Source organism: Puma concolor, chromosome D4 (genome assembly GCF_028749965.1).
Source record: "Puma concolor isolate L17-30 chromosome D4, mPumCon1.1.hap2, whole genome shotgun sequence".
Lineage (NCBI taxonomy): Eukaryota > Metazoa > Chordata > Mammalia > Carnivora > Felidae > Puma > Puma concolor.
The window spans coordinates 79,115,477-79,187,565 of record NC_141679.1 but is presented as its reverse complement, the minus strand read 5'-3'; positions in this window follow the sequence as shown (position 1 = coordinate 79,187,565).

Genomic DNA, 72,089 nt, shown 5'->3' with positions numbered 1-72,089 from the left:
AGCCTAGGTCATTTCTTGACTGTGTTTAATTTTATGCTAACTCTTTAGTCAACTGGAAAACATAGAGAATTTGCCTTGATTCATTCTCCTTCTTATATCTGGATAGGCAAATATTACCACCATCAACATGATAATATTATGAATGATAACTTAAGCCATTCATTGAGAACTCACTCTGTGCCATATGTTGTTCTAAGTCTTTTCTGTGGATGGATCAATTTAACTTTAACAAAACCCCTGTGAAGTAGGTGAATGTCATTATCCCCATTTTTCCAATTAAGGAACTAGGGTTTATAAAAGTTATGAAATGTGCTTATGGTCAAGCAGAGCCTGGGTCCTGGGCCACTATGTGTGTTGCCCTACTGAGTACATGTGTTGAGGTGGGTATAGAGATGAAGTATATCAAGCCTCTGCCCACGAAGGTAAGTGGAAGGCAGCAGACATAAATAGTGAGGTGCAATTCAAAGCAGGATGGTATGAGGATCACAAGAGACACCGAAACAAAGGAAAACAGAATGGAGATGTTCAGGCTCTTGCTGACCCTGTAGTCAGAAGTCACACATGCTTCAACAAAGCTGGCATCATTCAAAACAGATGGCCTGCTGGTGAGTGATTTTAGAGTCAGTTTATAAATTGCACTGTGGGCATGCCCATGTTTGTACAAGCAAGCGCATTGTTTTGGAAACTCCATACCATTCCATTTCTACACTAGGATCATGGTGTTTTCACAGTTCTTGGCTCATACTGCATGGCTATTCAATAAATATTAATAAATAGTTTATTGTAGATAGTATGGCTTTTCAATTCCAGAAGACCTGGGTTCAAATACTATTCCATGGATAAGTTACTTGTCTCTGATATGTAGAGTCCTTATCTATTAAACGGGAAACTGTAGTAAGATACAAACCTTCTGAGGTTGTTTCAGGGATGAAATGAGAAATTCAGGCAAAATGAATAGCATCATGTCTGGCACACAATAATTGCCTGGTAAATAGATGCTATGATTGGGTTATTAAAATGATGACCCAAAAGCATTCTGAAGGATTAAGCTAAGAGAGTGCCCAAATAGACTACTTTGGAAAACATATACTCCATTGTATGGATGACTCCCGGTATATATGTTAAATGATGAGCCATGTTTCTTTAAAATGTTATGCTATAAAGTGGAAAATATACAGGCTATCTAAATTGGGCATAAAAGCAAGGAAAGAAAGTTTGCTTTTCGTAATTCCCTTGTACCTTCAGTGAGAGATTGGTCTAGCATATGAAATGGTATGTTGATAAACTCTGAACTATGTAATCAACCCAAACTAATCCAAGCTTTCTCTATACCTAGGGAGTGGCACAGCCTGGATTTCATCTTGTCACATTCTGGAATTTCAGCACTGACAAGTGTATTCCTATCCTGTTCCTGTGGTATGTATTCCTATCGTTTTCTCATACCACACTTCCTGACTGTGGGCATTGTATTCCTCTGACCTGCTTGCTCGGCCATTGATAGAGAAAGGGACACAGAAAGGGGCTGTAAGGTTGTCAGCGGGTAGTTGGGGATGAAGATCATACATCCACATGCAAATCCACTTTGTTTTCCTAGCAATTTCCTCTCTGCCTTCCCCTCCCAAATGCAAGCTGGAGTCTGGAAGCTGCTTGAACATTATGACTGTTATAGAACCAAGCTATAATTTTCAGGCTAATGGAAGACATATTGGCAAAAGTTGACATTAAGTGGAACTAATTGCACTGTAACCGCTAAATAACTAAGAAATAACTACCCTGTAATTTATGGTTCTGTGTGGACTATTCAGTAACTTTGGAGCTCTTTGTAGAACAAGGAGCTCAGTGACCCATGAGCTGCCAAACTTTCCATCATTCAGGGGGCTCTAGAAGCCGAAGTTCGTGTGTTCCACAAATATGCGAGGCTGCAGTTTACAAAGGCAACCTCTCCTACTCTGTGGATAATGGCTTCACTCTGATGCTTAGTGGATGGGAATTGTGCATGGTAGAGTCTTTGTGGCAGGTCCATTGTAGGTTGAAATCCCAAGCCTAGTGCATACTTAAGGAGTATGTCTTTTATAATATAATTCTGCTAATGGATGGACATTATGCCATAGACAAAATAAATTTAAAAAGAAAATAAGGGCAAGTGATGAGGCATAAAGAATATTAATCTCAAAAACTTAAGTCCAGGACTGGATGGCTTCACAGGTGAATTCTACCAACCATTTTTTAAAGTTTATTTATTTATTTTTGAAAGAGAGAGACAGAGAGAGAGAGAGAGAGAGCATGTGGGGAAGGGGCAGAGAGAGAGGGAGAGAGAGAAGCCCAAGCAGACTCCAGGCTGCCAACAAAGAGCCCAACACAGGGCTCAAACCCACGAACCATGACATCATCACCTGTGCCCTGGGGCTCGAAACCACAAACCGTGAGATCATCACCTAAGTCAAAATCAAGAGTCAGCACTTACCTGACTGAGCCACACAGGAATCTCTCTATCAAACATTTAAAGAAGAGGTAATACTTATTCTCAAACTATTCAAAAAAAATAGAAAAGGAAGGAAAACTTTCAAATTCATTTCATGAGGCCAGTATCACCCTGATACCAAAATCAATAAAGACACCACACACAAATGCAAAAGAACTACAGGCCAGTATTTCTCATGAATATAGATGCAAAAATCCTCAACAAAACATTAGCCAACCAAATCCAACAATACTTTAAAAAATCATACACCACAAGCAAGTGGGATTTATCCCCAGGATGCAAGGGTGTTTCAATTTTTGCAAAAATAATCAACATGATACATGATATCAATAAGAGACAGGGTAAGAACCATATTGTCATTTCAGTAGATGCAGAAAAAGCATCTGACAGTACAGCATCCATTCATGATTAAAAAAAATTCTGCAAAGTAGGTCTAGAGGGAACATCTCTCAACATAATAAAGACCTTATATGAAAAACCCATCATACTTCATGGTGAAAAACTGAGAGCTTTCCCCCTAAGGTCAAGAACAAGACCTTTACATTTTTATTCAGCATAGCATTGGAAGTCCTAGACACAGCAATCAGACAAGAGAATGGAATAAAATCCATATTGTTAAGAAGTAAAACTTTCACTATTTGCAGATGACATGATACTATATACAGAAAACCCCACAGACTCCACCAAAACAACTCCTAGAGCTGATAAATGAATTCAGTAAAGTCATAGTATACAAAATCTATGTGCAGAATTTTGTTTCATTCCTATATGCTAATAATGAAGCAGCATAAAGTGAAATTCAGAAAACAATCCCATTTACAATTGCACCCAAAACAATATCTCAAATAAACTTAACCAAAGAGGTGAAAGACTTGTACTCTGAAAACTATAAAACATTGATGACAAAAATCAAGACACAAATAAATGGAAAGACATCCTCCGTTCATGGGTTGAAGAACAAATATTGTTAAAAGGTCTGTACCACTCAAAGCAATCTACAGATTTAATGTAATCCCTATCAAAATACCAATAGCATTTTTCACAGAACTAGAACACGTCATCCTAAAATTTGTATGGAAGCACAAAAGACCTTGAATAGTCAAAGCAGTCTTGAAAAAGAAAAACAAAGCTGGTGGTATCACAATTTCAGATTTCAAGTTACATTACAAAGTGGTAGTAATTAAAACAGTATGGTACTGGCATAAAAATAGACACAGATCAACAGAATAGAATAGAAAACCCAGAAGTAAACTCATAATGATATGGTCAATTAATCATTGACAAAGGAATGAATATACAATGGGAAAAAAACAGTCTCTTGAACAAATGGTGTTGGGACAATTGGACAGCCGCAAGCAAAAGAATGAAACCATAACACTACTTTCACCACACACAAAAATAAACTCAAAATGGGTTAAAGACCTAAATGGGAGACCTGAAACCATAACAATCCTAGGAGAGAACACAGGCAGTAATTTCTCTGATATCAGCTATAGCAACATTGTTCTAGATATGTCTCCTGAGGCAAGGGAAATAAAAACTAAAGTAAACTATTGGGATTACATCAAAATAAAAAGTTTCTGCACAGTGAAGGAAACAATCAACAAAAATTTTAGCAGCCTACCGAATGGGATACGATATTTGCAAATGACAAATCTGATAAAGGGCTAGTATCCAAAATATATAAAGAACTGATACAACTCAACACTTAAAAAAACAAATGATCCAATTAAAACTGGGCAGAAGGCATGAACAGACATTTTTCCAGAGAAGACATACACATAGCCAACAGATACATGAAAATATGCTCATCATCACTTACCATAGGGGAATGCAAATCAAAACTACAAAGAGATATCACCTCACACCTGTCAAAATGGCTAAAATCAAAACCACAAGAAATAACTATTGGCAAGGATGTGGAGAAAAGGAATTCTCTTGCACTGTTGGCTGGGAATGCAAACTAGTATAGCCACTATGGAAAAACAGGATGGAGGCTCCTCAAAAAATTACAAATAGAACTACCCCAAGATCCAGGAATTTCAATACTGAGTATGCACCCCAAAAATACAAAAAGATACATACACCTCTATGCTTATTACAGCATTATTTACTATCGCCAAACTATGGAGGCAGCCCAAGTGTCCATAGATACATCAGTAGATAAATGGATAAAGAAGATGTGATATATCTCTATCTATCTATCTATCTATCTATCTATCTATCTACCTATCTATCTGCCTGCCTACCTACCTACCTACCTATATCTACCTATCAATATAGATCTATAATGGAATATTATTTAGTCATAAAAAGAATGAAATCTTGCCATTTGTAACAACATGGATAGAACTAGAGAGTATAATGCTGAGTGAAATAAGTCAGAGGAAGATAAGTACCATGGGCTCACTAATATGTAGAATAAGAAACAAAATAAATGAGCAAAGTTAAAAAAAAAAAAAAAGGAGAGAGAGAGAGAGAGAAAGGTGGGGAGCTGGGTGGCTCAGTCAGTTAAGCAGCCAACATTGGCTCAAGTCATAATCTCGTGGTTTGTGAGTTCGAGCCCAGTGTCGGTCTCCATGCTGACAGCTCAGAGCCTGGAGCCTGATTTGGATTCTGTCTATCTGTCTGTCTGTCTCTCTGCCCCTATCACACTTGTGCTCTGTCTGTCTCTCAGAAATAATAAATGAATAAACTTTAAAGAGAGAGAGAGAGAGAGAGAAAGATAAATCTAGAAACAGACTCTTAACTATAGAGAATGAAGTGATGGTCACCAGAGAGGAGGTGTGTGGGGATGGGTGAAATAGGTGGAGGGGATGAAAGAGTACACGTATCGTGATGGAAAAAATAAAAAAAACAATAATAATAAATTGATTAAATCCTGAAAAAAAAAAAGAATATTACTTTCATCTGGATGACAGCTGTCACTTCTACCTAGGCTACAAATTCTATCCTTCCAAACCATCTTCTGAGCCACAGCCCTAACACGGCACTCCATTAATTTTCCATTTACTAGTGTGATAATCTGATATCATCATCACCCATTTTTCTTTCCCACCCAGGCTGTGTCCCTAGTTCTGCTTCCCAGTTACCATTTATCCTCCAAAAACAAAAACATGCTCAGACCACTTCCTTTACATAAACTCCTTAAATGCCCTCTGTGATTCTGCAACACTAATTACAAGAGATGCATCTCTAAATACATACATACATACATAAACAAATAAATGAATAACAAAGGGATAAAATATCTAAATCTGTCTATATGTATCTCTAATCAACCTAATGTAATATCTAATCTAATCTAATCTATCAGGTTAAATACATTTTAACAATGCTGAATAGTGTGTCCCCATCTTACAAAGGCCCTAAGAATGCTTGTAGAAAAGAATCTTGTTTAACATTGGTTCAGTTAGTTTTGTTCCATCTTTGGCCATAAAATTCACGAGTGTATGCAAGTATATGTGTATGTTTGTGTGATTGTGCAGGTGAGTAATGCCTCTCTTTACACGCTTATCACTCCATTTCAACATAGCGTGCTTGCGTTTGAGAGATGTATTAAAGGAAAAAGTAAAAGGAAAAATAAAACTAGATCATTAATATGAATGGCAGTAGTTTGGGTAAAGTACTAGGTGATAATAGCATCCACGTGTTTACTGTTTTTACACTTGACAACTTACTTTCTTAACTTCAATTCCGTCATCTGTAAAATGGGTACACTGTTATTTATTCTCCAATCACAAATGGTTCCTCTGATGATACATTAAAATACATATTTCAGAAATACTTTGAAAATGCGAGAGTTCTCAAGAAAGGAGGTGATAATCGTATTCAACATGTCTGAAGACTAGAAGATACTGCTCCTATCACATTTATTCTTCCCCCCAAAATATATCTCGTATTCTCCAGCTGGCTAAAATATAACTATCTAAAGACCAAAAAATGATTTTTAAATTTTAATTTGACATTTTAGAGAGTGGCTTCTATAAGTTATTTTACTAATTTCCTTTTTGAAAAACTAATTGTATCATATTTGCACATAATTGAACTACTTTCATGAGACAGAATCATCATTATACATTCATGTGCATACCGAATCATTTTCAATCTCCCTCTAGAAGTTTCAGCACATTGTACGTTCTGTTATTTTCCCCTGGTTCTATTTGTTTTGTGTCATTTCTTACTCTTTCCCATCAGTTACACAGCCTGAACTGTCCTTACTGATTTCACTGTGTCTTTGCCTAAGACTGCCTTTAAACATGTGCTGAAATGACTTGCCTCTTATAAAAATAAAAATAAAAAAACAGAGACATGAATATGTTTGTTTTACTTAAAAGGAAAGTGAAAACAAATGGGACCTAGGATCTTCTTTCTCATGAAAAAAAATGTATGGACATCACTGCATAGATTTTGAGATACTGGTTTTTATCTGCTCAGAAATCTTTTATTATTTCTCCTCTTTTTCATTTCAGACTGCATTATTGTAAAGAAATGGCATTGTTGTTTGGGTGGGTGCCAGACAAGGGAGGGATAAGATAACATTATGCGTACAGACAGAGTGGGGAACAGTGAAGAAGGGTGAGACAGGATAGAGGAGAAGAAAGCAAGACAGGATGAAAAAACAGAACATCAGAGTAGAGAGAAGGCAAGAGAAGAAGATTCTTGGTATTAATCTTCTCTTCTCACCTATTTATTCCACCTGTATTATGATCTCCAAAGGAAGATTCTACCCGAATGTATAAGAATGTTCCTCTTGTGAAAGAATTCCAACTATTCTTTAATCAAACTAATATTTGGTATGTGACATAATAGTTACTTTGAAAAATGGACACTGGCATTCACATGTAACAGAATTTTCCTATGACCAGAGCTCCCCTTTAGAATAGACTGATTTTTTTCCCCGTTGGGCGGGGGCAGTAGATATAAGTTCTTAGTGTTTCCCTTGTTGTAGGTGAGGCTTCTGTTAAGGAACTTCAGATATTCTCTCTCTCCATATCCTCTGCTGCTACAGTGAGATTTTTGAAGCAGGGAGCTGGTGAGAATTAGCATGTCCTCTACATTTTCTTTGCATACTGTTTTAATTCCTTGAAAAAAATCTAAGTAGACCTTTACAATCTGAATCCAGAAATTCTGTTTTTCAAGATTTTGATCTATATTATCTAACTCAGTCAGTGCTTCTTGGATTTTAATATGAACACAGATTACTTTGGGATTTTGTTAAAATGTAGATTCTAGGTTAGTGTGTTTGGGATGTGTCCAGAACTCTACATTTCTTTCATGGTATTTAATTTATAAGGTTTGCATAATGATTAAATGAGATAAAACTTAAAAGCTCTAAAAGGACCATTCATATAAAAGCTGAGGGCCATTGTTATTTTCTGATTATATATACATATATAATCAGAAAATATATCAGATTAATCAGATTATATATATTTATTATATATCCATATATAATTATATTTATTAAAAAAAATATATATATATATATACACACTAGAACATCCAGAGTACAGTTGAAAAGATATGATGGATTTCCTTCTTTTTTTTTTTTTTTTTTTTTAAGTAAAAACATTTGGTATTTGAAAATCTCGGTTCCAGTCTTGTAGCTTTTGGGTAAGCTACCACTTGAGTCGACACTTTGTGCCATGTAGAATGGGAATGATTGCTCAGAAGGATTACATCAGAAGACGTATATACATTCCCTGTCATTGATTCTGACACATAAAAGGCAATCAATGCATTGCCATTGTTTTATTATATTGTTGCAAAAGGCACAAGATATAGATACTGGTATCTCTGTCATTTTGCCCAACTTGAATATATCAAGATGCCCTGCAGGGTGCCTGGCTGGCTCAGTCATTTAAGCCTCTGACTTAAGCTCAGGTCACGATCTCAGAGTCTGTGAGTTCGAGCGCCGTGTCAGGCTGTGTGCTGACGGCTTGGAGCCTGGGGCCTGCTTTGGATTTTGTGTTTCCCTCTCTCTCTGCACCCCCCCCCCCACTTGCACTTTGTCTCTCTCTCTCTCAAAAATAAACAAAAAAAATTTTAAAAGATGTCTTGCAATTGGATCCAGAGACTCGAAAAAGAAAAAAAAAAGAAATAAGGAAAGAGATTAACATGACAAATGTAAACTTTTTCCTTATAATTGAAACAAAAGATATTCATGACTAAGATGATAATTGGGAGTATTTTGAGACCTTATACTCCAACACCAGTTTATTTCCAATAAAAATAATAAGCAGTGTTCATAGCAATTACAATGATAGAATGGAAATGTTTAAACCTGTGTATACTTATTCAGAGTTGCTCAACCTGAATTAAGTTGAAGTCTCTGTTGGTGCTACCTATGAAGAAAAAGGTTTTCTATGGAAATTAAGAATGTAAAGTACATTAATGTGGAGGAAGTGGAGGATGGAGAGTGGACAGGTAGAACAATGCTTACCTTTAGTAGTTGGGTCATTTGTTGCTCACTTTTTGTTACACATATTAAATTTATTTTTCTGGCAATGCCTTCTACTCAGAAGTTTTAAAAGTAGCCCTTGCTACAGAAAGTAATATATAAATGTATTCTTTGGAGCCAAAGCATAAGAGACTCTTAAAAACTGAGAACAAACTGAGGGTTGATGGGGGGTGGGAGGGAGGGGAGGGTGGGTGATGGGTATTGAGGAGGGCACCTTTTGGGATGAGCACTGGGTGTTGTATGGAAACCAATTTGACAATAAATTTCATATATTGAAAAAAAAATAAATGTATTCTCTGCGGCAGGGGTGGGTAACTAAGCTAAAGGACGAAATCTGGCCCTCCACCTATTTTGGCAGATAAAGTTTTATTGGAAACAGCCATGCTCACTCATTTGCATATTATCTATGGCGGCCTTCACACTGCAACAGCAAAGCTGAGGAATTTTGATAGAGACTGTATGGACTACAAAGTCCAAACTATTTACTATCTGACCTTTTATAGAAAAAGTTTGTTGCAATCTTCTCTAGAGGAAAAGAAATAGAACATTTGTCAACAGCCTACTATATGCCATGTACTTCATCCATGTTATTTTTTATTAATTTTTCTTAATGTTTATTTATTGAGAGAGAGAGAGACAGACAGACAGAGCATGAGTGGAGGAGAGGCGGAACAAGAGACAGACACAGAATCCGAAGCAGACTCCAGGCTCTGAGCTGTCAGCACAGAGCCCTACATGGGGCTCGAACTCTCGAACTGCGAGATCATGACCTGAGCCGAACTCTGACACTCAACCAGCTGAGACACCCAGGCATCCCATTCATCCATGTGATTTTAATGAAATCCATTTCATAAAAATCTCTTTAATCACTTTTATTTGCCAGTAAGTGTTATAGATGCAACAATAATCAGTAAGACACAGTCACTACCAACTTACACTATGGAGGTGAGTAGATGTGATGACAGTTAATAAGAATTCTAGAATGCTATGGCCTCACCTAGTTAGAATATCTAGTTGATGTGGTCATGGAACACAATACAACTTTGAGATAAATATCATTATCCCCCTTTTAACAGGAAAGAAACTGGGACTCAGACAGTCCCATCTTCCTCATCTTCCCTGTCTTGCTACATTTTCTGGATTCAGGAAAATTTCTATAGTTCTGACCATCTTTCTGGCATGTTACCATTCCTTAAGTCCATTTTCTGTTTGGACTTGTGCTTTTCTAGTGCCTGACCCACCTGCCTTAATGTTCTCACCGATATCTCATTTATGTGTCTTGAGGTGAGGTTTCTCATGATCCCTGGATCCGGTTTGACCACATCATTTCTACTCTCAGTTTCTCTCAGTATTCCTGAGCAAAAGAACCCATAATCCCCCATTAATAAACCACTTTGGATCTAATGATAGACAAATATTGAATAACTCCAGTTAATTTAACATTGGGATGCATATGGATACTGCTGATTATCAGTCTTGCTTATTTCTTTGGCAATTCTATGAGGAAAAATATACTAAAAGCACTATAAGGAAGACCCTTGTACATGGAATCAGTAAACCTGGTTTTAGGTCTTACCTCTATGACTGTTATGTTCTCATTTGCAAAATTCAGATAATTATAGGTATCTTACAGACTTACTGTGAAGTTAAAATGAGCCAAGTTCTGTGATGGCACTTTGTATAAATATAGGTAATTGCACATATAGAGGGGGATGGTATGAATGTTAATTTTACTATTAGGTATTGTGTAAATGCATTTATGCTGTCATGCTAATAATTTAATATTGCAATGTGATAAAAGAGGGGAAAAAAAGAACATGGGATATTAGAAGCAAAATATGAGTACAAAGTACTGTTTTGGGAGAAAATAGAAGCAGAGCATAACTAAGAGGATCCAAAAGACACAATGTCAAAAGACCTGTAATCTATGGAAAAACCAGGGACAAAAGGAACACACACCCCATGCCTTACTCTCATCTTAGGACCTAGAAATTGCTTTTTTAACTCAAAGGAACTGGATGCTTCCTCCTTCTTAATACATACTCTATTGTTTATGAAATCTAATGTGTTTTACCAATGACATATAATGTTTTACTTTTTTCTTTTTTATGATTAGTTTTTATTTAAAACTTGTGTATAGGTTGATTGTAAATGTGTGTGAGTTCCTTTTGGGGGTGATGAAAATGTTCTAAAATTTGATTGCGGTGAGGTTGCATAACTGAACATACTAAGAAACACTGAGTTGTACACTTTATACTGATCCACTATGGCACTCATTGTGCTATTCACATGGGAGGACTGATTTTTTTTCCCCCACTTGGGATTAGCATGCCAAGATGACTTACTTTGGCCAATGAACTATGAATAGGAGTGTCATGAATCACTTAAAGATGGAGGCTTTATGAGCTGCTATGTGATTTGACACATTTCATTTTCCACATTGATAATCATAGCAGAAAATGCTGAGAGGAAGCCTCCATCAGACTGTGCTTCAGCTCATCCCTGTTGTACAGTATAAGCAGGAATTAACCTTCAAAATTTTTTTTATTTAAAGTTTTTAATGTTTTTAATGTTTATTTATGTTTGAGAGAGAGAGAGCGAGAGAGAGAGAGAGTGAGAGAGAGAGAGCGAGCAAGCTGGGGAGGGGCAGAAAGAGAGGGAGATACAGAAACCAAGGCAGGCTCCAGGCTCTGAGCTGTCAGCACAGAGCCTGATGGGTGGCTCGAACCCACAAACCACAAGATCATGACCTGAGATGCTTAACCGACTGAGCCACCCAGGCACCCCTTAAACCTTTTCTTTAATCCATTGAAACATTGGTGATGTTTGTTACCCAACATAACCTAGCCAATCCTGACTGATACATCTAACCAGCCACAGACTAAACTGAAAAGCTCTAAGCCTTCCTTACAGAAGAATTGGCAATGACAAGCTCACCACATACAACAGAGCAGGCCAACATGTAGGCAGCTCCAGTCGTACTTCTAGGAAGGACAGAAAGTTAAGTGTTTTCAATGTCTTCTCCACCTTTCACCAACTAAATAAGCCCCACCCTGAAGAGTAAGGAGGAAAAAGAAAGGTCATAATTTATGCAAGTAAAATTTCCAGCACTGATGCATGATTCCACGGGAATGGAGTTTCCTCCTGAATAAGGAGGTAATTCACTTAAACTCCCCAAGAGGATTTGAGCTCTCCAATAAGAAGTGTTATAGCTCTCTGCCATGACCTCCCTCCCTCCTATCCTTTGTTTTCCTTTCTTCTTCTCCTTCTCCTCAGGTTGTGCAGATTAAGTGAGGTGATGTATGTGAACATGCTCTGTAAATTGCAAAGTGCTACATTAATATTAGTTATGATTTTTCTGTTCTGTGAAATGAGTGCAACATTCCCTGCCCTGTTCACCTCCCACAGTTATACAGAGTCTCACTCAGATGGGAAAATGCAAGTAAAATCACTTCATAAATTTTAAATACCCACATGTATCTAAGCCATTAGTATTATTTTAATATGTGTTCTTATCAATAATGCATGTATTTATTTACTACTGTACTCTAAAACTTACTAAATCTCTAGTGTTGAACTAATGACTCTTCCGCTGAGAAAAGTTCCCCTTTTCTGAAGAATAGAGAGAAGGATGGTATCTACCTGTTAAGGACAGAATAAGATTACATGTACATTGCTTCACAGAGTTTGGAATTTTGTCCCCCATGATGTATGACTATTAGCATTATGCTCATCTTTATAAGGGCTGTACGATGTTTTATTTTGGGGCAGAGCCTCATGGATACTATTTTATTCATCCTTGGCTGGGAGATGATTTGATTACCTGAGATAAGTCAGCGTTAAATGTGAAAAAGAGCACGGTCTTTAAAAATGTGCATTTTGGGGCACCTGGGTGGCTCAGTTGGTTAAGCTTCCAATTCTTGATTTTGGCTCAGGTCACGATCTCATGGTTCGTGAGTTTGAGCCCCATGTCAGGCTCTGTGCTGACAGCACAGAGTCTGGTTGGGATTTTCTGTCTCTCTCTGCCCCTCCCTAGCTCATTCCCTCTCTCCAAAATATATGTGTTTATCAATAAACATAAAAAAATAAAACAAATAAAGTGTGAATTTAATCTACATACCTCAACCCAGCTTTTGTCAGTAATAATAGTGATGCATTGATCTCTATCTATTTAAGATGTATTATTTTCACCTATCAATTTGTCTTCAAATTTCAACATGAGGTTGGACCTCCTGAGAGCCTACAGTGTACAGAGCCCCTCTGCCAACCCTCAGTGGACACTCGATATAACAGGTAAAACTAAACCTTTTCTTTAGGACATCGGAATGTTGGTGTTATTTGTTACATAGAATGACCTAGCTCATTCTAACCAACAGATCTGGCAAGTTATAGGTCAAGCTGCATAATTTAAGGCCTCCCCTGCAGGAGACTTCGCTTTGACAAGAGTAGAGGAAAAGAGTGGTGCTTATAGACTCCCTAAGTTCCCAAAACTTTGATTAATAGAGATGACTGACATGACTCAGAGTTAATGCTTCGAGTTAATGCTCAGAGTTAATTAGTCCATTGCCATTTGCAGTACAAAAGCCTACTTACACTTCTTAGTAAAGACAATGACAAGCAAAAGAGAAGGAAGAAAGATAGGGTGGAGGAAATAAATCGATGTGAGGAATTTTAAGGCTGATTGCTACACGAGGTCATTTTTAGTTCCATGTGTCATATTTGGCAGCCATGGGTAGCATAGTTACTGAAGTTGGATTTCTTTGCAACAAAGGGAAATTAAACCAATGCTATAAGAATGCACCTGCCCCACTTACTACCACCCAATGAAAAGAAATGAGATTGAGTGATCCAAAGCTCTTTTTGGATTTAATACCACTAGTTTGGGTCTTCGTTTAAAATTGAGACAAGGGTCAAGAAGAATGTTGCATTTTCATCTTCTTTGGAAGTTCCGAGAAAAATCCGCAATTTGAAAGGTGGGTAAAAAGAAGCACATGTAAGACCTGGTGAGAGCCTCACTGTTTATACAAATAAGCACAGATGCGGTTGAGAAAACAGACAGGGCTTGAACATTAAACCAGAAAGGCAGTGAAACAACCCTCTCCTGGATTCATGATCTAGATACAAAAAGTAAACATGGCAGTTGGGAGCTTTCAGAAATTAGAGCCACTCGACCATTAAGGATATGGAAAGATAGAGGGGTCTAACATTGATTGAACACATACTGTGTGACAGGAATTGTACTACCTGCCTGTGAGCCCCATTTTCCCCAATAATTTTATAAAGCACTTGTCGTTTGATGGATATCTGCTAGGAATTTCACAGGTAACATCTCATTTAATTGTTACGACAAGTCTGAGTCAATTATCTCCTATTTTCAGATGAGGAAAAAGAAGCTCAGAAGAGTTAAGTGAATGCTATCAGTCAGTCAGCCAGCCAGCAAGTGGGGAATATTGAGATTTGAATCCCAATCTGGTTGACGTCTGAGCTCAGGCAATTTCTACAAGGCCAAACTATCCCCCGGAGGTTTTCTTGTGTCTCCTCCTGCAGAAGGTATAAAGCTCTTCTACAGAAGAGGGTCCCTCTGCTGACCTACCATTTAGACCAGGACTAACAAAGTCTTACAAAAAGCTGAATTCCACAGGATGTTTCCTTGAATTGGAACAGAATCTGCTTCTTTGCAACTTCTGCTCATTGACACTAATGGAGTCTTCTGAAACAACACAGAACAATAGCCATTTCTAGATTGGAAATAGCGATTTCCTTGCTCCTCAATCTTCACTATGATACTTCCTGACCCCTTTAATCATTAGTTCAATGTTCCTTTAAATGTGACTGCTATAAAGGGACCACTCTGTGTTTTGTATAGAGAAATGTGCCCATTTGCTTTTCAATCATTCACTGAGTACAGCATTCAGATTTAAAAGTTTCAGTAGAAGATTCATCAAACAAATTCTCTACCACATAGACTTCTCTGTTTATAATTCATTTGCATTTCCCAATTGTCAGAGAAGTGATATAAGCTGCAGTGAAAAAATGACATTTCATTGACACACAGTGGACAATAAAATGACATAATTATGTCCAACTCACATGAATATTTTAGAACTATGCCCGGAGAATGTTAAATAAATCTCTTAAAATTCTGCAACTGCAGCAAGCTTTCGGTTTTCTATTTTGCTCCACTTTGGCTTTTTAAAGGAATTTTGTCAGTAGAATCATGAGGTCTATTCCTTTTATTTTGCCATCTATCCAATTTCTATCATTCTCTAAGGAGCTCAATGTATTTATCCCTTTGACTCCCATGGATTATTTATTAAACACATGTTTTTAACTTGTTAATCTTAGAATTTGAATTTTGCTTTCTCCCACTTAGAGAAAGCAGCATTATTGTTTAAGGAGTGTACAGAATACAGGGATTATTCTTTTTCCTTTCCTTTTTAAACGTTTTTGCTCTCATTGTACACTACCTGACCGTTGTAATCTAAGGGGCATACCTCTACCTGTAGCTCTTTTGCAGAGTGTCTGACGTGCAGAAGACCCTCAGTAGAGTTGGAAAACAGACAGATTTCTGGGAATTCCAACCTGCTATAGAAAAGATTCTTGCATAACAGGCAGGATGGAGCAAAAGAACAGCCTTTTAATTTCTAAGATTCGGTGATTTTTAAAAGAATGGAACTTGGGCAATATAAGATCGTCAATAACTCCTGAATGTCTCTCCATTGTCCTCTAACGCAATTTAAAAGTTTTTTTGCAACATTTACAGTGTGGGGGATAAACAGACCCCTGCCTGTGACTTCACCCCAACTGCTCTCACACTTGTTACTGCCACATCATCCCCATTGGCTTTATTTCAAATTCCCAAACGAGTTGAACTTTCACACATCAGAGGCTTTGCACAGGCTATTCTCTTTTCTTGGGAATGCTCTTCTCCCACTTGGTTAAGTTCCTCACTCATAAACTCTCACTTAAATGTCACTCTCCTAAAGAGGCCTTCCCTGTGTATCCCCAGCACAACACCAACTACATAGTGGTCCTTCATACCAATAAGCTGAATTATTAAACAACAACCACCCACAATGTGCATTATCTTTACTTGACTAAGTGGGATACAAAAAATAAGACATGCCACTGAAGAAGCTTTACATTAAGGCTAAAACCAAAACATGGTCTTAGCTTGTTTGATGAAGTTATTCTTCTTATTGGGTGTAGTCACATAACATCTTCTTTTGTGAGAAGGAGCTAACTTCCTTCAAGCAATCTTAGAGTGGTAGATGAAATTTGGGGTACACGTCAATGAGTATGAGGATATATGTACCTTCATCCAACAGATCTAGGCTTTATGAATAAGTTTGTATCTGTGTCTGGTACTTGGATTAGCACCACGAAGGGATGGTTGGGTCTGTTCTCATTCACTTCATGGATGAGGAAACAAAGAAGTACTGATGTGAATTTGTGTGCACTTCATCAACTAGATGGGACATGGAGGAGCCAGATAGGATGAAATTCTGCTAAATTTTTGGTCTCTGGCTTTTTCTTTATTAAATGTAAATCCCTCAAAAGGAAGGGCAGTACCAGTTGCCCATACTGACAAGGAAGGAGACAAGTATCACAATCTTCGTCTTCGTGATGGGAATGGCCATCACCTCAAAGAATGGCTGCCAGTCCAGAGTTCAGGTTCAGATGATACATCATACTGCTCAGCCAGATGAACCCTACCTTATACCTTAAAGAGAAGGCATTCTACAGTTGTATGATAGGCATGCATAGAGTTAGATAACATGCATTCATGCCTGTGATCAAACCAGGATAGATATGTTATACTGAGCAATACACAACTCCTGTGTTTCAAAGGCTGAAAATAACAGAGGTTTATTTCTTTCTCACACTACATGTCCATGCAGGTCAGCAGGGTGCTCTGTCATTACAGTCAATTAGGGACCCTGGCTGGTGGAGGACACTTCCCTACATATACTTTCAGGATTACCAAATACTGCAGTCTCTGACACTGCCCTGATAATTAAATACTTTCACCTCAAAATGACACATGGTATATCTGTTTACATTTTGGGGGTTCAAATACAGTTATGTAACAATGTCTAACTCAAAGAGGTAGAGAAGTACAATTTTCCTACGTGCCAAGAAGGGAGAAAATTTGGAATCTTTTTTATCAGACTTAATAATACTACAGTCTGTTTTTCTAAGGGAATAAATATATAATGTCTTCTTCCTGCTTGTAAAACATCTCTATTCCCACATGACCAGGAAAGAGAACTTAAGAGTTCAATTCAAAAACTCAAGGTAATGAGGGGCGCCTGAGTGTCTCAGTTGGTTAAGTGTCCGACTTCGGCTCAGCTCATGATCTCACAGTTGGTGAATTCAAGCCCCCGCGTTGGGCTCTGTGCTGACAGCTCAGAGCCTGGAGCCTGCTTCACATTCTGTGTTTCCCTTTCTCTCTCTCTGACCCTCCCCTGCTTGTGTGCTTTCTCTCTCCCTGAAAAACAAACATTAAAAAAAAAAAAAAAAAAGGAACTCAAGGCAACTCATCCAGTCACTAATCAACTTGAAGTCTAGACCCCTGAATGGTTCCCTGCTGTCCCTTCATCAAGTCTAGAGGTTGTTCCTGTTGGTTAGAGATCTGAACTAAAAAAACTCAATTGAAAAAACATTTTATAAGTCAGTATACAACAAAGTAACATGCATAGGATTACCAAAATAAACATTTGTGATTATAAATGGAGGAGACAAAATTGATGGTCTATGGCAATTCTGAAATCCTACTGGAGAGATGTGACAAGATTTCCCCTGGGAGTGACAAAGGTTCCCAGATTAGTGTCCCCTTCTGTTCCCTGGCTGGGGCCTCTATTCCTTTGTTTTCTGTGGCCCATGATGCAATCACGGTCCATTTCCTGTTAATAGAAATGGGATTCTTCCATTTCCATTAACCTCCTTGGCCACACCAAAAAAGCGGATGTCGGAGAATATACAGTATTCAGTGGTTGAGCATCTTTCTCAGTCTCTTTGTTGCTTAGGAGTTTGAGAATTGTAGTATTATTTTAAATCTCAAACAGTCATAGACTGTGATTTACTTGCAGTACTACTCACTTAAAATACTAGTAGGCTTCATATCTCTTTGAATCCAGTCATTTCTATATGCTAATACCACTCTCATTGTTATTTTCTAGATATATTTCTTAGATTTGACATATCATTGTTTGACTGCATCCTCCCCCTCCACTGCCACTTTAACTGCAACAACTTTACAAGGGTTTCATGGGCAAGCCAAGATTTCTCTCTCTCTCTCTCTCTCTCTCTACCCCCCTGAGCCACTTTTTTTTTTTTTTTTTTTGCAACTGAATGCACTTACTGGATACCAAACTTAATTGTACCTTTCCTCTGAAACACCTTAATGGACTCAAGAGATTTTAACGGTGGTTGTGAAGGCTATTCCTTTCATCTGACTCTTGCTGCAAGTCTAAGTTTTCTTCAGTGTTTGTTATATTCAATGACTTTCTCAATGATACCTTTTGTGAAGACTGGATTGAACAACAGTTTCCTCTCTTAATCCTACAAATTACTAAACTTCTGGACCATCTCTACTTTCTTCTACTTAGCAAGTGATTTTCTGAACTCATCCTTTTCTTGTAGTAACTAGCCAAATGTTGCCAAAGCATCTACATCATGTACCATACCACACGAGGAGGATGATGGTGATGATGACAATGACCCTTTAATCTGAATACCTTAACACAAGTCCAGTGTGGATTGGCAAGGGCTCTCTACACATTGCTGTCTCTAAGGACCCAGGTAGTTACAGATGCCACCTAAACACAGGCTTCTATTGTCACTGTGGATATGGAAAGTAGCCATAATAAAGGAGGGCCTACCTTGTAAAATGTTCGACCCAGAGGGGAATAGAGAATGCTTCTGTTCACATCCCATGACCATGTCCAACTTCATGGAACTGAAGAATCACAACACTAAGATGTGACTGTCAGAACAAGAATCAGAAGAAATATCTAATAACCAGCCCTAATGGCCTCAACACCATATATTAATGAAGAATATTCAGTTCTCCTCCATCCCCTCCTTTGGCTCAATGTACCAGTCAAGAACGCTCAATTTAATTGGTCACCAGACTGTTTACTAAGTTAGTAGAAGTCTTCATGCCTATAAATGTAAAGAATTATGCTCTTAATGTATGTGGTTGGTAAATATTAACTGTGATTGTTCAGGTTAATGAAGAGGGAACCAGCTGTGCACAACTGGTCCTAACTGATAAGAAACACAGCTACACTTAACTTCCTAAAATGGGAGATACTGCCTCACCTGTGGAATACTTCGGCCAGGCTGGACTGTGGCAAACTCTGGGACCTGCTGATGGAAGTGCATTTTTCTACAGAATGTAGAATGTGTCCTTGAGGACACAGTGACTACTGAAAAAAACTTTGAACATACTTTCTCCTCTGTTGGGATGTACAGGCTCTCTGTTCAGGTGAGACTGTGGGATTTGGCCACTAGCTAGCGATCTTTTCTCTTCTCCTACCTCAAACTTTGGGCTCAGGATGCAGTGAGATTTGTTCTAAATTGTGCATCTTGTCACAAAACAGTCTAACATGAGGATGCTGAGACAGATCTATAACCACATCACTGATCTGAGTAATGGTTTTTCTGCCCATGACTATGATTGTGACATTTGTAGTTGTGTGATTTTGAATAATATTAAATCATCTCATGCCTCAGTGTCCTCATCTTTAAGGTGGTTTGATCAATTACATATTCCTAATGGAGCTTCTATCTCTTTAAATATCTTTAAGATATTTATGAGCTACTACTTGTGTCAACTGCTATGCTTATCTTAACAATCATCATTGCTTTCAATCAAAGTAACATTGCCATCATTGCTGTTTATTGACCTGGTAGAGCAACAAGGGAAATTCTACGGGTAGATGGAAAGAGAGATTAATATCAGCCTTCAAATTATTCCACTACCTCCATTTATGAGTCAGCAGAAAATTATTTCTAGAATCAGCAATCTTCTGGGGATAACTTTACTTGCACAGACAGTTAGAATTTATCCTTAAACTACTGGTAAGGGATGATATCCGTTTATTCTAGACCTAATTCCCATATAAATAGGGAGTATACAATAGGATTATGCAGCATAGGTGGCTAGTTGCTATAATATGGAAGGATTGTTCAAAGAGGCTTTCTACCTCTGAGTAAAGTTTGAGGACACACTTCTATCTGGAATAGCTTAAGTTGAAGCTTTTCTGGAAACAAAGTGAGTAGCTCAGCTGTCAGCGCCCAGCACAGATGTCGTGTCCTCTTAAAACCCTCCAATTTCAAAATTATCACATCCTCATTTATCAGGGAAGCACAGTAAACTAGTGGTTTAAAGCATGGCAGCTGTTAGACAACTTTGGCTCACATACCTCTCCACTAGTCGCTATCTGTGTAGCCTTAGACACATTATTAACTTGAGCTCTTGCATTTCTTCATCTGTATACCACTTAGCATTACATTATCTGCCTTATAGGGTTTTTGTAAGAATTAAATACTATTATACATGTAGAACACTCGGAACAATACCTGACAAATGATATACACTCAACAACGATTTGCCATTTTTAATAGCATGGCACCTCAACTAGAATACAATTTACATGCCTACGTATTTGTCTTCTCTATTCAGACCGCGAACAGTTTGGTGTTGAAGAAAGGTGCCATTTAGCACTGCTCAGACTAATATCAACCATAATAACAGTAATAGTAAAAACTAGCATTAACTGAACACATACCACATCCTAAGCATTTTTAGGTGATTTAAATACTGTATCTCATTTAATCTTTCTAATTAATCCTGTTAATATTGAAGAAACTGAGGTTTAGGTAATTTAGGAACCTCCTTGAAATGGGAAAGCATAGCCCTTGATGATGAACCTAGGTCTATTTAGTTGCAAATCTGATGCTCTTAAACACTAAACTTGGATTATTCCACAGTATGCAAACTGCCGCTTTGGATTCTCAGTCTTTAGAATAGTGCTCACGCTCAGTGAACATTCCATAAATGTTGGTTTTTGTTTTTGTTTTTGTTTCCCATAAATGTGTGTTGAATTAAATGTGCTTTTAGTTTTGGGGAATGGTGATTAAATGTGATTGCTTAAATATGAATCACTTGGCTATACTGAGCATATTTTAAAGAGTTCTTCCTCTACTTGCCCATCATCCTGTATTTCTTTTGTTTTTCTTTCTAAAATTCATATCTGACCCTGTTTCTCCTCTCTTGAAAACCTTCAACAGTTCTCCATTTTTTACTAGATAAAAATCCAACCTCTGGGTTTGGAATGCTAGCTTTTCATAGTCTCTTACTCTCCTTATTTAGCTTGAAAACAAAACTGGTTGAAAAGAATAAAATTGGCTAATGTGCATTCAGTGTCAGCCTTGGTTTCAGCCTATTAAATAAATTTCCTCATTTAATCTTCAAATGCCTAATACTTAACCCAAGGGTAGGTATTAGTATTATTTCTGACTTACAGATGGGACAGCCGGATTAGCTTGGACAAGGTCACAATACTAGAAGTGGTACAGTGAAAACTTAGACTATAGGAATCTGGCTTTAAAGCCTGTAAACTGGGTATTAAGTGATACTCTACTGAGTGGATGGAAGCAAATACCAAGAAACCAGTGCTCACTTTAGAGATCAGGGAAGCTTCCCTTATGAAGTATGTTCAAAGAAGAATTTTGTCTGAAGTAGGAAGGCATCAGGTGGAGAAGACAGGGAATATAATTTTAGTGAGAAAGTACATTATGTGTGAAGGCTTGGTGGTGGGGAGAGAGAGAGAGAGAGAGAGAGAATGAATATGTATTACAAGTCTTTAGAACGATGGCTATCTCATTGAAGTCACCCAACATACACTATCTTAATTGAACTCCACCCCCCCAAATATTTATCTCTTGATCAAAATGTATACATGCACAGAGGTAATTCATGCCCTTATAGACATTAATTACCCCATTTAACAATCTCAGTGGGCCATCAAAACTGTCTGCTAAATTCATATTGTTTTTTTTAAAAAAAATTTTTTTTTCAACATTTATTTATTTTTGGGACAGAGAGAGACAGAGCATGAACGGGGGAGGGGCAGAGAGAGAGGGAGACACAGAATCGGAAACAGGCTCCAGGCTCTGAGCCATCAGCCCAGAGCCTGACGCGGGGCTCGAACTCACGGACCGCGAGATCGTGACCTGGCTGAAGTCGGACGCTCAACCGACTGCGCCACCCAGGCGCCCCTCATATTGCTTTTAAGTAGAAACCAGCCGTGATAGTTCACAAAGGGGATGCTGTGTACTCCTTTTAATTTGATGAAACAAATACCAACACTCCAGCTTCCATGTTCCCCCAGCCACCATCTCACCTCTTATCCCTTCCAGATCTGGGTCCCTTCCGGACATCCCCCTACATTTGGGCTCCACAGAGACAGAAAGATACAAATCCAGTTCCCATAGAAAGTGCAAATATGAAAAAACATTTCTGTTAGACAGATTGAATGTTGCATGGTCTCAGACTTGTGGATGCATCTGTCCAACCAGGCTTTTTGTTGAATTAAAACTTAAGAAGCCAGGTCAGCAAAATTTGGTGGTGCTGGACCTTCCACAGGGGTGGGAAAGCTACGTTGTTAAAAAGAAGCCTTACCTGCATAGTTTTCATGGAAAGATTCATTTCTGCCTTTATGTACAAAAAATATGTAGGCATTATAAGATATATTTAGTATCATCAATAACATTTCAGTGTTGATCATTCAAAACTTAACAATAGCAACTATTAACTGATAATAATAGGTACCACTTAAAATCAGTCACTTACTGAGCATCAGCATCTTGTTAGATTTTAAGAAAGAGGCTGTATTTCTGAACTCCCACTTCTTCCTGTGCAGAGCCATCTCTACTCCAGTAACACTCCTGGCTTCCTGCAAGAACTTTTATTCTGAGACTCTTGTGAAGGATAAGTGAGTCATTAACTGTTGGGCATCAAACCTCAGTCTCCATTTTCAATTATTTAGACATGATTTATCACAAGTTAGTAAATACCTAAATCTTGCTCCCTTCCTTCCTTCTCCACCCAGTGATGCTGTAGGGGATCACTTTCTACTTTAAGATCCTCACTTGCCCTCTTGATGAGATTCCAGGTCCTGAAGAGGGTGGGGGTGGGGGCGGGGTTTAGCAATGAACTTTAAGAAGTCCGTTTAGCCTCACATTAATCTAAACCACACTGGTCAAAAAGTTTAAAAGTAATAAATGTAGTATTTTATTTTAAACCTGCTGACTTCTGGATCTATTTCATTCTTGCATCAGAATAAAGGTAGATCTTCTTGGAACATTTATACACACACACACACACACACACACACACACACACACACACGTGCTGCTATGTATATATACTATGCACTATATATATAGATACTATAACATACACACTCTCTGTGAACATCATATAATATACACACATACATCTTAAAGTCATAATGTTGATCAAATTACATATATGTGTGTGTTACATATATTATATATAGATTAATTACAAATTAACTTGAATATGAGCTTATAATTATGAATATAATTTATGAATATTTTGAACATAAGGTATAATAATAACTTTAAGCTTATACATATATGCACACACACACACACATATGTTATTTTCCTTTTACAAAGATTGCTGCTTATGCTAAGACACCTGAAGGAACTTGTTTGCAATTGTACAGACAGGCAGCTAACATTCAAACCCAAATCCATCTAAATTCAAACCTTATGCACATAACCAAACAAATCACTTCTTAGCAACTACTTGGCACCTTTTAGAAGCCTGGATGAATCATTGTTTATGAGTATGGGAAACTGGATCGCAATTCTGCCTCAGCTGCTTATTGTCTGTGTGCTTTATAAGTCATGAGATCTTGGGTAAGCTTTAGTGTGGAAGGAAACAAAGCGAAACGAACCCCAACCATGGAGGTCCTTAGTGATGAAAATGCATAATGTTCACACAACACTGAGGAGTTTAGTTAATAGAATAAAGAATTTGAAGGGGTGGAAAAAGAGGTGCCCTAGAGAAAGTGATGGGATAAAACTACAAACCAAGGCTGGAAATTGACTGTAAAGGTTTTGAATTCTGCTCAGAGAACTTTGACACTATTTCTTTGTCAGTAGTAACTATAACAAAAACAGTACTATTTACTGAGTATTATTTGTTTCTTATATGTTGTCTGTAAGTTTTAAATCAACCCTGAAATACGGCTGTAATTATTCTCACATATGGAGCAGAGGAGATGAGAACATTTCTAAGCATTACGGAAGATCTGACACAAGAGAAATCATATCTTGATTTGAGGATATGAGATGGCTTCATGGAAATGGAATCATTTGTGTTCAACTTTGAAGGACTGGAAGTATTTGAACATGAGAATATGAGAAGGCATCATTCCAGGCCAAGGGAGTAAACTCAGAGGAAGGAAAATTGAGGACAGAAAATTAACAAGGCACCTGTCAGTTTAGGGAGGGCAGCAACCTAATATGTAACCCCGAAATTTCTTTGTAAGGTGTACTGCAAAAAGAAAATGTGCTCAAACATATTCTTCTGAGTCCATATGCATTTTTTCTTCTCATTTTGAGGTATAGGGTCCATGGAGGAATCTGAGTAAGGTTTCCTATTACTGAATTGAATGAACATCTTTAAAAAAAACAGCTGTATCTTTATCAAAAGACAACATAACATTAATTTCTCACTGGTCTCGGGAACTCATGTAAAATGTATGCGCTGATTTTTAATTTTCTCTAGTGCAGGTGGCATGCCGTGGTGGGGGTGGGAGGTGGGCAGGGGAGGGAGTTTGTAGCGGAATCAGTTAAGTCACGCAGACCCATGCATGGAATGACCTTGCTTGCATGCCAAACTTCAGGCAGAGCAATAATGAGAAGGTAGCAGAACTAATCAATTTGGAACAGGGCCCATTCCCTCCATCACTTGGGCCACTTAGGATGCAGGCAGTGTCTTGAGCTTTTCCTCAAGCTTGCCCTTTGAACACAAACAGAAGGCTTTCTCTTACATAACTTGGAGAAAATGTAGGTTTACAGTCTAAAATAGAAGCAGAATTTGTCTCCATGCTAATGTAACTATTTTTCTTTTTGATACCCTTTCTCTTCTTCAATCTCTCTCTTTTTTTTTTCAGACCTTATGAAATATTTAGGGCATCTTACTAACCCTAACCCCATCCCCTTGATGACCCCTGTATTTCAAGAATACTTCATGTGTCCTTCTCATAGAATGTTTGTACAAGCTCTCTGAGCAAGTACCAAATTTCCCTACACCTCATTTTGCTCATCTATGAAATGGAGACAAAGCGGAGGTTCTTAGGAAGATTAAAGGGGAAAAATGTGTACAAGACACTTACTGATGCTATTTATGACTGGGTTTTCACCCTTCTCCCCAGACATATCTGATTTCGAAATGTAACTTTAGCAGTAACCTGTTAATCTTAGGCGAGTCTCTTCATCTTCCTGAGCCTTGATTTTGTCTTTTATAAGATAAAAATAAATAGGTCTATCTGGTGAAATTGCTATGAAGATTAGCTGATACAATATTCATGATATAAACATTTACTTAATTGTTACTCATCTCTGTAATTTCCACAGCTCTTTCCAGAGTACATATTACTTGTATGGTACTAAAATCTTAGGGATTGAAAAAATAATTCAATAATCATAAATTCAGGCCAAGGGTCAGGACTCTGGCGGTTTCTTTTAATAAATGCTCTTTCACCACTTGCATTGTAGTTGAATGTATTTTTTTTTACTTTCACGGGGGCTTTTGTTATCAGTTCCATAGATAGAGCCCAGGAGACCCTACCTCTCTTAAACTGCTGGAAGCAGGGGGTTTCAGAGGTTACTAATCCCTGATGGTTTGATGGCAAAATGGCCCCAGTCAATAGCATTGCTCAACCATGCTCAGTTGAGCATCTCTACTGCGATGAGCCTGATTGTTCCTTGGATCTGCTACGAATATGAATTAGATTATAAATAGAGAAGCTTCTCTGCTTCGAGACTTTCAAACCATGACATTTCCAGATAGGGACAAAGTTTTGCATCAAAGTAAAACACATGGTGCCTCTATCTGCCCCTAAGACTTGGAAGGTTAGCCTACACTGAGTGAAATAGGGCTGTGGACAAAACAATGTTACAATAGCCTTTTAGAACATAGCATGGTCTCTGAAAGAGGGGTTTCAGTAGGTAAATTCTCTAAAATACACACACACACACACTTTGTGGAACTATGTCAGAATAGTCATGTCTCCATCATGCACAAATGACAGTAAGCTTGCTCTTTAATTTGCATTTTTCTGGACTATTTTGCACTTTTGTGCTAAGTTTAGGGATACTGATGAGCTTTAAGAGGTTGAGAAACCTCTTAAACACAAATATGGTAGGAAGTTGTGAAACAAATGAATCCTCAAGTCCCGTCGCTTGAGCAGAAAGAAACCAGCATACCCCAAGCTACTACTAGGCTATTCTGTGTTGGATTGTGTACCAGTTTTGTTTTGATTTTTTTTATACTTACCTCATGTGATACTCACAACAACTCCATGAGGTCAGAATCTTTGGGGGCATCTTATAAATGAAGATTCAGATGCTCAGAACTTAGGTTAATAATGATTTGGCTCCTTGAGATGCGCTGGCCAAGCATAAAGATGAAGTATGCCCAAGAAGCATTTTCTAAAGCTGGTGGTTCTGCTAATTTGAAGACTCTCACTTTGTTTTGCTAAGCAACTATTAGGACTTTGGATAAGTACTGCTGGAAATAGGAGCTCATCAAGGAAAGAATTTTAAATGCTTAGAAAAAACGCTGGGGAGAAGAGCTCTAAGTCAATTAGAATTGTCTTTTTCATGCATTAAAAGAAGGAAAAAGGAACTGCCAGTGACAAGAGGGGTAAAGGGTTTTTGAAAAGTAATGTCTTCGCATGGTGGGGCGGGGTGTTAATTTGTTTGCTTAGATATGTGTGATGTAATCTCCTCCCTGTACCTTCTTTCCTAGATTATTTTAAATAAAATGTGTGTTGCTCACCAAAGTTCTGGTGCAAGTGACTTAGTCAAAGGATTTTAAAGAGGGATAGGTTTCTGAATTTAGCTGGGATGCAAGATGACCCTTGAAAAAGCACTTGCACTTGTGTCACAGAACTGACACATGGCCTTCATGTGGGAGACATATTCTTAATGTCTGGCACATGGTTAAGGAAAAAGTTAAAACCTGTCAAAACATGTTGACTTTAACTGAATGAAACAAATGAAAGAAACTATAGGGTGGGAGGAAAAGTAAAAAATTCATTCCAAGAATAGAGAGGATGTTATTTAAACAACCATTGGAATTCTTGCTTTCTTCATCAGTGAATTGAGTTTCCTGGATAATATGCTTTCAATGACTCCATTCAGTTTTTGCATCCTTTATTTCTATAGCCACTTCAGTTTGTCTTCAGACATAGGCAAAGCTACTAATATTAAGGCACTTTCCACTGTGATAAGCAAGACATCAGAATTCCCTATTTTGCAGAAGCCACTATGCTCGATACTTCTAGTATGACTTAGAATGCCTGTCTTGCTAGATCAATTCCTTGGTCCCTGAGGCTATCATCAACGGTTGAACTAAAGGACCCAATTATACTCTATGACATCAATATCAAGAAATAAACTGTGTGCCCTCAACTTTATACCATCTCCTCTCAGTTTTTAGCCACAGAAGAGCAAGACCCATGAGCAAAGCTTTGGAATGAGAAATAACACTCAAAGTTCTGTCTGGAAATAAAGTCTCCCTATTTTAATTGACTGTACATTTTATCCAATCATTCGATAAGTATATTTTGAGGAACTACTATGAGCCAGGCCTTACGTGAGAGGCCTGAACTACAGGAATGCAGAAGGCAGAAATTATTTTGCCCATTTATTGTTCAAGTCTAGTGGTGGAGACAGGAAAGAAATCAAACTAGGGCAATTCACCATTGGGGAAGTAATGTGGTGGGCAAATTGACGTGGTATGAGACCACAGAGAAGAGTTCCCTAGTCCAGACTTACAGATCAGATAGTCCTTTCCAGAGGGTATGAAATCTAAGTAAAGATTTACAAGATGGCTCTGACTTAGCCAGACAGAGAGAGCAGAGAAGGCACTTCCAAACATAGAAACCATCTTCTAATTGTCTGAAGGAATGATGGCAGCTTTGAGCATTCGGGAAACATACAGGAGATCAGTCCAGTAGACCACAGAATTGGTGAGGAGTACTGAGAGACGAAACTGGAGAAGTGGACAGTGGCCAGTACTTGAAGTCTCTGGGAACCACTTTTTTTTAACGTTTTATTTATTTTTGAGATAGGGAGAGACAGAGCATGAACAGGGGAGGGTCAGAGAGAGGGAGACACAGAATCCAAAGCAGGCTCCAGGCTCTGAGCTGTCAGCACAGAGCCCGACGCGGGTCTTGAACTCACGGACCGCGAGATCATGACCTGAGCCGAAGTCAGCCGCTTAACTAACTGAGCCACCCAGGTGCCCCATCTGGGAACCACTTTAAGATTTTGAACACACTATCCTATAGTTAATAGGGAGTAATCGAAGGGTTTAAGCAATGGAAGACATAATAAATACACATTTTTAAAGCATCACTCTTCCTGGACTTTGAAGAAATATTTTGTACAGCAGCAAGAGTGGGAGCAGTGAAACAAGAGACAATGGCACATGGCCCATAGCAGTGGCTGTGAGAATGGAGACAAATGGACACATGAGGAATATAAAGGAGGTATGTTTTGAATACTATTTAATCATTTTAATTATTCTCTTGATAATCTATTATCAATCTATTCTGTATTTCCTGGATTGTGTTACTTAAATAAATGCCATGTCACTTAAAAAGAAGATGATCATGTCTCTTAGTGATTTCTCAATGTCAAATATCGCTTATGTCTCTTGCCCCAGTGGTCTAATTAGCATGTTGGTACTATCTTCGTCCATTCATTCTTTTATTCTGACATACATTCCTTGAGTATCTATTGTGTGCTAGGCACAGATCTAGACACAGGAGACCTAACAGTGAAGAGATAAAGACCTTGCTCTCTTAGAGCACACAGTCCATGAGTATTGCAGACAAAAACAAAGTAAATAAATGAAGAATGTAAGCTCAGGTGGTTCTAAGTGCTATCACAAAGGGTAGTCAGATAAAGTGACAAGAACTGACCATTTCACATTGGGGGATCAGGAAAGGTCTCTCTGAGAGGTGGCATTTGAGTTGAGACCTGAGTTCTAAGATACTCAGGCAAGGATCTGAGTGAAGTGTGTTCTAGGAGAGGGAACAGTAAGAGAAAATGTCTTGAAATGAGACATTTCCCCTGACAACCCTATTTAATGTCACAACCTAGCATTCCTTGCCACTTAATCTTGACCCTAATTGTACTACTCTACTTTCTTTTTTGTAAAGGATTTCTCATTTTCTCAATGCTATCTACATCTTACACTTTCATCTTCTTTATTGTTTGTCATCTATCTTCTCTGACTGGAGCATAAGTTTTAAGAGGGCAGAAAGACTTACGTTTTGTTCACTGGTGCATCCGCAACACATGAGAGAGTTCCTGACACCTGGTGCTCAAACACTTTTTCAGTAAATGCATGAAAGAGCGCATACTAAGTGGTTAGCAACAGAAATAGGGACAATGTGACTGACTGGGAGGCATCATGAAAATAAAGTGAAGTATGACATGAAGAAGGTGGGGGGGGTGGGGAATAACTCATGCAGTGCTGTGTAGACCATAGCAGAGTCTGGTTCTTATTTATAAAACTCTTTACTAGAGGGTTTTGAGTGGAGAAAGGAAGAGGCTGGATTTGCATTTTTAACAGATCGGTCTGGGTACTGTGTAGAAAATGAACTGTAGGGTGTGAAGAGAGAGAAGAAGAGTGATCTTCCAGGGAGTGAAGACTTCAGTGACTCCTAAGCCCATTTCCTCAGCCGTAATGGATTGCTCGACATTCACTATCCTTCAAGTAGTTTGTGTCAACCTCAGAGTAATGCATTATGGGGGATCTGCCAACTCGCTTTCTCCTGGCAAGGCCAAAGGTAACAACAGCCTGGAGCCGGGTGCAGAGCTAATCTGGGGGAGCATCTTTCATGCCAAGAAAGCATAAACATACTTCAGAGATGCAGCCTTGATTAAAAATACATGGACACTCTGTATGCATTCACTCACATATGGCCTTTGATTGCCTGGCATTTTCAATTCATACAAGAACATTATGGTGCTGCATTATGGATGAGAAGACACATTTCACCATCTTAAACGGAGGGATTTTATGTGCTTTTTCTTTCCCCTCCTCATCTTCCATCACCCTCCCCACCCGTTAGTCAGAGATTAAACTGTTTAATTAAGTTCTGATTAACTGTACTTCCAATTTTGTCACAGGAGTGTTTTCCATAGTCTTGGCTGCTGCCTTTCTTCATGGAGATGAGGGCTAGCTGTGCCCCAAAGATGAGGAGCGTCCCCACCGCCAGCTCTGCTTGCTGGCATGTTCACGTCACATCGCCTTCAATATCTACCTTCTGCTGCAGGTTTTACACCACCATTTCAATCTTGAACAGGTGAATTAACCAACTTTTATATGAAGCATCCACCACATAAACCTGCTGTATGTTTTCACTTAAGCCTCACCAAAATATTCTGATGCCTTTCTCATCTTGAAGAGCAAGACAGCATGGCAGTTGTGAAAACAGATTCCATCATAAAACAAACCAATGAACAAACCAAAAAGACCTAGATTTGGATTCTGAACTTATCACGAACTAGCTGTGAGATTATGGGTCAAGTTCATTGATGTCTCAGAGCCTCAATTCTCCTTTCGGTGATGGGGATGTGTATCCTGTGGGTTGGATATGGCAAAGCCATGTCATTAGGTGGTAGCATATCAAGGGCTTAGCACAGTGCCAGGGACACAGTAACTCCCCCCAAAATTCTGGCGACTAGCATTGCTTCAGTATTTCTTTATGTGCTGTACACACATTAGGTACTTAATTGATGTTTTCCTTAAATGAACCACTTAAGGGAAGTCATGATGCATCGTGAGCTATTGGTGCCAGTTCAATTCCCCCTTTATCTGTAATGGCTTTGTGGATCACACCAGGCTGAAACATCATCCCTCTGTCCTTCTATGACCTGTATTTCTGTATCCTTTGGAAATTCATTCAATATGGGATAGGTATACATTCTATCAGTGTTGAAGCCATACCACCTGGGTTTACATTTGGGCCAAAATACATACTAGCTGTGATACCTTGCAGATGACACACAAGCTGCTTGAACCCCAGTTTCTTCATTTAGAAAATGATAATGGTGCCCCTTACATTATACGGTTGCTGTGAGTATTAAATGGATAATACACATAAAACTCTTTGAAAAGGCACTGAATTAATATAAGTGATCAATAATGATCACCATCATCATTATCATCATTATTATTCATTACTTTGCTCTCTGGCAGCTCTTACATAGATCTGTAGGTAAATGTCATATTTTATACATGTTTTATTCCCTTTTGAAGACCCTTGCCTTCTAACATGTGTAATACTCTTGGGGTAACACGAGGCATGTCCTGTTATCCATGACTAATGGAGGCAGGCTTAGGGTAAGTAGCCAGAGTGGTTTCCCTGGGGCTGTCTTAGATTAGTGCTGCAAGTCCTATATTCTGGAAAAAATCCCTCAATCCCCAGCAAAGTAGGATAATTAGTCACCCTAGCAGACTGCAGGAGATTAGAGCTTACAACATGGCCATTTAAAGGATGGGAGGGCAACAGCAATTAGACTCAAATGCAGAAGAGATGATAAGAATTTGTCTATCAGGAAAGCAGGATGTGTAAGTGTAACAGCAAACCATATACTAAGTAAAACCTTGTCCCCAGAAACACAAAGCAGATAATGAGGTTTGTCCTGAAAAAGGCAGGGGGAAAAGGATACCAATGCTTAGTGAATAATGCATCCTTACATAAGTGAAACTGTCCTTATTTTTTTAAACCAATCAAGCCAAACAAATCAATAAGAAAATATTAATTGAGAATATGTTATGTGCCGGGTTTCTGCTGTGCACTTCACATGATCTCATTTATTTTCCTTAATAATCCAATATTATACTTGTTAGAATGTCTATTCTATAGATCAGAATTTCTGGGGGTGAGCCCCCGGCATCAGTTTCTTTTCAATCTTCCCAAGTGATTCCACTATGTACCCTCCTAGAATTCTAATTTAATTGATTTGGGATGTAGCCATGGGCAAAGGGATTTTTTAAATCTTCCCAGGTATAGAAGGTTGAATAGTGTTCTCCCAAAATTCATGGCCCCCTGGAATGCCAGAACATGACCTTATTTGAAAATAAGGTCTTTGCAATTGGAAAGTCAAGATGAAGACGTTTGCTTTGTAAATGTTAAGATGAGGTCACATTGGATTAAGGTGGGCTCTAAATCCAATGACTGGTGTCTTTGTAAGAAGAGAGAACACACAGACATATATATGCAGGGAAGATGGCTATGTGACAATGGAGGCAGAGATTAGGGTCATGCTGGTGTACGACAAAAAAGCTAAGGATTGCTAGGCATCACCAGAAGCTAGGAAGGGGAAAAGAAGGGTCCAACCCTAGTCTTTAGAAAGAGCATGGCCTTGCTGATCCTTTAGACTTAAACTTCTAGCCTTCAGAAGTATGAGGGAATGGATTTTCATTGTTTTAAGATACCCAGTTTGTGGAAATCAGTTATGGAAGTCACAGGAAACTAATATTATAGGTAATTCTAATACACAGCCAGATTTGAGAACTACTGTTCTAGGTAGCTAACCCCCAAATTAGGTCAGTTTGACTTTGACTCTTTCTCCATCCAGGTCATGAATACCCTTTACAATGTCTCTCACAGTTGCCCTCAGAAAGGTAGAATTCTTACCGAATAGGGAAAGGAAACAGGTTTTCAGGTTGGGCCTTCCTGTGTTAGCTGCTCTTAAAAGCTTTTGTGTGACCCTCATTGGGCAACACAGACACTCACATCTCGAGAATCACATACCCAGTCTGTCCCTGTATATCTGCTCCCCTTTCTTTTAAAATATTCCCTCTATGAGAATTCCAAAGAATATATTCAAAGAGAAAAGCACAATCATTACAGTTGAGAAACTGCTCTTGAAACTTATTAGCTCGTGACTCATACTCCTGAAAGGAGCTAATACCTTAATTTCGTATTTCTCTGCTCAAATGCAGACCAAGGCGTAAACTGAAATGAAACTTTACACTAATGGCTTCTTAATTATACCCATCTAAAAGCAATTACCTGAGTTTTAGCAGATACAAAGTTAGGGTTGATGGGACCAGCAGATGAGAAATAAGATGAAAGGTCATCTGCAAAAAAAGATCAGTGGAGAGAAGATAAAACACAGTGAGAAGAGAGGGGAAAAAAATCCAGAGATAAGTAAAGGTTGATAAATTCCTAATAATAGTCCTGCCTGGTTTCTAAAACAAGGGTGCCCCTTTCTCCCCTAACTATTAGAAATGAGGCTAAAGAAATGTTTTATTTCAAGGTGGGAACTGATGAGATGTGAAACTTTGATACCTGAACTACAATTACTTTAGGCCTATTTTGAGCCAAAACTTACTAAACAGTAGAACCAGGATTCTAAAGTAAAAATCATTGAATAGATATCCTTGGTGTGTTATCCATTAAAAAGAAGCAATATATAGCATGAGCGCAGTTTGCAAAATTACACCGAGCTTATGTGGGCACACATGTGTGTACATGTGCGTGCACAGGCAAGGGCAGGGGATTCGCCAAAACGTTCAGGTGTCCTCCTTCCAGTGGGAGATTGTGATGCCATTCAATTTTATGCCATATGCTTTTGTATTCTGTTTAGATTATGCGCAATGAGCATATATTCAGTGTGGATAAAAGGAAACTATTAAAAATAAAAATCAGAAATGGGGCGCCTAGGTGACTCAGTCGGTTAAGCATCAGACTTCAGCTCACGTCATCATCTCCCGGTTCCTGAGTTAGGGCCCCGCATGGGGCTCTGTGCTGACAGCTCAGAGCCTGGAGCCTGCTTCAGATTCTGTGTCTCCCTCTCTCTCTTTGCTCCTTCCCCTCTCTCTCTCTCTCTCTCTCTCTCTTTCAAAAATAAACATTAACATTATTTTTAATTAAAAAATAAAAATCAGAAAAAAATAAGCAAATTTATTGAGACAAAAGCAAATTAAATTGATTGCATTTATCTCTGAACTGAATCGACAGTAGCAGCAGGCTTCACCTGCTTCTCACCTGCTTCTCAGGGTCTCAAACTGAGAACTATGGGGTAGAATCCATCCCACGGGACATATGTCTTATTTAGGTTTGCATGATCACGACACATTTTAAAATGTTGCTTTAGATGTACTCCATCCAGTTCAGTTTGCCACATTTTTCCTCCTATCTCTCTGTCCCTGTTTCTGTCTGTCTCGTCTCTCTCCTGATCTCATACACAGAGACACAGACAAATACAGACACACACACAGTCACACACACACACACTGAGTCTATTTCACTTATTTTTTTAAATTTGCCTGACACTTGGCCCCTGTGTTGGCAGCATCCTGCTCAGATGGAATCTTACCATCTACTCTCCTCTTGGAGAATTTATATACATATATTTATATACATAAATAAAACAGTCTTTAAGAGAGTGAGTGATAAGACTCCAAGTCCTCAAAGATTTTCCTACTTTTTCTCTCATTTCTCCATCAGGTGAATCACCTCTTGGTTTAGAATCCCTATTTTTTTTTTCAAATGCAGATATCACATAGTCTCCATGTCCAGAAACTAGTTGTAGATTAAGCATCGTGAGCTCGATACTGACTCCCAGTTATTGATGTCCATTCAAAACTGCATTTTTGCAACGCTTCCAGATTCAGAGTCAGTAGGAAGAGTTGGTTTCCCATCAGGAAAGTTTCATGCCCTATACTGCATTTGGAGTCATTTAAAATTTTTTGACAAAATTCAAGGGACAAGAAATATTTTATTTCAACAACAACAAAATTAAAAACAAAAGCTAATACATGTTAGTTGTTTCCTATCTTCCCTACTGTGCTGATTGCTTTACCAGTGATAATTCATTTTCATTTTCATAAGAATCCTCTGTGGCAAGTATTACTCTCATTTTATAGATGAGGGCATTGACACTCATTTGGGATAAATAAATTTCTGAAGATAGCACAGCTTTAAATGCTAGCAACAGAGGAACAGTCTAAGTCAGTGTGGTAGCAAAGCAGGAAATGTTTTCCCTACTTTTCTGAAGCAGATCCCTGAACCGTGGCAGGCTGGGGTCAGCTGGCACTGACTGGCTTGTGACATGCGATTGTGTTTACTCCTCAGTTCAGTGATGTCATGCTGGCAGCTTGAAATCAGCAATGATGAGAATATTTACACCCTGGAAATTGGCACCTACTAAAAATCAGGGCTGTGTGTGTGTGTGTGAGAGAGAGAGAGAGAGAGAGAGAGAGAGAGAGAGAGAGAAAGAAAGAAGAGCCCTTTGTTAAACATTTACTGGCATAACACTGCTCCCAAACTAGAATGGGGTTCCTTTCATTAATTCAGTTTTTGTTGAAGCCCTACTATTTGTCAGGCACATGCTTGACACCAGAGGCAAAGAAAATGGTGCCAAGATGATTCCCATTTCAGAAATGTACAGACTGGAGAAATTTGACAGGGAAGAAAACCAATGATCACAATAGCCAACAAATATCAAAGCAAGAAGTAAGAAGTTACCTAGTTGTGTAAACAAAAAAAAAAAAAAAAAAAAAAATAAATAAATAAATAAATAAATAAATAAGGGCTGGGGATTTTATAAGTAAATTATAGTTAGTAGGTAACATTCTAATAAAAATTATTAAAATGGATTCTACTTATTTAAGTCTTTAACTTCCAAATTATAGAAAATGCAACTCAAATGGACATAAGCAATAAAGGACTTTTTTTTGTTGTTGCTTTTTGGTCTGTTTTTTTGTTTGTTTGTTACCATGACATGTGCTAAGAACTATGTACTAGCTTTTTCCCTCTGTCCAAAATGATTTTTTTTCTCTCTCAAAATAATCAGTTCTAGTCTTTGAGTTCCAATTTACATTTTAATTCTCAGAGTAAATGGTATTTCCTCAGAAAGATACTAAAATACCCCTATAGTAACTCCGAGTCCCATTACTCTGTGTTATGGGGTGAACTGTGCCCCACTCTCTTCTCCCCAAAAAACACAATATGTTGAAGTCTAACCCCAGAACCTCAGAATGCAACCTTCTTTAGAAACAGAGTTGTTGCAAATATAATTAGTTAAGATGAAGTCTTTAGATTGGGCCCTTATCCAATATGACTGGTGTCTTGAGAAGAAGGGAACTTCTGGACACAGAGACAATGTGAATATATGGGGTAGGATGCCATGTGAAGATCCATGTGAAGATGAAGGCAGAAATTTTGATGGTACCTTTGCCAGCCAAGAAATGCCAACAATTTCCAGCAGACAACCAGAATGTATGAGACGGGCTTGGAACACATTCTCCCTCACAGCCTCAAAAGGAATCAACCCTACTGACACCTTGACCTAGGTCTCTGAATCCCCAGAACTGTGAGACAATAATGTCTGTGGTTTAAGATACCTAATTGGTGATATTTGATTATGGCAGCCCTAAGAAATTAATACACTCTGCATCACTTTATTCATCTACTTATCCTCTTGTTTCCTTATTTCTTTCTTTTACTTCCTTTCTCTTCACTCTGGAATGTAAGGACCCCTGGTTCAATGCTATACCTGGTCCTAGACCATTGGCTTCCACATAATGAATACTTGGCAAATGTTTTTTGGAAACAATGCAGGGAGTTTATTGACTTACATGGCTTAAGACAGGGCTGGAAACATGATTTTAGGCAGGTTTGACCAAATAACTTGATTCAATCAGCACTATCTATATTCTCCCTCTCCCTCTCCTCCTCTGCAACCCCACATGGATTTTGGTATCTGCTTCTTCCTATGCCTGGCTTCTCAAATGGAAATCAAAGGGCTCCCAGTCATCCTAGACTTCATCAGTCAAAATTTTCAGTTATTAGAAAAAAGTGCCTAACGCTAAGAGAAATCCCTCTAAAATCAGACAGGATCTCAAATGATTCTGGGTGGTGGCAAATATAATAGCTATGTGTTCCATGGGGCTTCAAGTGTCCACACTTAAAGAGAGCAGAAGAAAGCATGGATTTCTCAGATAACACAGAGGGATGTATGGAAATATGTTTCCATTGCCTTCATCGGCCTGAATTGGGTGGGTGAAGGACTCATCCTTGGCCCAGTGACTACTTTCCCATGGCCAGGAACTAGGAGTGGACAAGGTTACTCTAATCACCTGAAGCCATGGAGACTGGGGGTAGGGCTATTGCCACTTAAAACTCAAGGAGTTCTTAGGGAGAGGAGTGGGGAATTGGAGGCTGAGACATAACCCAAAGTACCCAGCACGCTGTCCAGATACAGTAATTTAAAAATTCTTGAGTCACTAGCCTCCACCAGCATTACATAGACCACACAGTTGCTATGTCACAGTTAATGTCTTTTCTCTGTTGTTTTTCCGAGTTCTACTCCTTGGAATCCATTGTTTGGTTTACTCTGCATCACTCAAACACAAATTAAAACTGACACCCAGGTTGCTCACATTCTTTTTCCAAATGCAATGACTCATTTAATGGATTTGGATGGTTTCAAAAGATCTTCCATACCTCAAAAGCACCCGAATGACCCTTTAAAGATATGAAGCCCCACTTAAAAATGGACAGATTCCTGAATACAGGTCTTAGTATATAAACCAATAATTAAACATGGAACTATCTATAATTCAGAAGGAGAGAAGGCAGAGCATTTCCTCAAATTTATTTTTTGTTATTGTCGTGGAGGGAGGATTATTCCCTTCACCAATTGGTTTCATGTTTTTTAGTTTTCTTGATTGATGCTCTGGGTAAAAGCTTCAAATGAGCAAAATTTCTGCTAAAAGCTGTACTTATGTGATTCTCTCAAACCACTAGCATTTAAAGGCTAGAATGCACTGGTTTCTAGGGTATAGAATAAAAGGATTTAAGAACACAATTAGTAACTTGTTCCAGCAATTAGAGCTGAGTTTAATTACAAACTAACCTCTTGATAGACCATTTGACAGTCAGTGCAAAGTGAGAGAAAGAGATCAGAAAACTGCTAGAAGCAGCAGCAAAAGAACTTTTCCACATATTTATTTTTGCTCACATTATCTTCAGGCCTAGTGTTGCCTTTTGCAAGGGAAAAGGTGACAGATTTTGTTCTTTAAAATGTTTAATTTTTTAACTTGGCAAAAGGGTTTATTTTTGCATGCTTTCTCTTCTACTCATCTGAAAACCAAACTGCAATCCTGGATTTATGCTCATCTGTCACTAATGGTACCCAATGGGCTTCCTCTCCATCCCCAAAGACATGTCTGTCTTAGGGTAGAGGAGGGTACCAAATATGCTCAGAATTATAATGTTAAAACATAATGGGACTTAGGGATCATCTGGTCCAACTCGAACATATCATAGATGTGCATGCCTGAGTTCTGGAGAAGCTGTTAACACGCTCAAGATCATAGAGGGGGCTGCAGCCGGGACGCCAACATGAATTCTATATGTTAAGTGGAACAAAGTCCACTCTTTGGAACAAAGGAAAGGTTTCTCCTCCCGGTGGTTGTGTTGGAGTAATTTATTTTCTTCTTGTTAGCATTTCCAAAAATGGAGCCCTCAAAAAGATAAATAGGAGGCCATTCTTTCAACGCTGCATATTTTCCCTTAAGTACCAGGACTCAGATCCATTTACTGGGTGTGGTACACTGATACAGCTTTATGCAGAGCCGTGCTGGCCCCGTGCACAGAGCCAATTACATTACAGGGAGAACGGAGCTGAGTGGGAGAAAAGCATGTGGTTAAGAATTAGGATTGGCACGATGCCCTATTCTATTTACTAGCCATAAGTAAGCCTTCTCTCCTCAATCATTTTGCTTCTCCTGACTTCTGAATGGGAATCCTCATGTCTCACCCAATATTGCATTTACTCAGCAAACACTACTGAGTACCTACTGTGTGCCAGAAACTGTACTAGGTTCTAGAAATATGGTGGAAAGGAAACAAGGCCCTTTATCTCACAGAGTTCACATTATAAAACGGTGTACAAGTGAGCAGAGAGATGAAAGTCAGGGAGTGTCATGTGACAACCCAGAAGAGAAACACTAGAAGCTGAGACATAGCCACTGAAGCTCTGCCGAGTCATGTCTAACAGAAAGAAAGCTATGATTTTTACAAGGATCAAATGCCTACTGCCTGAAATAACAGGAAGAAAGTCGTAAACACCTATGCTAATAATATACTGTATTACTTTTATTAATGGGAACTGTGTTCTGTTAAGATTATATAGGGGTGGCTCATATAATAATTGTCTGATTTTCCCCCAATATTCTAGAATAAATATATAATACCTTTATAATTTAAAGATTTATTAAAAATACAAAGCCTGGATACAGTAAACACTATGAGAGAGTAGACTTAGAAGCCTGATAGTCTGGATTTGAATCTTGGCTCCACTGCTGGCTAGCTTTGTGATTTTAGAATAATTTTTCTTTAAATATTGCAAATCTCCTCTGTAAAAGAAAAGGTTAGAAAATATGTACTTCAGAAAGGTCTTGTGAGGACTTAGTGATATACTGAAAGTCAAGGACACAGCATAGTGGACAGGTCTGAGAAAGGCTCAGCAAAGGTTAGCTCTTACAATATTATAATTAGGGGGGTGTGCTCATTTGTCCCCATTTCTCCTATAAACAATGATCTCTAGTCCTACAGAAAAAAGTGCCCATAAGCTAAGAAACTTTCCAGAATAATCACTATCACCCCCCATTTTCTTTCTAAAGAAAACACCAAGGCAAGTCCAATCCAGCATACAGGTTCGAAGTGAGCCACTGTCCAGTCCCTGCTTCTGTTGCTAAATATGAGACAGAATGGAGTGGCCTCTGCCATTTTCCCCATTATTTAGTACAAATAGCTCACTACACCAACCCCTTACTGTGTGAAGCACTTTACGATCACCACAGTGGAGAAGGTCCGTTACGTTAGTCTGTGTGCTTTCAGGGCGAGGTCAGGAAGAATATGCAGACCTCAGAATTTCCAGGGAAGCGCTCTTCATCCTTCTCTGGAATGTCGAAATTCATACACGAAATGGCAGGTCTCTTGCTAATACTGGTCATGTTTCGTAAGAACGTATTATAATCTCTTGGAAGAACAAACTATGCAATCACAATCTACTTCTAAAGAGTACATTACATATCCCATGTTCAGATCATGCTTCCTGCTAAAAATAAGGCAGGCTTAGAGCCCTAACAGTCTACTGCTATTCATAGGGAACTGACTCTCTTTAAAGAGATCTTTATAGGTGTCAGGTCATGGATTTCTTTGAGAAACTAATTAAACTCATGGATGCTGGACAGTTCCCCCAAAATGCCCTTTCAGACAAACAGGCCATATTGCACATGATCACTAGAGATCAGGGTCCCTAAGAAAACAACCCTGGCCCCTAGTGTAATAGTTTCTATGCTTGGTAATGTCTTGGTTTTCCACTGTCTTTGGCTATTTTACTGTTTATAGGGTTGGCCAATATTCCAAAAGATTGGGTTACTTTTAGACTGGGAGATTCCTAGAACAAAGAAGGAATGTGGGAAGATAATCCCTTGCTCCCCACCTTTCCTGCTTCCTCAGCAGGTTTTGCCAAGACTCTCCTCTTCCCCAAAGGTCCTCCTGAGTCATGCAACCTGGAGAGATTATTGAGGCTAAGTCTAGAGGCATTAGCTTGGGTTAGGTGGCCACATAGTGTGTCCCTCCTTAATTGAAATGAGGTTGTGGTGGAATGACACACATCACTTTCATCAACTATCTTTGTTTCTTTTAATCTACTACACATTATGTACTAACTGTATTCAATTTAATTAAGCTTATATATCATCTGATGGATACAAAATTAAAAGGTTTAGCTACTGCCCTCCTTGAGTTTACAGGTAAATTAAGTTATTCATTATCACTAGGAATATTGTTTTCACATTTAGTTAATATATCGATAATGATGGCAAACAGTGACTGAGGAACGAGAATATGCATATATTGCTTAACGGAGTCCTCAAAGCAACTCCAAGAAGTGGGCTTTGCCATTTCTACATCTGATAAGGAAAATGAGGCAAAACAGGGTAAACAACTTGCTCAAAGTTACACATCTTCCAAACGGCAGAAATTCCAACTCTGTGACTATCTAGTCCTTTGTTTTGAACCACTATGCTATTGCCACTCACCTGGATTAAGACACTTTTCTAAGGAAGATCAAATTCTTTAATTTACCACAGTAATCTTGGGCTGTAAGTTTTATTATAAGTATCTCCAACTATGTCTTGGACAGTTAAAGGACTTAAACACATATTTACCCAGCAATAAGTGCACACTCAGATTCCAAACACCAAAATCTTGGATCTTGGCTTAGAGGACACACACACACACACACACACACACACACACAAACACACACTCCAAATGGGGGAAATATGCAAATAAAAATATAGGAAATTAGGATCCAAGATGAGTAACTGAATGATAATAATAATAAATTTTCCAGCTTGCTAAGAGATTATGGGAGACATGCAGGAATCTGGAGATCTGAGATCTAGCCAAGCCCTTACCACTGTTACCACCACTGTTTTCTTAAGTAGAAAGTTTTGGACATAGTGTACTTTATCTTAGCACCTGATGGTCATGAGCACTGCTAATTACCCTTTTTCTAATGCAGCAAAGATCTAAGGATTCACCAGCTTATAGAAAATTATTTATTCCTACACTGACTAGCCTCAGACTGATCTCTTTTCTAATTTCTTCTGTTGATTTTGGCTTTGCTTGCCTTAGTTTACATTCTAGTTGACAAATTCTCCACAGTCACTTCTCCTCCGTCAGCACCAGGAGACAAGGTGAGTTAGAAAGACAGAAACAGAGACAGAGACAGAGACATAGAGGGAGCTAAGAGAGGGAGGAAGGGAAAGAGAGGGAAAGGTAAAGGGAGAAAGAGAGAGAGGGAACAGAAGAGGGAGAGAGCAAGAAAGAGGGAGAGAGAGAGGGAGATAGATGGATAAGGAGAGAGAAAGAGGGAGAGAACCTAATGCGGAGAGAGGGAGAAACAGAGAGAGTAAGGGAGAGAGAAGGGGAGAGAGGAGAGGAGAGAGAAAAGAAGAGAGGAAGAGAGAAGGGGGAGAGGGAGAGAGAAGGGGGAGAGGAAGAAGAGAGACAGGGAGGGAGAGAAGGAGGCAGAGTGAGAGGGAGAAGAAGAGAGAAAAGGAGAGAAAGGGAGAGGGAACATGAGATGCATCTAAGAGAGAGTGAGGAGAGGGAGAGAGAGGGAGAGGGACAGTGAGAGAGAACGGAAGGGAGAGAGCGTTTGTTGCAGTTGAGGGAGAGTCTGTGTATGTGCAGTTTGAAAAAAGTATATGAAATTGCCATTTTCATGGTTTATATATAGCCTCTTTGTTAAATTTTAGTTGTTGTCTTTCTTTTCTGATGGCAGAAGTGCGGTACTTACTTTGAACTCTCAAATGATGGCAATGAATTTGGTAAGATTTTAATTTCTATCCATGGGGAACAAGGGCTGCAGGAAGGTTGAGACACTGTTCCAGGGCAGCTTTCCCATCTTTGCCCCGAATCCGCAACTTCTCCCCTCCCCCTTAGCCCCCACAGAATCCCATGCCCAGGGATGGGCCCCTAGAACCAATGAAGCAAACCCCCTGTGGTATCAATGGCATCTTCAGGTCTTTCTGAGCTTATGTGTTGGCCCTTGACTGTTTCGGGTACTGGTGTTTGGAATGAGTGAGGCTGACAGTAGCAGAGGCAGTAATAATCCAACACACGTGATTCCCAAGAGACCATACCAACACTTATCTTACCCGATCTTCATAAAAAACCCGAATTTCTTGTCCTATCAGACTTAACATTCTGCATGTGGCCTATTTTCCCTCTGGATGGATGTTTTTATTCAAAAACGGATTCAGGGAGCAGTTCTCAGGTTGGATGAGCACTTGGCTTGACTTCCATTTTGTTTCTACCATCTACGTAAAGCATGATGTGGGCTAACTTGGCACAGAGGTACTATTTGCATACTCTCCTGGGATGAGCTGCACGTATTTTCTTCCACCTGTATAAAGTGCAAATGCACACATGTGTCCTAAGACTATCTCTTTTCAACATCTGTATTCATTTTCACGTGGGTTAGGAATGGGGAATATTATGAAATACATTCTACTCATATTTGCTGGTAGAGCTTAAATCATCCCTTCTAACAATGTTCCATGATCATCATACATTTGCTGCCATATGGAAATAAATATCATTTCTCTCAGGTTGAGCATTACCTCTTAAGTTTCATCCATAGATATGAATTATATCATTAATGTATGTCATTTCTTTTACTGGATTTAAAGTTCTTTGAGGGCAAAGAACTTGCTACTAACTTCCCCTACTTCTTATTTCCTTATCACACCCCAGAAACAGTGGGGCTGGTTGTTAGTTCTGCAATGACGGTAATTACACTCACCTTATTCACACCTTGCATTATCTTATTAATTTGACTTTTATTCTTCTCTTTGTCTTCTCAAACTGCAGAGACCCTATTTGCCTTCTGGATCAGAAGGTAGGGGTGAAAGAAATTAATATGACAAGCCAGCTAAGCCCAGGGAACCATGCAACATGCTTGCGGTCAAGTTATTTCTTGGGACAAGTGAAGTGGGATGGTCAAAATAGGCCCTGGAACCTCACTTCCTGGGTCTGAAGTTAATACAACCAGGTATTAGAAAGAAATTAATATGACAAGCCAGCTGAGCCCAGGGAACCATGCAACATGCTTGCGGTCAAGTTATTTCTTGGGACAAGTGAAGTGGGATGGTCAAAATAGGCCCTGGAACCTCACTTCCTGGGTCTCAAATTAATCCAACCAGGTATTAGTCATGTGGCCTTGTCAAATTATTCCACCTGTCTGTTCCTCACACTTCCCATCTGTAAAATGAGGACAGTCATAACGCTTACCTCATTAGTAGCTGAAAGTACTAAAGGAAAAAACAAAAAAAAAAACATGTACATTGCTTGGAATTGGTGTTGCATTAAGGAATGTAGTTAAATAAATGGTGGAACCAGTGCTTAAACTAAGTTCTAGAGGTTGGTAATAATAATAAGTATGGTGAGGAAGGAATTGAGAATAACCACATGATTCACTGAGTGTTTGGTACGTCCCCAGAATGTGCTAAGAGCTCTGGAGACATTATCTCATTTAAGCTGCAACAGCAAAATGAAGAAGTTTCTATCATTAGCCAAGTTTTATAAATGGCAGCCTCTTGCCTCAGAAAGGAGACAACTTGTCAAGTAAGTGGTAGAGCCAGGAACTAAAGCAGATGTGCCTGACTCCAAAGCCCACATACTCTGCTTCAACTCCACCAAGGTGCTGGTAATTCATTTCTCACTGTAGAAAGCAAGGGGTTCAGATGATAGTGTGCATGTTTGGGGGTGGGGCTGGCAAAAGAATGAATATAAACAGCATTTGAAAGACAGTCATTTACAAGTGAGATTATAGAATCTGTTTGAAGATTTCCCCCAGAGGACACGTTAAAAATATGGCTTGCACGAAACTTAACAAGAGGTTAGATGAAACGCACCGGGCTTTGTGTAGGCGGGATGCACACCGAAAATTAAATCCACGTTGGAAATGTTAATAAATGCAGACACATGTTCTTGTTTGTAATGTGCTTCTTGTTTTTCTCATTTTCTCCATGTTAGAACAGTGAGGGCATCTCTGTTGGGTCTCCTGGGGCCTGTTTTTTTTTTTTTTCTCTCTCTCTGATTGTTTTTGCTTTATCTCTATATTTCTCCCCACTCTTCCCCCATGCCCTCAAAATGTGATTTCATAGCTTGAGATGTCCAGGACCCAGGGGTGTGACTATGCACTGGAGATGAAGAATAAGGAGAGAAGACTCGTGGGGCTTCCAGACCATGCATCACACAGTAGCCATAGCGATGTTAAAACCAATAGCATCACATCACTCTCTCAAAGATTTCTGAGGGTCTCCTTTGGTAATCCATACAATGAAGTCTAAACACTTCTGCAAGATGTTTGAGGCCCTACTGTGTGGGCCACCCTCCAGGCCCACCTGGCCATGGTGACTTTTCATGCCTTTGGAAACCTTCACTCACTCATCCATATCTAATTCAAATGTGATCTTCTTTGTGAAGTAGTTCCCTGCAATTCCCCAGGGAACATCAGTGACCCTGAGCTCTTGGTTTCTCTAGCACTTTGCATTCATCCTTTTTGCACCATCAATATTAGTAATAACAAATTGAAGGCTTAAAACATAAGGAACTGGTCTAAATATCTCACATGAGTTTTCTAATTTAATTTACCTAATAAATACACTAGACACATTTTATCTCCATCTAAAAATGAGGACTCTGAGACTCAGAGACATTTAGAAAATGGTTCAGTACATGCCAAAAGGTGGCAGAGCCAGAATTCATGTTCTGGTCCTCTTGCCTTCAATACCTGGACAATTAACAATTACCATTGGGGTGCCTGGTGGCTCAGTTGGTTAAGTGTCCAACTTCGGCTCAGGTCATGATCTCACAGTTCGTGAATTTGAGCCCCACTCCAGCTCTCTGTTGTCAGCACAAAGCCTGCCTTGGACCTTCCGTCCTCACTCCCATCTCTCTAGTCCTCCGCCACTGTCTCTCTCTCTCTCTCTCTCTCTCTCAAATAAACTTAAAAAAAAAAAAAAACACAATTACCCTTGACTGTCATTTTTCATTTATGCATAATGGTTACATATGAGACTCACTTCACTACCAGTTCTGGATATATCTGAAGACAGAAATGTTTTCTTAGTCTTCTGAAGAAGGAAGGGTAGTATAGTGCAGAGAACGCCTACATAGACTTACACAGACCTGGTTAAAATGCTAGCTCATTTATTACTGAATCACTGTGAAAACCAATCCCTACTTTATAATGGGCACAGTAATGTCTAGTCAATAGAGCCGTGAAGAAAAGAGGTTACATATCTATAATACTGAAGACCGCAGCCACTCAATATGGGCTGGTTCCTTTTTTCTTTTCTTTCTGTGTGTCTGTCCAAGATCTTGCCCAGAACGAAAATCCGATAAAGGACTTATTTTGTTTTGTTTTCTTTTAAAGGAAATGAGATAAAATAAAAGGCGATTTTAATCTCAAGACATCAAGGGAAAAAATATGGCCTCTCCTCATGACAATTGATTTATTCACTGAGTTCTCGAAAAGCCCTGGCAGGTTGACAGCTTTGTATTCAAGGAAGGGGGTAGACAGGGATAGGAAATGGGAATATTTTGAACAGGGAATATGGGAAGAACTCAGCACAGATGGGAAGGAAGACAGACAGAATACTCCTCAGAAAAGGAGAAAAGAGTTAAACACGTTCCCAGAAAGCCATTCCTCGTGTTCAATGCCAAGAGTTCGTTCCAAAAGACTCTTGGAATTAAGATTAAGGTACTGACATGTCATCATTATGCAAAAGATGAGCAGGAAGAGGGGAAGTATGCACTAGCTTTCTACAACTGCAAAGAGACAGAGTGAAAAGCAGAATCTTTAGGTCCTGGATGTAACTGTGGATATTCTGCCACTATCCAGCTTCAGGACTTGCCACCAATCTTTCCCCCAGAAAATGGGAGAAATAGTATCTATCTCTCCAGAGTCAAAAAAAAAAAAAAAAAAAGAAACAAAAAAAAAAAACTATCAAAATGTTTTCATCATAGGACTTAAATACAATGAGCGTTTACTCAATAGATATTTATTTGGTTTGGTTTGATTTTTTTCCTACATACCTCACTTCCTTTCTGTACTGGTCACACATATGAGTAAAAAGAGGACATAGAATGCATTTGTTCTATTTGAATTGTATCCAGTTGTCAAAACGTTTTCTACCATCATGTTTCAGTGCAAAGCTTTCAGGAGCTGTGGACAACTTGAAGTTGCCACTCTCCCACCAGATGACAGAAAGGGCAAACCCAGTCTGTCTTTCCTCACTGTGGCCTTCATTCATCGCCCAAGTCCAAGCCCCTTGGGTCATCGGCTGGGATCACTCACAGCAGATAACCACAAGACAAAGATAAAGAGATTGAGCCCTCTGTATTGTGACAGGTGAATTGAGTAACAACTTACCTAATCATTCTTTTGTTCAACAATGGTACTCGCTCAACGAAAGGCTGCGCTGAGGATTGTGGAGGAAATTTTGTGCCAAATAAAATGTCTCTCGTTCTTACAGCAGTACTTGGCACAATTAACCGGACCCAGCTTGAAACTCTTCTCCTAACTTCAGAAATACCATCCTCTTTTTTGGCTCTATGTGCCTCATTTTTTCTCATTTGTAAAATGTGGGGAAATAGTATGTCCCTCATTGGTATGATGTGAAGATTAAATGAAATAAATCTCAAGAAGTTGGTGCAGCTGCTGACACGTAGTGGTATTTAATAAACACCAGTTGAAATACCAGTAGTGATGACAATAGCAACAGCAACATCAGTAGTTGTTCTCCTGGTAAAATATCACTATCTTTTATTCTCCCAATGTCCACTGCCAATTTCCCTAAGTCCTCTTTCTGGAAGTAGTAAGGAGGCAAGTACTGCTACTTAATAACAGCATGGGAGATGGGCAAGGAACCTCTCCATTTCTCATTATCAAGTCCACAGCTCATTTGCTTCTGAACCCATCTTCTCCTACCAAACACTAGCCCATCTGCATGGGCTCAGATCTTATCCCCTCTCATCTGTTCAAGGGCTTTTCTTATGCATAATCCCTCTTCCCTCTCTTCTGCAACATCAATATCTCCCTGTCGACTGCCTCACTCCCATCGGTACACATACCATAGCATTACCCACTAAACGAAAAAAATGGTCTCATGACTTCACATTCCCCTCCAGCCACCATCTTGTTTCTCTGTCTCCAACATTATAAATTAGCTAGCTCAGCTTCTTCATCTTTCCTTCATTGTTCAAATCACTCCATTTAGGTTTATATCTCCATCATGCTAGAATATACATGGTCAAAGTCACCAATAACCCCCGTGTGCAAAACCAGTGGATATATTTTGTCCTCACCCTCCTTAGTACCTTTTCACACAGTCAGTGACTCTCTCCTGTATACACACTCTCCTCCCTCCATTTCCAAAATGGAATCAGTTTCCTCCCCAAATATTTCCCCCCTCAACTATCCTCTTTTTGGCAAATGAGTTTAATATAGACCTGGATTCTCAAGGCAGAAACAGAATCTCTGTGATTGCATTCCCTTCTCACTTTCTCTCTTTATTCATTTTTCTATTTCGCTCTTGCCACTCACTCATATCCAATCCATTATCAATCCATCGTGTGGAATCTCTTCCAAATGAATCCTGGATCTTTAATGATTATTACTACTATTACTATGTTACTACTACTACTACTACTATTATTATTTATTTATTTATTTTGCCATCGTTGCTACTGTCCTTATCTAGACCTCCTGCAATTCCCTTGGGTATACTGCAACACTTCCTAACTGCTCTCCCACCTCTACACTCATTTCTTCCCAGCCATTATCTACTGCAACTCAAATCTATCTAAGCATGATTGGCTTTTCTCTTTGCTTGATACTGCTTGATACCATTTAAAGCCCATCCAGTAGCCAGAACCCAAGTGTAAGCTCTTTAAAACGGCATAGGTGGGCATCCACAACCTGCCCCTTGACTGTCTCTTCAGTTTCCTCTCCTGACACCCTCCATTCCCTACTTTATGTTTAGGCGACATGAATATGCCTAGGGTTCTTGAAGTTGTCTCCTCTCTTCCTCATTAAATCAAACTTAGCTCCTCTCCTAAGAAATCCCATTAGACCCTCTTCCAAAGGAGAGTTTATCACTATTTTCTCTCTGTTACCTCTGCATTTTGTGCACATTTCTATTACTAATCATTTATCTATATACTCATGTCATGTCTTTTAACATAGTGATTCTCCAAATTGGCTTCACATTGGAATCATTTGGAAAATTTAGAAACCAAAACCAAAAGCTACTGCCTGGCTCCCTCATTCAGAGCTTCTGATTTAATTGTATGGAACACTGCCTGGGCATCAGGAATTTTTAAAAATCTCTCAAAGAGTCTAATGCGCAGTCTAATTAGGGACTCCTCCTTGAGGCCAGGGATGTTCTGTTTTTTATTTTTAATCTTTGTATCTTAGGTGTTGTACATCGTGTCTGGTGCATAGTTGGAATTCAATTTATGTTGTTAAAGTATATTTACCATGAATTAAAGCTCATGATACAACATGATACATAATTCCCAAATGAAACAGGTAAAGCTACATCAAGAAGGGTGAATTTTCAGCAAGATTTGGAAAATGGAAGGCATGGAAGATTTTGGAAAATGCCTGGAACAGACTTGCAACAGCCCATAAACATCTGAAAGAGGCAAATGAAAGTAAATGGGATGCAGAGACATTCATAATTGAGAATGGAGAATCCTGAGACCACTGGCAAAGGGAATAGAAGAAAAACGAGAGAAAGAATTTGGTGATGAGACTGTAAATGTATGGGGATTATAATAAGAGGTCATGATAGGTATCCACGATAGTTTTCTTAGAGAAGGTGGCACTGAATTGACATGAGGATTTAGGAGAAAGAGACACTCAAAATGTGCAGCCCGCTTTTCTAACTACCACCAGTCAGTGGGGACTGGCATCCAAGTGAACAGTATTTTTTGTTACCAACTATTACCAATGGTAATGATGATATCATAGCTGAATAATGTGGCATTTTGTCCTAGCAGCTAACATGAACTTTGGAGAAACATTACATGGGTTTGCCAGTTAACAGCTATGTGACTTTTGGTAAGTCACTTAACCTCAGTTTTCACAGAGATAAAATGGGGATAATAATTATGTCTTCTCATGGAGTAAGAGTGACAAATATATTAATTTATGTAAAGTGCTTAGAACAGCCCAGCTCAGAGTAACAATAAATGCTAGTTCTACCATTATAGATGTAGGGGATTTCCCACTATTTGGACAAAGCCAACAGCTTTGGCTTTGTCCAAAGTAGTTGTTTATTGTTACTCTGGGCTGGGCTGTTCTAAGCAATTTCCATATGAAAGCGTTAAAAAGGAAAAGTGAGATTATGTTCATTTAAGTTACAAATGCAAAAACTGATTTCCACTTCAGAACTAAATCTGTATGTCTAAGATGTGTTTGATCTCACTCTCTCTTTCAGACACACCACCTTAAAATTGTAGTAAAATTACCAAATTAGTGAATATTTAAAATGATTCTCTTTAAACCCTTAATTATTATCAAATTTATATATAATCTCTACATAGGCCAACCGTCGCCTGGGAGAGGTCATTAAGGCTCCACTGATTAGATAAGAATAATTTGCAATTAGTTTAGAAATTGTTAGCATGAAAATGGGCCCATCTAAATTTCTTGAGTGTTCTCCAAACTACTGTTCTCTTAGGTAGTCTAAACACTCATATAATCCTATTGACAGGGCTAATTAATTTGATTAGAATATTTTAATTTCCCAAGTTTTTTATATCAGACATTCTCTATCCAAATGATCGCAAATTATTGCTAAAACGGGCCAAGCTTATAGTCAGGTTTAAACTTTTCTATAAGCCTCAACATTCCACTAAGTGCAACAAATTATCAGATGCAACACACGTATTTATTATCATCAAAGTCTCCCCTGTTGACTCCTACTCTTTTTATACATTTCTGCAAATCTACTTCAAGGCTACTACATGTCTGTTTCTCTGTGACGTTCATGAGCTGCTTTTCTTCTTTGGAGCCTCAGAAACACTCAAGGGCTGAATCATACACCTGCCTCAACTTATAGAAAGAAATAATGGATCCTATTCCAGTCCTTGAGTCTGACCTTTGGTGAAATCCTTTGGTCACATACTACCTGTTTGATCCTAAGCAAGTTGATGGAATTCTCTTAGAACCAGTGACCCCATCTTAAGTTGGAAGTAATAAGAGTTCCTATCTGGAAGCTTCTTGTGAGGGTCACCTGAGGCCATGCATGCCACAGATGACAGCCCTAATGTGTGACAGCCACTACTAGGTTTTATCGTATACTTGTTGATTTTCTTTCACATAAACTTTGCTTCCTCTGTTAAATTGTAGACTTTTGGAGGGAAGAACAAGTTGCTTCTGATTTGGGGTCTTCTCTCATTTTCATGGTTCCTGGTAGGAAGCATATGGTTGACAAATAGGTCGTGGTTTTGCTGAAGCCTGTAGTCCAAACAACTTCCTATAGGTAATGAACTTCCTCCACATAATAAACATTGTATATATTTATGTAGGAAATGTGTGTGTATATGTGTCATGCTAATATATCTATATCTATGTAAAATCACATATATATTCAGGAACATATCTTTAAAACACAGTTATGTACCAAATAAAAGACACATTTGTGTATAAGCTATGTACATAGCTTATATACATGCACAGGCATACATACTTATCATAGAGTTTGTAAACAGACACACAGATGAAATATACCATGAGACGCTTTAACTTAGCTAAGTGTTGCTAAGGTCTAAGCCTTAGAGTATCTATTTTATGACTGTATGTGATTTGTAATTAGTATACACATGTAACGTAGATAGGCATGTGTACAGTAACACTCTGAGTTAAAATAAATGGGTTCTCTCCATTTATCCTTGTAGACTCCCCTACCTACCAGTTTGCCCCTACTTCTTGCCCCTCCCTGTCCAATTTCGTGAGCTAACACACAGCCCCACCAGTGAAGACAGGAAGAAGTACCCAGTGGTGTGCTAAGGTCAACTTGAACCAGCTTATCAATAGAATCAACAGATCTTTCAGACTTTTGCAAGCCAGTTGTTAAATGGAATCATTCGTAAAAATTAAATTATATAAACTTTCAATTAAAGAAATTATATTAAAAGAAAAGCTAATAATCCTCAAAATTCAACACTTACTAATTGCTTTCTCTATGGTTTGCTATTATCTATGTTCTTGACCTTGTTTATGTCTATTTTATCTGTGTGGTATGGTGCAGGGACTACGTTAAGGCAGGCTGGTGTGCATTTCTTCCACTTGTGTTTGGTAGCTCACAATGAGTATTTTACACCACAGGAATTGGTCAGTGGTTTTTCCTGGAGAGTCAAATGTTAAACATTTGCCATCACAACCCTAGATGAGCCTTTTCCCGTCAGCTGCATAGTCCTCTTGGAGACTCGAGGATTCTTAGCTAACTAAGGTAGTTGTGAAAGAAAAGCAGTATTCGTATATAGATATATGGGGGGGGGGGGGGCGGGGAAGGAACCCATATAAACATAGCTAAATTACATCCAATAAAGAAAGTACAGAGTGGAAGGGAGAAGATTTCCCTGGAAACTGCCACAGAACACACACACATGCTTTTGAATAATGAATTTAATTTCCAAGCTTCACAGAAAGCTCTTTCCTGCCTTGGCTCTCCCTTAACCTTCTCCTCCTGCCTTTCCCTCACCTTTCTACCTGAACTTCTTAAAGAGCTGTAATTCTAACCTGCTCCCTCCCTCTCTATTATTCCACTAATCTGTCTCCGCCCACATAATTAAAGCAATCACCTCCTCCTGCCTCCCTCGGAGCGGAGTTAATCACCCCTCTGTACTCTGGAAGGGCGACCTTCAGCCTACATGATCTGGGTAACAATCTTAGGGGCCCTTCCCACACTGTCCCTAAGCCTGCCCACCTCTCCCTTCCTTCCAGCTCACTGCCAGGCCAGGTCTGCTGCTAAGAAACCATTCTCCAGCCACTTAGCCGTTCTCCACCTGCTAACATGTTTATCACCTCTGGTCAGAAAATCACATTCGTTTCCACCTCTGTTTTTCTCTAATTGCTTTCTCCCATCCTCTTCTAGGCTCCCAGGAGGCTGAATTAATCTCCTCAAAAATCATTTGAGGAGTCATTGAAGGAGTTATGGGTGTTAGCACATGGAAAGCAATCCAATTCTTCAATATCCCTGAGAAAAGGAACCAGTGTGCTCGGTGATGTCCATGAAGAAAGAACTGGAAACCATAGATAAAAAGGCAAAGAATATGACTTCAGGTCAAGGTAAGAATGGACATCCCACCCTGAGCTGACCATCAGTCCCTATGATGCCGAGACAGTGAACTCCATGATGGGGGATTATTTTAAGAACCATTACAGGAGACATGCCAGGGTTGAAGCAGGGGATTGGATTAAAAGTTCTGTAAAGTCCCTTCCAGTCTAAAATCATCTCAGTCCATGAATCTCTGGAGTTGTAGCCTGCACCACCAGCCATGGGACCAATATTTCTGACTTGCATTCATCTTTCATTTCTTACCCCCCCATGCTTTGTATAATTTACAGCATAATTTTGTGTCCCTGCTTGAAAACAAAGTGGGGCTTCTTTATTACCAGATCCCCACTGGATTTGGGTTGGTTCTTCTTTGAAGCAACCCTGCATTGCCTGCTTTCTTCCAGTGAAACAAAAGAGTAAACTGTCCCCAGTGATATAATAAAGTATTTCCAGAAGTAGGAGGGAAAAAAAAAAAAAAAGATTAAGTAAAATAAAGTGTAAAAGAGCCTTAATCAAGCATTTCAGAGACAGAGGATGAAACAGAAGAGGAAGGATCAGAACTTAAAATGCAGAGATTATAGCTGTTCTTACCACGCCTTTCATCCCGGGCTCTTAAACATCATGTGAAGCAACGTTATTGCCTTCATTTTTCATCTTATTATTACTTAGCATTTATATTTGCAAGGAGTTTAGGGTTCCTCTTCATTAGCAATCCCTCATAATCTCGTGGTGGGGAAGGCAGAAATGGGGGCCTCCTCTGATTCTGATGAGATGAATGAGCCCAGGCAAATTAGAGGCTTTGATGCAGTCTTTCGGTGGACTAGGGGCCAAGGTGAGGTTCAAACACTTGACCACAGAGTCTCGTTTTGAGCAGGAGACATTTAGGCATACCTGTGGGAGGAAGCACTGTGTTGGAATCTAATGTTGTGATTGATTGTCCTTACGGTTTTTTTCCCCCCCTCACTGAATTTTGGTTGTGTCTTTAGTAATATACCGGAGAAATAAATCCTACACCACTAAATAGAGTCATTTTGAGACTACGTTAAGGTAGGACATTTGAAGCAGGAGTTGGTATTCTATAAAATTTAGTTCTCTTTTCCATTTCTTTTGATGTGGGCTTAGGGTGTGATTGTAATTCTACCAGCATGAAGATTGAACCCCAGGCAGTATGATAAGTAGAAAGTGCTAGGGAAGCAGAGATGCATATAGCCAGGTCCTGGCTCCACAGATCCAGATAGAGAACATTAAAGATGGGTACAAATTCTTTGCTTCTCATCTCACTGAGAGGTGGGGTCTGATAGCACTCATGACTTGCTTGACCGGCAGAGAATAGAGAAAGTGACACTCTACTAGTTCTAGACTAGCCTTTAAGAGGACTTGTAGCTTCCAGCTTGCCTCTTGGAATCCTGACCTCAGAGACATCATGAATGTGTGTGTGTGTGTGTGTGTGTGTGTGTGTGTGTGTGTACACTATAATTGATGGTTCCAGCTGTGCCTACACTTACAATTCAAACAGGAGTAAAGCCATCTTGGATCTTCCATCACAGCCTACCTGCCAAGCAAATGCAACCAAGTAATCTTTGTTGGTACCATATAGAATGGACAACTCAATCAACTGAGCCCTGACCAATTTCCTGACCTACAAAAATATATGACACAATAAAAGGGTGGGTGTTTTAAGCCATTATGCTTTGAATAGTTTGTTTAGACAGCAGTGACTAACCTGAACACCAATTATATTCCTACTATCAAACTGGAAACTACAAAAATGGAAAACTGGAGATCTAGTCTTAGCCAGTTTCTGCATTTCCAACCTAATTTCTCTGAGTACTTTGCATATCTTGTGCATCTTCAGAAAAGGATCCTCTATCTGGAAGGTACGTGTGCATACCATCCTGGGCCTGTGGAAGTCTCATTTCTTCACTGAATATTTAGTCAGGATAAGTAATGTTGTCTATTCTAGCGAATAAGACAAAAATCTCAGTATTTTTGCATAGCACAACAAAGCCTTATTCCCTCTCATGTCACAGACAGATATGGACTAGAATGTTCTCTGCATAGCTCCCTTCCAAGATGTAGGACAGGCTTTCAAGCTTACCTCCAAAAGCTCCACTGTCCCTTAGTACCTCCTTGATGTTCCCCACTGAGTCCTCTACATCAGGACAAAAGAAAGAAAATCACGCATGAACCAAGAATCTCACGGGAAAAATGCAGAGGCCATAACTGATAGTGACATATAGATTTCCCCCATATGCCATTACCTGGAATTAGTAACATGGCCCCAACCTAATTGCACTGGTGTTATAGACTCTGGGTCTGGAGTTCTGTCTTGTTTAGCAAGAGAGTGGAATGCAGGATTAAAAATGAGAGGCTAACGTCTGGGAGGAGACAAGAGCCCCAAGTAAGGGTCCTTGCTCTATTTTTACTAGGATCAGAAGCCTTACAAGCCTGATGGGCATGCATAGAGAGACAATGAAACTGTGAACTTTAACTCATGGGCAAGGGGAGAAGGGGGGTTTGGAGATATACGTCTTAGGGGTTTGGATCAATACAAAACCAGATTCTGGTGCTGGGTGGAAGGTTGTTTACAGCAAACATGAAGCCCCGCCCCTGTTTACCTAAACTGGCCAAGGGGACACAAAAGAAAGAGCTTGCTACCTCAGGGTCAACAAGGCATCTTTCTTTTGCTAATTAGCTCTGCTCTGGGCAACTTTGCCCTGCCCCACTGTGGTCTAAACCCTATTTACCTGTTTACCTAATTTGGTCCTTCCTTCCTGTGAAAGCAGCTTTCTGTTGTTGTCCTATACCTATGTCCTATACTGGGGGCCTTTGCCCCATTTGTCCTGTACCGGGGGCCTTTGCCTGGCTTGTCTAATCTTATCTGCCTAATCTTGTTTACCCAAACTTGGGTGTGTTCATCCTATGACTTTCTAATTCTCTATGCCTTGTTAACCCATCAGTGCAGGCTCAGGGAATTCCTAAGCTTATTCCCCACATGCTGGCAGCTAGAAAATATAGGCTTCCTGTGGGCCCAGAAAAATAAAAAGGACTGGTAAGAATCTACTCAGTTTCTTCTACCACAATTGGCAGAGTTAATCCATTCTTCATCCTGCCAACAGTATTCAGTTGGAGTAAAAGTGTTTAAATCAATCTTTATTTTAGAGTCATGCCAAGCTACTTTTCTAGCTGTGTGGACTGAACAGAATACTTAACTTCTCTGAGTTTCAGTTTCAGTTGTAAGAAGGTTAACAATGTCCATTCTCAGTAATACAAGTAAAATAAAGTTGTCATAAAAGTACTCAAACATACACTTCATTCTTTCTTTCAACATGCCTTCTAAAACACTCTTGGTACCTGAGATGGACAATCTCCCCTTCTGTATCATTGGCACACACTGTTAATCAGTTATGACATTTTATTTTCTACTCATTCTGTTATTGGTCTCAGAATTTTTCCTAGTATGACTGTCCAGGCAGCCAAAACTGATACATTAGAAATAGTTTTTAAAACAAAACCTTACTTGTGATTTTTCATCTAACACATCTGACTAGACAGAAAATCTTGCGCTTTGTTTCCCATTATTGTTGTGTTTTTTATATAGGCATGTTTGTTTCTCCAATGATCTCTTAACTCTTTGAAGACAGAGATCCTGCCTTTATTATCTGTCTGTCCTATATGGTGCCCAACACAGTGCATGGCACTTAACAGAACTATCTCTGAATTGAATATACAGTATAGGAAATAATAAATACTGTTTATTGAGAGTGTATTATAGTTGAATACACATACAATTTTATTAATATTAATTAAAAACCTCTTAAAGAAATAACTATTATTATGCTGAATTTGATGATAAAACACTGCGCCTTAGGAAGGTTAAGTAACTTTAACAAAGCTATTCAGCTAATAAATGAGAGAATCTGATCGGAACCCACAGCTCTTGGACTCTAAAGTCCATGACACTGACCACAGTGCTACATCGTCATCATGTCTAACCACATGTTTGCCTACTTGTTTCGAGGTCTATGGAGAGAGAAGAACTGATTCAGGGGACAAGAAAGGAAATGAGGAACATGGTGGCAATAGACTGCTCAGAAAAAATGAGGAAATGAGTGAGGGTGAATGGGACAAAACATCGTGATCAAGGGGAAGAGAGGTTTACATGTAGCAAAGGTAGAACAGAAGAGACTATGAAAGACAAGTATTTTGATTAAAGTGTGGGGCCTGCACAATTTTAACGTTAGGATCCTAAAAATTAATTTTTAAAAATTTTTTTTGTTTTAGAGAGAGAGAGCACGTGAACAGGCTAGAGGGGCAGAGGGAAAGAGAGAATCCCAAGGAGGCTCCACATGTAGCCCAGAGCTCATTGTGGGGCTCAATCCCACGATCTGGGATCATGGCTCGAGCCAAAATCAAGTGTCAGATGCTCAACAGACCGAGCCACCCAGGTACCCCTAGAATCCCAAAAATTAATTTCTTCAAAAAAGAAGAAAAAATATTACAGATGAATGTTTATTAACAAACTCAAACTTTAGTCCTTTAGTTGGAAAAAGCTTTCTGCCACCAAAATCTCTTTCCCTGACATTTTTTCTTTGTACTTGCAAAACCCAGACAAGAAACTAAAGTGATTTTCTGAGTGCTAAGTGTCAGACACAGAGCTAGATGCTTTTTGTGTATCTGTTTATTTAATTTTCCATAAAGCCTGAAGGGTTGTTGGTAGTATCCAATTCCACAAATGAATTAATGAAACTAAAGCTTGAAGAAGGGATTCATTCATGCAAGACTCACAGCTAGTAAATGGGAGACCCATGTGCTGTCTGAGAGTAAATGTTGTTTGTTTGTTTGTTTGCCCCCATATATGACAGTTTTCTCTAATATCTAGATCTATGGCCGTTCATTATATGATTATACATTACGTGTTCACTTGCTTAGTTTGTATTCACAGAAAGAGGACTGCATCCAAAATCTCTCTGCCTATAAAACAGTTCCTGGCATCGAGTAGATAGGTCATGTTGAACTGAGTGAATACAACACCTGGACATAAATGGCTCCATGTTCTCTTTATGCAGAGAGGAAGGGATACCTGAGAACTACCACACCAGCTGCTGCTGGATCTGAAGATGATGGTGGAGGTTGCACAGGAAGTATGCAGTGGAGTGACACTTTCTGGTGTTGACAGTTCCTAACTGTCCTTTTCCAGTCAGTCCGCAGTGTAAGCTCTTGCCATTCATTCACACATACTGCTACAGGATATTTTGAGTCCTGTGCCTCTGCACTGCTCAGAAATGGAAGGGCAGCGCAATGGGAAATGATTAAAGAAGTGGAAAAAGGAACTTGGGATGAGAGATTAAAAAAAAAAAAAAAAAAGGTCAGCCCGGAGAAGAGAAAGATGAGGGGCTGGCCTAACAGTTTTCAAGTATCTAAGAAGATAGTATAAGAAGGAAGGTGACCAAGTTCACATCAGAAAAGAAAAAGTGGCCTTAGATTATAGCTTCGAAGACTTAGTGGGGAATTAACCAAGAACTGCCTGGCTACAGGTCCTCAGACACAAAAGCAAGCTACACGGAGGAGGCTGTCTTCTTTCCTGCTAGATAGAATCATTAAGCGGGACGGCATTCTTGTGCCTGGTATTGGGAGTAGTGGTGTTTTTGTTAAATTCATTCATTACTTGTGCCTCTACCATGGGCCACTTGTGATGCACTGTGGTAGGCATTTTCTTGCTATTCCCTCAGAAAGGAAGAGTTGTTTCCATTTTTTAAAAAAAAGAGCGGAGACTCAGAACTAGAGAGTAATATTCCCTAATAAAAGTGGCAGGGTCAGGACTGAGAACCATGTCTGTCTGGCTTTCAGGAACAACAGCAGGGACGACCAAAAGGGTAACAACAATTAACGTTTGTAAATGACTTCCCATGTGGCAGATACATTGTGTTACGCGTTATGTCATTTTAAGCTCCTGACAGCCTTATTTAGAAAGATTTTAACTCTGTAATTTTCTTTTTTTTTTTCCTTTGAGAGAGAGAGAGAGAGAGAGAGAGCCTACAAGCAGAGAAGGGCAGAGGGAGAGGGAGAAAGAATCTTAAGCAGGCTCCATGCCCAGCACAGAGCCTGAACCAGGGCTTGATCTCACCACCATGAGATCATGACCTGAGCCAAAATCAAAGAGTTGGATGCTTAATTGACTGAGCCACCCAACCACCCCAAACTCTGTAATTTTCTCATGAGGAAGCACTGTGGAGTGGCAATGTTATCTGTCCAAGGAAATATATCTAGTAAGTCAAAAACCTGGATTTGAACTCAGATCTTTGTTGTTCTCCAGACCCTACTCTTCTTTCTATAACATGCCACTTCCCCCTCACTTATATACGAGTAGACCTCCGAGTCTGTAGTATCAGTATCTGGCATGTAACAGAGAGAGATAGACAATGTCAAAGAAGAAGGAGAGATGACTGCTTTCTGGAACTGACATGATAGGGTAACCAGAGAGAGAATCATCAAAAACGTGACATTATAACAGAGCAATTTAAGATGGGTGGGGTTTCCTCTCAGACACAGGGACAGAAGGAAAGGACATGAATTACAGAAGAGGTGAAGTTGTACAAAGTTAACAATACTGAAATGAAAGAATTAAGCAGTTGACAGAACACAAAATGTGTTGACTTGGAGCATGTCAGGTAATTTTGGGAACAAAGAGCAGAGAGCTTCAAAATGACCAGTAGGAGTCAGACCATGGTACATACATTCCACTTTCCTCCTGGGGATAGAAAAAGACCACATTGCTCAGACCTCTCTGTGTGTGAGTAGGACAGTATGACTGAATTCTGGCCAGTGGCATGTGGAAAGAAGTATTGTGCCCCTTCTAGATCTGTCCATGAGATGGCTTGTGGGCTTTTCTAGCTATAGGCTTTCTCTACCAGCCATATGGCTAGAAGTGAAGGTCTTTGGTATAGCAGAGCCACTGGGTAAACAGAGCTCAATTCCCTGAGCTCACAGACTATTGGTAGCTTCCCTGGGAGAGTCCACCAAATAAGAACTTTTGTGAAAGAGAAATCAGCCATTGAGATCTGTATGTTGGTAGTGAAGGAAGTATACCTAGCTTGGGACTTTATATTTTAAACTGGCATTTTCCAAAATGTATTTGCCATAACATTCATCACAGAAATGCTCCACTCTAAATGACTTCTTTTGGTTAAATATATCAGAATATTCTATGTATTACATCCCCTCTTAGAGACTCATAAGGCATACCAGTATATCAAGGGCTCTGTGAAGTCCTACAATTAAGAAATCTGGTAAACTGTTTAACTCACTGCTTTGCATACACATCCCCCCCGCACCCCCCCCCCCTCCACAGAATCCCTTTTCAAAGGTAATGACTATGATGTCTTATTAAATTCATGTTCTATGAAACACAGCATGGGGAATATTGCTCTGGCCAATGTGGACCCATTGAAAGTGTTTGCCCACATATGGTAAATAATCATAACCTTGTAGAGAAGCTCATGTTATATTCCTTCACCTTAAGCCACATAACTTCAGCCAGTGACCATCTTTTCTTAACTTGCCAACTTCCCTCTAAGGAAAGAGGAATTGCTGACCTGATTCAGAATTCAAAGCCTTGTTTGATGCTCACTTGTATTCAAGTCCACACAAATGGTCTCTTCCTACACTAACATGATAAGCAACTCTAGAATTGCTGGACAGACTTCTGGTTCAAGTGACCAATGGTGTTCTCTCTCTCTCTCTCTCTTTCTGATAAGAATTCCAAGAATTTCAGAGAATTGCAAGACTTGTATTTTGAAGGAAGGGGAATATATAGAAGTAGAAAGCACTTCCCAGTTGAGACCCAGAGAGGTAAAATGACTTCCCTAAATTCATTAGGGAAGTTGGTGATCTCCATCATCCCAACTCTGGTCCCCTAAAGTTTCCTCCAGGGCAACTACTATAACTTTGTACATGATCATAGTGACACAACTTCTCCCTCAAGGACTGAACAAGCTGTCGGTTTACTCCTTTTTAAAAAAAAAAATTTTAAATGCTTATTTATTTTTGGGAGAGTGGGGGGAGGGGAGAGGCAAAGAGAAGAGAACAGAGAATCTGAAGCAGGCTCTGTGCTGACAGCAGACAGCCTGACGCAGGGCTCGAACTCCTGAACCATGAGCTCATGCCCTGAGCTAAAGTCGGATGCTTAGCTGACTGAGCCACCCAGGCACCCCTACTCCTTTCATTAATAATGATTTCTATGGGATTACAGTAAAAATCAAAGAAAAGACAATTTTATTTTTTATTATCTTCATCATTAACATTTCCAGATATTCAACTCACTATGTTTTTGCCTGCTTTGAAATAAAGCATTTTTTTTCTCCTGAGTATATATATGTCCAATGATAATTAAAGCAAATTGGAAAAGTCATAGCTTACACATGTCCTCTTAGCTACACTTTTACATGAGGTGATATAACATTGTCAGTTTCATTCTACTTAAATATAAATGATTAATGCCCTATTACAGAGAAGGTCCTTGTATTAGGAGAGGCTGGACTATATAATGATAATAGCTTACAACTGCAAATCACTTTTGGATACATTGTCTCCTCTGAGCCTCAGATCAACCTGTGCAACAGAAAGGGCAGGGGCTCATCCCTTTTTCTGCAGATGAGAAAATGAATACAGATTGGCAGATACAATGATTTTTCCAGGGTCAGTCAGATGTTGAGTCAGTCAGATGTTGAGCAAACCCAACAGTCAGGCTTCTTCTTAGATTCATGCTCTTACTTCACCATCATGACTTTGATGCAGTGACAGCAATGGAGAAGAGCCCAGGCTTTGGTGTATAATAGGTCTAGGTGGAGATTCTCTGGCATTGGCCATACTACCTCTGTGCCCTAGGGGAAGCCACTTTACCTCTCTGGGTCTCTATTCACTCATCTGTAAAATCATAAAAAGAATACTGACTTTCATTGTTTCCAGTATTAAATGAGACATCATGTGTCAAATGTCTGGCATACAAAAAATTCTCAGCACATACTAATTCTCTCAAAATGGCATGAGTCTAGGATTGTCCTTGGGAGACTTCTGATTTTAATTTTAAGGGCAAATGAGCCTCATTCTCTCTAGTCAGCTCTAGGAGCACAGAGGCATTGTGTTGCTTAAAATCTGGTACTGAGCATGGTGCATAGAAGGTGCTGAGCACATATTATTTTTGAAGACTGAATGGGAATATGGTGGTAAGGTCTTCTTCGGTGTTTGCTTCGTCTCGTTATGGAATACTGTCCAAAGAGCTATGTGGAACCAAAAAGGTCTAAAGCAAGATCCATGGCCTCAGGGCCAAACAAGGGAATACATGATACATTGCAAGTATAAGTATATAAGCTCTTAAAGGCATATGCCAAAGAAACTGGCCCAATAGGAACCCAGAGCATGGCAACTTAGCCATCTCTGTTCTTGGAAGCACCTGCAGAATCTACTTTTCAAGAGGCCTCATCAGTCAAGCTCCGTGGCCTGTCCTTTCAGCAGCTATCACTCTGGAACCTTATTCCAAAAGCAAGTCCAAGGATCTCAGCCTTCCAATCCCTGATAAATAAACCTCTCCCTGAGAGCCTCAGTGACAGATAAATCTGTCCACCCAAGGACATTTCCTAAGCAGGAAGGGCTGTTTAAACTCCCTACCAGATTGCAGCTGGCACCCGCCACGTCGATTTTTCCCTCTCCTTATAATCATAATGGGATCTCAGCAATAAAGATGGATTTGTTAATTTCCATCCCCTTCTCACTTTCTCTTTTAATCACTGTCGAGCATAAATTAATTTCAGCTTAAAGAGCTTTCAACAAGATTCCGTCATTGTCTAGGGCAGTAAAGGTCAAAAAACAGGAGCCTCTGAAAATACTCATCAGCTGTTTGCCAGGAATAAACTTTAGTTATTGACACTTAATTATTTCTATTTTGTCCATGGCAAGCTGGAGTCAGTCAAAGAAGCGGGGGAGGGAGGAAGGGAGAGAGAGGGAGGGGGGACAGGGGGAGGGTGAGAGGAGAGAAGAAGAGGGAAGGAGAGAGGGGTGAAGGGAGAGAGCGAGAGGGGAAACAGAGAGAGACAGATACAGAGAGAGCTACCCAGTTTGATCACCCACCTGCTGGTATGTTGAGTGTTATAGTTTCTCCTGAATCTCTGATAAAATGAACTGAAGTTTCAATACCAGGCTTCATATTGTTTGTCCATTGCTTCAGGGTAAGATATAGTCAAGTATTAGGTCACCAGGCCTGTTTAAATCCAAATTCTGCTATGTATCACCTGGAGTGCCTGAGAAAAATACTTAATCTTTGAATTTTTACCTTTTAAAATCCAATAATTGCACCATTTTACAGAATCATCCTGTGGAACAGATGAGAGAAAGACTGTAAACTTCTACATACTGTGGCTAGGAAGGCATAGGTATCCCACAAAGTGTAGCTCTCCTTAGTGATATTTCCTTTATAGGTCTGTCACGTTAGAGTCACGTTAGAGTCTACTATGAGCCATGGACTGTGTTAAAGGCAACAAAGTATGGAAATATGTAGGACTATCAAGGAACGGATATTTTTCCCCACCATGGGTGGAGGAGAGTCAGGAATACAGTATAAAAAAAAAAAAAGAAAGAAAAAGAAAGGCTTCTCAACTGATCTGTAAATATAGACAACCTTCCATGCTCTTTAGTGAGGTATTGTAGTGCAGTTTGGAGTTAATCCCCATTTCTGCCGCTTATAAATTATGTGGGATCATGGCAAGTTAATTATCTCTATCAGCCTTAGTTCCCTCAACTGTATAATAGGAAAAATATCTCCCACATTTCATTGCTGATTAAATGACATGATGTATGTAATCAATGAACTTAAGACATACTCAGGAAAACTGATAGTAGTTGTGTGTTATAATCAACAAGTTACTAAACAATAAAATTATAAAATTTTGGACAGTAATAACTATGTGGCATGTTCTATGTCCCAGGGATTTCTCTGGCACTTATGTATAGTAACTCTTTGAATCCTTACAAAAACCCTACAGTGGAGGTATCAATATTGTTCTCATTTTACACATGAATAAATAGAGGAAGTCAGAGAGATTATTTAACTTGCTCTACATGATATATACAGTGAGTAGGGGGGCTAGGATTGAAATCCCATCCAAATCCAGATCCAGAATCTGAGCTCTTAATCATTTTACTACCCTGTTTTGAGGGTGGCAAAGGAAGGAGATGGTAGGCTACTCGCCTAGTTCCTAATAAAGTGGTATGTTAACACACACACACACACACACACACACACACACACACACACACATTCATGGCCAGGAACTTCAGGGATGGAATTATAATAAAAAAGCAAAGTTAGGAACTTCTGGAGGTTGGCCATATGGCAATGCAATGCTCTCAAAATCTATGCAAGCCTCTAATGATTGCAGGTAAGGAATTGCGTGATTTAATCCTCATGACAGCCCTGGGAGGTGAGTATTTTGCCTCTAAGGAAACCACTATTTAGAAGGTTAAGTCACTTGTATAAGAATATGCACAGGAAGTGTCAATACTAGATTTTGGACTAAAGTCTAATGCAGGACCTGGGAATTTTATAGCCTGGCTATACAACTTCTCATTCAATGGCAGCATTTATTTAAACAAAAGTAGCACAAAGGGAGGCTACTTTAAAAGTAGCTGTTAAGTGTTTAAAAATAAAGTCTGCCTTTCTACACTTTTGTCTCCTTTCTCTCCTCCATCTCAGCACCATCCCAACCCCTGCACACACCCACGATGTGGAGATTCCAGAATAAGCAGTTTCAAAATTATTTCTAACTGTGTCCCAACTTGATAGCATCAGGCGCATGTGTGATTTTTCTCAACAGCCTGTAAATAAGGATGTGAGGGGTGGAATCCATTGCCCAGGAGCTGGTGGGGCTGGAGAGGTCCATGCGAAGTGGAGACAAGGGCTTCAGAAACAAATTTAACCAGTATTTGGGCACTGGAGGTGATTTGTTTTTGGATCTTTCTGGACTTGGCTGGTTTTATTCAGCCAGAGTCCACAATAAAGGCCATTAATGCTTTTATTGTGTATTACAGCAATTACATTGGGTTTAGACAAGTCAAGCTCAGGATTCTAGCCCAGCTTTTTGGGAGAGTTTATGTAATGGCCATATTCTACACTTCTCTATATATGACAAGGACGGTAATCGTTTTTAGAGTTTAAAAGTTGTGTTCACATGCATTATGTTAGTTCATCCTTAAAACACCCACCAACCTTGCTGGTTGCTCATTATCATCTCCACATTGTCAATGAGGCATGATGAAACTGAGATAATGGGCTTAAAAAAATACACACACACACACACACACACACACACACACACACACACACACTCTGTTGAACATCAGACATTGTGCTAAACCACCCCAGGGGGCACTGGGGAAAGAGGGGTGGATGACTAGAAATCCCACACTCCATTCTCAACCAGAGTAATGCTGCTTTAAGTTTCACACAATATTTGAGTGTCAACTATATGGCAGGCACTTAATGGGACTCTGAGGATAGAATTGTTTTGTTTTGTTTTGTTTTTTAAGTTTATTTGTTTTTGAGAGAGAGAGAAAGAATGGAAAGCAGGCTCTGAACTGTCAGCACAGAGCCCAATGTGGGCCTTGAACCTATGAACCCTGAGATCATGACGTGAGCTGATGTCAGATGCTTAATCGACTGAGCCATCCAGGTGCCCCAGTATAGTTTTGACTAAGAAAAAATTGTGGGCCCTTTCCTCTCAGAGTTTCTTTGTAGTGGGGAGTCAACTAAATGTACTATTCATTATTTAATTATATTTCTAACAAGTGTTATGAGGAAAAAGATTGAATTCTAATAGGAACTGATCTAAGAGAAGAGCATGGGTCATCAATGAGCTTGGGCTTTAAGTCAAAATACTTTGAAAGCCACTAGATTAAAAAAGATAATTCTGCATTTAATGAGATATCCTGAATAAATTCCAATGATATCTAAACCATTCTGAATCTTCATTTTCGTTTCTATCTTCAGTTCTCTCAGTTTGGGGGGAAATAACTCTCCAAGATATTTTCTCCCTATCCTTATCATATTGCCTCCAAGGTAGTTAATGTCCCTCAAAACTGTTGGCACCTCATCCCCACTTCTTACCACACCATATCTACTGTCTGAAGTTCTATTCCATCTCTTTTCTTGACAACACTTGATCATTTTTTTCATGACCTATTCTTGCAAAAATCTCACTATTGCACCTCTCTATGTCATTCCTCATTTCTCAGAATTCCTATTGTTCTTACTATCTATACTACTCATTTACCCATTTTTATATACTTCCTTGAGTTACTGTGGGTTTTTTTTGTTTTTTTACTTTTTTTTTTCTTTTTCAAAGATGCCCCATCTCCCAAACTCAAGAGTGGTGTCTTAACATTGGATGACTTTCGAAGCTCCTGGCACTGGATTGGCTTAATATCTCTTTCATCTCATCTTATCAAACCCCATCTCATGGCATCCTATTTGATACCATTCCATTCCATTTCTTTCTAATTAATGACTACTGACTTATTACTGGGCACTGTGCTGGACTGTTGCACCTTAACTTTAAGGAACTTAAATTCTGAAATAAAGGTGGGGAGTTGGTATAGATGGAGAAGAGAGCAAAGAGAGAAGACTATATGCAAGAAACAACACATTTTTGAAGAAAAAAAAAAACTTTTCAGTGAATATAAAAAAAATCTGAGAAATATGTTGAGAAGAGGGTTTGCACAGAGATTGCAATATCCACCCAAGTTTTTGAGAGGCTTCAGAGGGATATGGGATGTGAAGAAGGGCATTCAAGACAGGGAAACCAGAAAAAAAAAAAAAAGACAGGGAAACCAGAGTAAGCAGGGATACCAAGGAATGTCTAGGAATCAGTGGGTAGGGTACAAAAAAAATGTGGGTTAGTTAAAGATTTGGGACTTTACCAGAAAATGATATTTTCATGAGGTTATGGAAGTTATGTATGAGAATTCTTTAAAAAAATTTTTTTAACGTTTATTTATTTTTTGACAGAGAGAGAGAGAGAGACAGAGCATGAGCGGGGGAGGTCCAGAGAGAGAGGGAGTCACAGAATCCAAAGCAGGCTCCAGGCTCTGAGCTGTCAGCACAGAGCCTGATGCAGGGCTCAAACTCACAGACCGTGAGATCATGACCTGGGCCAAAGTCGAACATTCAACCAACTGAGCTACCCAGGTGCCCGGAGAATTCTTTTAAAAAAATATTTATGTGCAATTCAATGACAACTATAGTCTGAATCACTTATGTAATTATCTTATAACCAAGGACCACCACATTATTTCAATGCCTGTATTTTATCATCCCATTTTTAGAAAGTTAGGCGTGAATGATGAAATGACATGCTGTAGCAAAACAGGAATTTTGGATATTTTATTTTATTTTTTTTTTTTTTTAATTTTTTTTATTTTTTTAAATTTTTTTTTTCAACGTTTTTATTTATTTTTTTTGGGACAGAGAGAGACAGAGCATGAACGGGGGAGGGGCAGAGAGAGAGGGAGACACAGAATCGGAAACAGGCTCCAGGCTCCGAGCCATCAGCCCAGAGCCTGATGCGGGGCTCGAACTCACGGACCGCGAGATCGTGACCTGGCTGAAGCCGGACGCTTAACCGACTGCGCCACCCAGGCGCCCCAAGGAATTTTGGATATTTTAAAAAAGAGAAGCAAGGCACAGTAAAATTGAGTTATCCCATTGTGCAAGGTAGTATAGTCATACTCAACTAGAAAGGTATACTTGGAATGATGGCTACATTTTCAAAGGCTATATAATCAGAACTTTTCTTTGTATGTATCAGCATTTCACCAAGATACAGTAAGTGTGAAATAAGATTTTTTTTTCCTTAAGCATGATTAATTGTATACAAATTTTGTGGGAATTTTATTATATTGATTTGGTCAATTGATATGAATAGATATTGAAAATAATTCTAGGATTAAAAAGGAAAAAAAAAACCAATAATGACAAAGACTCGAACAACGATCTATTCTATCAAAATCTGTATGCTAAAGTGGAAGTTATCAGACAAACATGTCCTTCTACTGCTAAATCTCATGTTGATAACACAATTTCAAAAACCAATGATCATATTGACATGTGTTTTCTTTTTGATTTCACTATTTGTTTTTGTTTCATTTATAAATTTTATTTGGTGGTAAAAATGCAAAAGCATTATTATTTTAAGAAGTCTATGTCTAGACTTATGCCTGAGTGCCATTATAATGAAAATAATTGAAACTTTTATTGGTGCTCCCCAAAATTATTCTTTACTCTCTAAATGAGAACAACATATTACCTTACTTTATAATTAATAAACTATAAACCACTGAACAACATTTCGATGAAGAAGGGGGCAAAAGGCGATCTGGGCTTTAAAATAACTACTGCAGCCAGCAAAGAGAGAAATGGATTAAAGGGGAGCGGGAAGAGCAGGTAGAAGTAATTATATTGACTGGGCCAGATAATCTAGGACCCGACTCAAGATAGTAGTGGTTGGAATGGAGAAGTAGACAGATTCTAGGAGACAATGTGGTGCAATAATAAACTCTTGTTACTGCTAATGGTGATGATCATTTAGCAGCCGAGAAGCTGTATCCTTGTGCCAAGTGCTTCTAGGGTCTACAGAATTCAGGCCAGAAATTAGTAAAGGGGCAGTTTGTCAAGCTTATTGCCTTGTAATAGTTGTCTTCAAAGGGTATTTGTTGATTTGATTTGATTACTTTGTGTGGAATGCAAACCAATTAAACCAAGCCACGTCTTCACAGAGAGACAGGTCTACATAGAAAACACAACAAGGGAAATTTTCAAAACCTTTCTACTTCATCCTCACAATTAAGGACAAGAAGCCTGGTTCAGAGCATTGTGGTCAGGAGGGCAACAGAGAAGACCAGTGAATGATGGAAGATGATCAGCCAGAATTTTAGTTCTCCAAAAAGCTACAGGTCTGAGTACTACAGTATGAGAGAAATCACCAAAGAGAAAGGTTGTTCCCTCTTCACAAATATAAATGAGTACATGGCAATTCCTGTTCATTACAATTCTATGGAGATAAAGAATGAAAATTTGTAGATAATTAGCCAATTTCTCTATTTGCAGAACTCGGCTGAGCATAAATAAAGAATGGTCTTTCTATCGATGCATGTGGCCATCATTTACAAATGGAAAAATCTGCTCATCACCATTAAGGAGGATTTTTCATGTCATTTGCTTTGAAGCATTAACAAAAAGGAATATACGATTAGAAGGAAGAATAGAGCTTCTCTATTCACTGCCACTGACTGCCTCAGATACAGCATAATCAGAAAAGGTACTATTGTCTCCGCGTTTGAAAACAGTGTAGTGACAGAGAACCCCACCTTGATAACTTCTAAATGCCATGCCCTTGTTAGTAGGTCCCAGGGCCAGGATGACCCCAGAATGAAAATGTGGTCATTCATTAATTTCAATCTAATCTCAAATTTATAAAATACCATTCATATTTCCAGTTATACCATAATTATGCCAAGTGTCATAATCACATCTTCACAAGTAAAGTAGAGTCTTTGCTAATTCTGTGAGAGTCCACACTCTTGAAGTCTTGCTATTATTCTTCCTCTAGCCAAGGATGACTCACAATTCTTTCCTGGGCTCTTCCTTAGTCTTCAATCTTGGGCACATCAAAATGATATATTTTATCTGAAGCCACCTCTGATATAGATAGGTAGGTAGGTAGGTAGGTAGGTAGGTAGATAGATGATAGATAGATAGATAGATAGATAATTAATCATTGCTTTCTCTGCCATCTCAAAATTCACAAGGTATTACAATCTCTTTCTAACTTACTGATATTATTGTTAATCTTGGATGATAATACATTGAAGGTGGTGACTATGCCTTATCATTTTTAATTTTTTTCTTGGACTCTTCCATGGCACTGAACAAAGCCAGGCTCCAGAAACTCAACAAGTTTTCCAGCCAATAGAGCTCTTCTCTATATGTTTTGTTTCATTTGACTCTTTCAGAAAATCTATGACATACCAGGTCAGCTATGATGTATTCTAATTTAATAATTAAGATACAGAAGTCTCAAAGTAGTATTACAAAGACCCCAAATCATATAGTTTATAGGTGATATGGTAAAAAGTCATTAAGTTTATCTGACATCAAGATACCACTACTCTCTCCTCTACACCATTTGTGCAGAGTTGGAAACATGAGTATCAATGACATCACAGGTTTGGGCCTCAAAGTCTTTTCCAGTTCCATTGCTCAAAAAGTCCAAGAGGTCTTATGGTTATCGCTCTTTTGTAATAAGACACATTTCATCTTTGTATGCTTGTGACAGTTGCATTTTTTAAGTAAAAGGTAGCATATGTTTCAAAAAAAATAAGAGAATTTTACGTGTTAAATTAAGATGGATTAGTTAAGATAAGTAAAGACCTTTCAAATGCTTCAAGAATCAGGTCTGAGAACAGTGGCCTTGATATCCGTTGTATTACTTAGGATAATACAGAAGTGAAGATATTCCAAAAGGTGGAATGACTTATTTCTTTCTCAAAGAAAGTTCAGAAGTCAACAGAGCAAAGCTGCCATGGTAGCCTCCAAAATCCCAACTCGCAATTCCAAATGTTGTGGTGGTTATTGCCACTGAGATGGTATTGCATATGCGGTGATGTGTACATCCTCATCTATACCGTAGAGAATATCCACATCATAAAGATGTCTTCAGAATCAATTGGGATAACATTGTTGAAATGAAATGCTTTTTTTGGTGCCTGACACATGATGGACCCTTGATAAAGCTTACTGGTTGGCCCCAGTGTTTTTATTTGTTATAGTAACAGTGGTGGTTGTATCTTCCTCTTTTCCCTTCCTTTCCTTATCTATTTACTTGTTATACCTCTCACTTCTTAAAATCCAACTAGATGAAATACTTTGTTAGATAAGGATTTTAACATCAAAGACAAAGTGAGGTATTCAATCAAGTGTTAGAGAAATTCTTAGTCAACTTTTACCTGAGATTCCCACCAGCAGTAATCTCCAGCCCCCACCTCGTGATAAGACACAATTCAATATGTTCAGAGCTGTAGTAATTGTGATACCCAGTGGGTTAGATTCTGCCACTTTTACTGGAATCTTTTTCTTTTTCTTTAAACCTTTTCAAAGTTTATTTACTTGTAAGGAGGGAGGGAGGGTAAAGGCAGAGAGAGAGAGGGAGAGAGAATCCCAAGCAGGCTTCACACTGTCTTGTCAGCAAACAGCCCGATGTAGGGCTCAGATTCATGAACTGTGAGATTACGACCTGAGCCAAAATCAAGAGTCAGATGCTTAACCAACTTGAGCCACCCAGGTGTCCCTACTACAATCCTTCTTATACCGGTTCTTTAATCAATGTAAAAAAAAAAAAAAAAATCAATGTCAGGTGCAAGGTACGGAGTCCGTTATACATTCTTTACTCCTCACTCCTCCACTGTCATGCTGGGTTCTTCTTCCTTCCCAATCTAAACCTATCACACACACACACACACACACACACACACACACACACACACACACACAAATTGTTTAAAAATTTTTAAAATTAACTTAGTGTCTCTTGTTGGGTAGTTTTATCTATTCTTCCTAAGAATGCAACTTCTGACCTGTGTTCAAACCATTTTCTCCAGATTTCTCCTTTATTCCCTTTTAAGACTAATGATACATTTTCTTAGAATGAGCCACTTCTGTTTTTTTTTTTTCTTCATAATAACTGTCAATAACTGCAATGTCATGGAATCTCAGACAAAGTTTAGGTTAAGGGAAAGAGGATTAGACTCTTACTCTAGTATTTGGAGTCTTGGATCCTCTAATTTCCAGG